At 36.8% G+C, this 72,089-nt stretch overlaps 2 protein-coding genes across 3 annotated transcripts; one reads left to right on the forward strand and one right to left on the reverse strand.

Annotated features, from left to right (window-relative positions):
- Nucleotides 1–29,529: 29,529 nt before the first annotated feature.
- LOC132182301 (uncharacterized) lies at nucleotides 29,530–44,503 on the forward strand. Of its 2 annotated transcripts, XR_009440280.2 has the most exons (5): nucleotides 29,530–29,752; nucleotides 29,926–30,613; nucleotides 40,866–43,933; nucleotides 44,017–44,120; nucleotides 44,222–44,503. XR_009440280.2 is itself a non-coding variant. In XM_059595505.2 (4 exons), the coding sequence occupies exons 1-3, from the start codon at nucleotides 29,721–29,723 to the stop codon at nucleotides 43,929–43,931; spliced, it is 3,786 nt and encodes a 1,261-aa protein (XP_059451488.2). In that variant the 5' UTR covers nucleotides 29,530–29,720; the 3' UTR covers nucleotides 43,932–43,933; nucleotides 44,017–44,215. The 2 variants fall into 2 exon arrangements, 1 of the variants encoding a protein (XP_059451488.2); XM_059595505.2 differs by lacking the exon at nucleotides 44,222–44,503 and having other exon boundaries at nucleotides 44,017–44,215.
- Nucleotides 44,504–46,706: 2,203 nt separating this feature from the next.
- Nucleotides 46,707–47,860, reverse strand: HVA22F (HVA22-like protein F). Its single transcript, XM_059596545.2, has 5 exons — nucleotides 47,771–47,860; nucleotides 47,461–47,487; nucleotides 47,243–47,365; nucleotides 46,885–47,140; nucleotides 46,707–46,788 (listed from the first exon to the last, which is right to left on the reverse strand). The coding sequence occupies exons 1-5, from the start codon at nucleotides 47,815–47,817 to the stop codon at nucleotides 46,762–46,764; spliced, it is 480 nt and encodes a 159-aa protein (XP_059452528.1). The 5' UTR covers nucleotides 47,818–47,860; the 3' UTR covers nucleotides 46,707–46,761.
- Between the last annotated feature and the right edge of the window lie 24,229 nt (nucleotides 47,861–72,089).

Below are 72,089 nucleotides of genomic sequence, written 5' to 3' on the forward strand. Positions count from 1 at the left end.
CCAAAATGCGCTTTCTAATTGACCCATGTAATGAGTGTTTAGCTAATGACTCCCAAACCAGATGGCTTTAGGGCATTCGGTGTAAAGGCACACCCCTAAGGACTTACTAGCTCGAGTCAAAAAGGCTACAAAACCGAAATAGTTATGACATTAACCAAATCAAAATTTTTACCTTTTGACGTGAATACTCATGTGCTAAAATATTCATATTTTAGCCCCGTAATTTACACTTGTTAATTTCTTAATTTTATTATTTTGTGCTATTTTATTTCCTTTTTTTGTTTTCTATGTTTTTGTAGGTCATGGAAGAAAAGGAAGCAATTTAGGAAAGTCGAGCATAATGGGCAATTTGGAAAAAAAGCTGGAAGTTTGGGATCAAGGTCAAGCATCCCAGCGCAGTGCGATCAAGCACACTACACCTAGGCTCGAGCGCACCAAAGCTCGAGCACCCAAGCCAAGGAGCGAGCGTAGGCTTGTGCTCGCACACACAAGAAGCTGGCTCAAGCATTTCAACGCTCGAGCGCTCAACACCAGAGATCGATCACAGGTGTGCCATCGAGCGCACCAACCCTACTATCGAGCAAACTCATGCGCTGGAGAAAAATAAAGACACACGGCCAGACTCCTCCCCAAATTAGGTTTTCCTAATCCATTTTGGACTAGGAAAGTTAGACCTCCGATTTTACTAGGTTCACTAGGGTTTCTAGGGTTTTCCTAAGCTTATAAATAGACCTCTAAGTCTCACAAATTCCACATACAATTCCAGAGACAATTTTCAGGGAGGAGAATTTGGAGGCTACTTCCAGGAGTTGTTTTCGATTTTTTCTTTTCCCTTTATTTTTAATTATGTGTAACTAACTCTTTAGTTAGGGGCTAGATTGAAGCTCTAATCATGTCTTTTTAGAATTTCAATATTGGCGCCTTTGCTACAATCATATTTTGATATATTTAAATTGATTATTTCTTGCTTGATTGAATTCCTCATATGAATGTGCCTAATCAACATATGCATGTGGTATGGATTAGTTATTTAAGTCAATTTGAATGACCGAGTCGTGGGCTTAATAGAGTGACAAGGAATCTCGTCAATGGGGTTCTTAGATTAATCAACATGGAGAACCGGGAGTAGACATCCATGCCCTAGGCTCCATGTGTTTGTTGATTTTCACAAATATATGCTTTCTTAAAGAACAACTTAGTAGACACAGATGCTAAATCCTTTGAGAAAGAAAAGAATTAGAGTAGACACCCATGCCTAATTCGTTGCTTAGGGAGATCCATAGCTTAAGGAGTATACACCCATGCATTTAGGTTGGCAAACATTATATACACCGGTATGATTGGCACATTGGCATATTGTTATCTTAATTAGTCTAATTAGTGGTGGATATTCAATCCCGAATGCTTCTATTAATCTTTATCTCTTTTCATAATATCAATTTCGTGACAATTTTGATAGTTAATTTAGAAAATCAATTCTAAGCAAAATCAACAATCCTCGTGGGAATGATCTCGTATTTGCTGCACTATACTATCGTTTGATCATGGGCACTTGCGAGTTAAAACATACCAAATATTCGCCCATTAATTTAGGTAGTATTTGGCACAAGAAGTTTTTGGCGCCGTTGCCCGGGATTGATTAATTTTGTTTGGAATTTTTTTCCCTTAGTTTATTTTTCTTTTTAATTTAGTTTTCTGTTTTCTGGTTTTCGCAACTTCTTTGTTGTCTACGGAGGTGCGCTAGAGCACCCATCTAGGGTGATCGACCGCACTAGTGAGATTGAGTGCACTAGCCAGTGCAATCGATTGCACATCCGGACAGCAGCACAAAAACTATTTTAATTACGGATCTGATTTTTTTCTTTCCATGCAGGGTCATTCAAGTCTGCGTGCATGTAAGTTTTTATTTTTAATTTTGATTTTATTTTCCTTTTGATCTTAACTTCTTTCTGTAATTTTATTATTTTTGTTTTCACTCATGCGGGGAGCCATTCCGACACCCTATGGACTATGTTCATATTGCCATAATCTTTTTCATCATGTTAGAGATTGTCCTTCAAAAAAGACAATTTTTTGATTATTCTTATGGGCATATGAACACATCGTTCTCTATACCGGAGAACGACAGCTATCCTGATTCCTATAACCTATCATGGAGCCAACAATCTAATCTCTCGTGGCAAGCTCAAGCTCCTGGAAATCATGCTCTACCATTTCATGAACTACACCAGCAATCATATCCGCAACTTTATGGTCAATCATATTCATGTCTTAGCCTCAGTCTACTGTTGCAATCCATTTTCAAGATAGAAGCTCATGAAGAGGAACCACCCCCCATCGATTGGCCTCAACAATACCAAGAAGAACGACCTCCTCTTGAGATTTATGAAAATTTGTTAGCTATGATCAGATTGGCGACCAATAATACACTGCAAGCAATTGAGTGGATGGCCCACCTCAACCAAAGAGCCGGTACCCTCAAAGAAGAAGAAGAGTGTCAAAGTCAGTCGGTGGCAAATCCTAATGAATACTACATGGAGGATTAGTGCACTTATTATCATGAGCAAGCTATCACCACATTGAGGAGTGAAGAAGTGGTTGAAGATCAAGTGGATGCGCCTGGAGTTGAGCAGAAGGAGGAGCAAATTAAGGTCCTACAAGAACCACATCAGGAAAAAGAAGAGAGCATTGAGTCTTCTTCAACATCAGCTCTTATACTCGAAGTACCAAAAGGCCAGGAGAGTAGTCTATTAGGGATATCAAATGAGCAAATTGAGGACATCAAGATAGATAAACTCCCTAAGTATTCTCCTCATATTATTCCAGTTCATGATTACCTTCTGGATGAGAAACTGTTTGAGAAGACTCATAGTGGTCCACCCCGATCTACAAACAATTGGAATTACCTTTCTGTAGGTAAAATTCACTCCCTTTGGTCCAAGAGAAGAAAAGACTAGTGCTTCAAGTTTAAACTTAAGGGTCAGAAAGCACTAAGTGCTTCATGGATGAGGATTCTATTGGCTTGGCGGATCCCATATATTTTGACTAAATGAATCAGCTTTATAGGTTCAAGATAGGCCCTATGCACTTGAGTCCTTCATCAGGTCAGGGTCCATGATCTCTATCCAGGTTTATCCTCTCCATTGTTGTTCCATGTTCATTCTTTGGTTATATTTTTTACAGCAATGTGTTGCTATTAAGTGCTAAAATATTCATATTTTTAGCCCTTAACTTACATGTGTTAATCCTTTAGTTTTAGTTAATATATGCCATTTTAGCTCTATTATGTGTTTTCCTTGTTTTTGTAGGTCATTGGAAGAAAAAGAAGCAATCTCTGAAGTTTCGGACTTAAAAGAGCTATTTCGAGAATATTGGAGGCTCTTGTACGGTGATCAATTGTAGGGGAGTTGCCATCGAGCGCACTACAGCCGAAGATCACTAGCGCAAGGGACCTGCAACCGAGCACCCAGCACAACAGGATCGATCGCAGGATTGATCGCACATGGGCTGCGATCTAGTGCACATGTGTGTGATGGGCAAGTCAGCCACTAGCCTTGATATGGAAAGTGCAATTTCTAGGGTTTTGTAACTTAGTGGGAACTAGGGCTCAAACCTTATAATTTTTAGGGTTTCTAGAGTATTCCTAAGGCCTATAAATAGACCCTTAAACCTCTAAAATAGACACACAAATTCCAAGGAGAAGAATTGGAGCTCTTCAAGTTCAAGTATCGGGTTTATTCTTTTCCTTTCTTTCTTTTTATTTTATGAAGATGTTTAACATCAAACTTATGTGTAACTAATTTATTTAGTAGGGCTAGATTGAAGCCCTAGTTATGTTTAGTTAATATTCAATATTGGTGCCTTTGTGATGATCATGTTGTGATATTTAACTTGATTAATTCTTGCTTTCATGAATTCCTCATATGTGTGTGCCTGATCAACATATGCATGTGGTATAGACTAGTTAGTTAAATCAATTTGGATGACCGAGTTCTGCGTTTAACAAAAGTAACAAAAGAAATCCACACTGGGTTCTTGGGTTAATCAACATGGAGAACCGGGAGTAGACACCCATGTCCTAGGCCTCATTTGTTTGTCGATTTCCACACAATTATGCTTTCTTAAAGAACAACTTAGTAGACACCCATGCTAAATCCTTTAAGAAAGAAAAGAATTAGAGTAGCATCCATGCCCTTAGGTTGACAAACATTAGATATACATAACATGATCAAAGCATTGGCATATTGATATATTATCTGAATATAATTAGTGGTGGATATCAAAGCCCTACCTTTTTACCATTATCAAATCAAAATTCAATCTTGTTTTATTTTACTTTTGGAATTTATTTTAAGCAAAATTTAGCAATCTTCTTGAGAATGACCCCATACTTGCACCCTATACTAGTATGTTGAGCTCGTGCATTTGCGGGTAAAATATACAATTATTTGCCTATTAATTTAGGTAGATATTTGTAACAACAAGTTTTTGGCGCTAGGGATTGTGGTAAATTTTCTTTAGAATTATTTTCCTTTAGTTGTGTTATTTTAATTTTCAATTTTAAATTTCGTTTTTTTTCCTTTAATTTATTTTTGTTTTAAATTTTTCAGTTTTTCTAGTTTTCTCTCCAGTTCCTGTTTTACCTCTGGAGGTGCGCTCGAGCGCCCAACCAGGGCGATCGAGCGCACCAGTGCGGTTGAGTGCACCTCATGGTGCGATCGATCGCACATCCAAAGAGCAGCACAGTTATTGCACTAATTATAGATCTGATTTTTTTGATTTCATGCAGGGTCATTCGAGTCTACATATTAGTAAGTTTTCTTTTTAAATTTTGCTTTTATTTTCCCTTTTAATTCTAACTTTTTGTTATTTTATTTTCATACATGTGGGGAGGCATTCCGACACCCCATGGACCATGTTCATTATGCCATGACCCTTATCACCATGTTAGAAAATGTCCTTCAATAAGACAAATTTCTAACAAAATTTTTGGGCATAAGAACACATCGTTCTCTAGACCGGGGACCGACCACTATTTTGATTCCTATACCCCGTCATGGAGCCAATAGTCTAGTCTTTTGTGGCAAGCTCAAGCTCCTGGAATTCAAGCATCACAACTTCATGAAGAGGAGCCATCTCCATAGTTCTATGGTCAATCATATTCATGTCTAAGTCCCAGTCTGAGGCAATCCATTTTCAAGATAATAGCTCATGAAGAGGAACCATCTCCCATATATGACTATTCATATTCCTCTCCACCTCAACAATACCAAGAAGAGCCACCTCCGAAGAAGAATTATGCGTTAGAAGAAGCGCATGCTAGTTTAGAAGAAACTGTTGAGTAGAGTTTTGTGAGCCAAGTCTTGAAGATCCTTTGGGAGAGTGCTTTGATGAATTTGGAAGTGACCTAGACCTCGACAAGCTACTTGAGTATACTGAGACTTCTAATAAACCAAGTCTTGAGGATCCATTGAATGAGAGTTTTGATCAACTTGAATTTGACCTGGATCTTGACAAGTTCCTCAAGCAAGCTGAGATGTTTAGTGAGCCAAGTCTGGAGGATCCGTTGCAAGAGCACTTTGCTCAATATGAATTTGATCTAGACCTTGACATGATACATGAGCAAGCTGAGGCCTTATTGGATTCCACTCCTGAGAACAACAAGGTGGAAGAAGAAGATGAGCAAACTGAGGTTCTAGAAGAGCTACATCGGGAAAAGGATGAGAGCACTGAGACTTCTTCAACATCAGCTCCTATTCCCAAATTACTAAGAATCCAAGAGAGAAGTCTATTGGGGCTATGTGATGAGCAAATTGAGGACATCAAGATAGATGAATTCCCTGAGTATTATCCAATTCATGATTCCCTCCCGGATGAGAAATTGTTGGAGAAAACTCAAAGTGGTCTTCCCCGATCTATAGACACTTGAAAGGCCCTTGCAACAGAAAAGATTCATCCCCTTTGGTGCAAGAGAAGAAAAGAATGGTGCTTCAACTTTAAAGTGCCACAGTCTGGCTGAAGGTGTTAAACTTAGCGCTCATGGGAGGTACCCCACATCATATCCTTTTTATTTTGTTTGTTTGTTTTATTTTTATTTTATTTCATTTTGTTTTATTTTTATTTTGTTTTTGTTTTCCTTTGTTACTTTAAAGTTTTGCAGGGACAAGTGTGCTTCAATTCAAGTTTGGGGGTGTGCTATGAGCCATACTATTCCAAACAGTTCATCCATCTCCAGGGTAAATTCTTTCCGTGTTATAGACAGATTGGGGACAATGTGTAATTTAAGTTTGGGGGTATGGGAGACACTCTACACACACTTTGTTCCAGTTCTATTTTATTTTTATTTTATTGTATATGAAAAAAAAATAAGAAAAGAAAAAAAAATCATATGCATGTTCATGTTTGCCTTAAAATTTTGGTTGATCTTAAAAATTGTGATTTGATTTCATTGGTGAGCTTAAAATTTTGATCACATGATCTGATAATTGAGTTTTTCAGTTTGGTTACTTGCTTAGGACAGTTGAGAATTCACATGTTTGATTTGATCTTACACAAACACATTAGCACATAATTTGTGGGGTATGATATGAAAGTCTGATATGTGTGTTTCTATGTCTTGGGTGAAACTGGATGACTTATTAGATGGATACTTTGGCATATAAATATGTGATAAAAAAAATGATCATTGATAAGCTTTTCACTAAGTAACTGGACTTCTTGCCTCAAAGCATTGAGTGTTCGCGTCAAAAGGTGAAAATTTTTGATTGATTGATGTCATGGTTAGTTTGGTTTTATAGCCTTTTTGACTCGAGTTAGTAAGTCATACGGGTGTCTCTGCACCTAATGCCCTAAAACCATTTGGTTTGGGAGTCATTGACTTAACACTCGTTATATGGGTCAATTAGAAAGCTTAAGGGAACCAAACATTGCACAACCTGACCCAAAAAAAAAAAAAAAAAAAAAAAGGAGCGAAGAAGAAAGAAGAAGAAAAAGAAATATGCCATTGTTGTTCATTCTAATAGGGAGTTCAATGAACTTTGAGATGTGGAGACATTGCACATTAGAAATACTTGGAAGCCTCATAATTTTGTGCTAGTTCACTTTACATTGTTTTCAAACTTGTGATGTTTTAGCATGTCCTTTGTAAGTAATTGAACTTTGAGATTCCAATTCATTGTGAAGATGGAGTTCATCTTTTTAAGCTTGCTAATAAATGAAAATTATGACCTTGAAGTGATACTTTAATTTTTGGAATAACATGAACTGTGCATGATGTTTGTGGGTAACATTCCTTGAAAACCCTCACAAGACTTCATTCGTCCTCTAGGGAATTCCTAGGGGTTTAAAAGGCTTGTTGCATACGCTAAATACAATTGTACATCCCATGAAAGATGGATTTATCTTTTTCTGTTTTTCCATTTAGTCTTTAGTTTTGTATTGCTAAGGGACTAGCAATATGTAAGTTTGGGGGTGTGTTAAGTGCTAAAGTATTCATATTTTTAGCCCTTAACTTACATGTGTTAATCTTTTAGTTTTAGTTAATATATGTCATTTTAGTTCTTTTATATGTTTTTCTTATTTTTGTAGGTCATTGGAAGAAAAAGAAGCAATCTCAGAAGTTTCGGACTTAAAAGAGCTATTTTGAGAATATTGGAGGCTTTGGTAGTGCGATCGATCGCACTATAGGTGAAGATCACGAGCGCAAGGTACCTGCGATCGAGCGCCAAGCACAATAGGATCGATCGCATACCTACGATCGATCGCACACGGGCTGCAATCGAGCACACCCATGTGTGATGGGCAAGTCAGCAGCCAGCCTTGATTTGGAAAGTGCAATTTCTAGGGTTTTGTAACTCAGTGCGAACTAGGGCTCAAACCCTACGATTTTTAGGGCTTCTAGAGTATTTCTAAGGCCTATAAATATACCCTTAAACCTTTAGAATAGACACACAAATTCCAAAGAGAAGTATTCGAGCTCTTCAAGTTCAAGTTTCGGGTTTATTCTTTTTCTTTCTTTCTTTTTATATTATGAAGATGTTTAACATCAAACTTATGTGTAACTAATTTATTTAGATTGAAGCCCTATTTATGTTTAGTTAATATTCAATATTGGCGCCTTTGTGATGATCATGTTGTGATATTTAACTTGATTAATTCCTGCTTTCATGAATTCTTCATATGTGTGTGCCTGATCAACATATGCATGTGGTATGGACTAGTTAGTTAAATCAATTTGGATGACCGAGTCCTAGGTTTAACAATAGTAACAAAAGAAATCCTCACCGGGTTCTTAGGTTAATCAACGTAAGGAACCAGGAGTAGACACCCATGTCCTAGGCCTCATGTGTTTGTCGATTTCCACAGAATTTTGCTTTCTTAAAGAACAACTTAGTAGACACTCATGCTAAATCCTTTAAGAAAGAAAAGAATTAGAGTAGACACCCATGCCTAATTCATTGCTTAGGGAAATCAATAGCTTAAGGAGTAGACATCCATGCCCTTAGGTTGACAAACATTAGATATACATAATATGATCAAAGCATTGGCATATTGATATATTATTTGAATATAATTAGTGGTGGATATCAAAGCCCTACCTTTTTATCATTATCAAATCAAAATTTAATCTTGTTTTGTTTTACTTTTGGAATTTATTTTGAGCAAAATTTAGCAATCCTCATGGGAATGACCCCGTACTTGCACCCTATACTACTATGTTGACCTCGTGCACTTGCAGGTAAAACATACAATTATTTGCCTATTAATTTAGGTAAATATTTGTAACAACAGTTGCACTTGACTGGTATTTGGTTGGAGTGTCATCTAGTTGTTTTTGTTTTATTTTGTTAATTTTTAAATTTGTTTGCTATTTTCCTTTAATTTGTCAATCTTTGTTTTAATCTGTTGCTTATGTTTCTGTTCTGCACAGGCCTACGATCGAGCTCACCCCAAGTAAGCTCCAGAGCAGCTTCCCAACACTTACACTCACACACTTGCACGAGTACAATAAAGCGAACCTTGCTTTGTGCTCGAGCACATTCCCGCTCGTGCGCCCCTACGTGAGTGAGGGCATCCATGCTCACACACACCCTCTACACGATTGCGATCGAGCGCACTCGAACAGAGGCGCACATGACTTGTTTTTAGGCCGCTATGCCCATCCCCCACTTCATTTCCCCCTTGCGCCGTGAACACCCCAGCCTATCCTCTGCACTTATAACACTATCCACCATAGCACTAGTGCCGCTCATCACCACTCACCGACCACCTTTGCACCACCGCACATACCCCTACACTCCATCACCATCCCTTCATCTATATTTTTCCTTTTCTTTTCCCATTATCACCTTAACACATTTTTACGTCTCTTCCCCATTTTCCCCCACTTTTCTCTATTTTGACACGCACAACCTATAGCTATAGGCGTTGTGTTGTCCTTTGTGGTTGGTTTGCTTGTTTTACAAGGGCTTGGAGCCATTTTTAAAATGGTTTTACACCACTTGGTTTTGGGAGTGCACACCACCTATTCGACGAAAGGCTTGAACCAATTTGCACAATGCCTAGTGCACGAGCTTAGTCTTCTCGGTCCTCCAGAACTCAAGCCACCTCCCCCCCAACCCACTTTTAAAAAGAGGGAGCTCATGTTGGAGACCTCCTTTGCAATTGAGGATGACTTCACAAATTTTGAATCTACTCAATGGGCAGTTGAATAGTTCAAGCTAGTCACCTCCAAAGCCTACAAAAGCCTGATTCTGTCATTCTATGAAAACCTCACATTCGACTACAACTGGCCAGGCGTCCTCTCATAATCTGTTAAAGGAAACAACATTGAGATAACTGCTGAAGACATTGCAGCTGCCCTAAAATGCCATCATGAGCACCCTCTAGACTAAGATCAGTTTGAAGAGGAACCCCTTATGCTCACCATTGCAGATATAATTGGAGATATATGTGGGGGACAATATGCTAACGATCACTGCAATGCAAGCGGCAAGGCCAAGATGCCTCCATAACTATGGCTTGTGGATTTTATCCTGCATCGGTATGCATTTCCCTAGGGACACAAAACTCTTTCTCAAAGCACTCTACACCTTTTATAAAGGCTATTAGTGCTCCATTCCATATATCATCTGGAGCCAGCTGCACAAGTTCTGGGAAGGGGTACATTTACGAGGAGCTGCCACTACCAATTCATGGGGAAAACCTTTTCCTTTTCTCCTCACTTATATCCTTCGGAAAAAGGGCATTAAGGGTACTTCACCGAATGGACTTATCACCAAGCACCCGCAATTTGGCAGAATTCAGTGGAATCAAAGTTACTCTCATATGCCACGAGTGTAACGCCCCAAATTCTAGAGGTAGAGTGATTGGGAGCAATTGTAACATATTCTTATAAAAAAAAGAAATCTCCTAATATAAGATCACCACAGAATCATAACTTCACATAATACTATAATCTCTCATTATAAAATCACAAACACATAATGTGCTAGTATTCAATAATCTCATAAGCAATAAAGTTACACCATCTATGTTTATCCAAAGCTATCTAGTCTATAGAATGGAGTCCCAGACACTTCTACTGCTAGTCCATAAAGCAGCGATAGGATATTTAACAACTAAGAGGCCCACCGGTGCCCATGTCTTCAATACTACAATATATAAAGCAATCTGAAAAAGATGTATAAGGAGAAGGGGTGAGTTTGACAACTCAGTAAGTAGCCACAACACCAAGATGCTATAAAACATGCTATGCAGATTTCTATGTCAAAATCTCTATCATGCACAATAATAATTTATGCAGATTAACATAATTAACAAAATAAGCATGATAGTTGCAAAATGAGTAAGCACTTCCTTTTACTTTTCTTCCAAATAATTGTTTTACCCTTTGACCTGACACCAAAAATTTACCGCGAGCGGAGCACATTGGCTTGTCTCGAAGGACCTATATGCTCATACTGTCGTCACAGGGGAGAGCTACCAGGTTGGGAACTTCCCTAGGTGAAGGCCACATGGCCGGTAGCATACACATTCTTAAAAAATGACATATGAATGAATAAAACTTGTCATTAAAATATGGAAGGAAGTGCAATTGAAAATCATGTAAGTGGATTCTTTATAAAATCCCCAATATTTTTCCAAAGATTTATAATAAAATTTGTTGGGGTTTTTGGTGTTGTGTCCCCTTACCTGGCATTGCATGTCCTTAATTTGATTCTACATTCAACTCACAATTCCTACAACGGAGGTAAAAAGTACCTTAGTCATCAATTCATTTATCCTTGGCCAAAAACATTATAGTGACATCAACCCTACCATGCTTGATTTATATGCCTCACATTGAATTCTAATAATCAACTCCACTATGGCCTTAATTTAACCAATTGCTTTACACTAAAACACCAAGGTTATAATATTCTTATTACTATAGAATCATCAAGAAGTTTATCAAGACATACTATTACTCTCCTCCTAAGCTATTTAATTTTGCAACTTACTCCCAATATCAAAAGCTTAGAAACATTTACAACAATCACTCTAATTATCATAAGACGTATTAGCATCTAAACCCAATAAGCACCAACTTCTATGGATCCCATAATAATTTATGGTCAATTAACACTCTAAATATAATTAACCCCTCCAAAAAGCAATTCAAGTGTTCATACACTAAAAGCCCCAATATAATTTTAGGAATTTGGCTTCATACTAAAAATACCATAAAAGATATAAAAGTATTACCTTGGAGAGTAAGCTCTCCTTAAATACCTACTTTGTGTGGGAGTGATACCTTAAATGTTTGCCACATGCACTCATCACCACAAGACAAGTGTCCAGGAATGTCTCAAGAGAATGACACCTAAGAACCCCAGGTGTCCACCAAGAAAGCATGCTATATAACACCTGCAGCTTTAGGTGTCAACCAAGCAACTTAAACTTGGTCCCCAAGTAACTTATCAAGCAAGGCCATGTGTCATCTTGAGCTTGATGACTTGTCAAGCTTAAAAAAAATCTCCTCATGCATGTACATTAGAACGTAGTTATAAAAATCTACAATTAATCCTCAATGAACTTAAACCTTTTGACTACCACATATCCAAAAATCGTGGTTTACAAACATCATTAACCCATCCAATTAATTTCCTAAGTCGCAGGTACTTCAACTACTCGACAACTTGACCAATTAAACTTGAAAAAATCATAACTCTTTCACTTTAACTCCAAATGACACGAAATTTGGCTTGAAATTTTTCTCATTCAAATAGCAACATATCCAAAAATCATAGCAATCCATAAATATTTGGTACCTCACAAGTCCCTCGAAATCCTATGCCTTTGTTTGACTGAAATACCTGTTTTGACAGTTGCATCTTCTAAAAATCATAACTCCTTCTACAAGCGTCCAAAAATCATGAAACCACTTTTAAAATCTTTCCTTCTCATCATTCTATAAATTCTTAAAACAGTTTTATTTAAAGTTACTCATTGAATTTTTGGCGTCCAAAACAATGTGACTTTTCTTTCAATAACCCACTAAAATTCTAACTAGCAATTTTCCATCATCTTTCACATTAAGTCTATTTAACTAACTCCATATAAATCTTAATAAAATTGCAAATCCTCCTTATCCTTGATATTAAGATCACCTTTATTCTAGGAATAGATTTTGGGGTATTACAACGGGTACCTCGAGCACCAGCAGCCGAAGTAGAGAAGGGTGAGGAAGAACCTATGGACATGGATGAGAATGTAGCTGAGCAAGCAAAGGAGGAAGAGGAGACCATCACCATCGGCATTTCACAATATCAATTCAGCTGTGATGAGTTTTCATTCCTCCGGTACGAGCTAGCTGATCAAAGAAGAGAAGCTCGGGAGGACAAGGTCTTAGCTGCCCAAAGATTAGCAAAGCGAGGAGATTTGATATAGAAGCAAGAAGAACTGATTCGGTCCATTCTAGACCGATTGCCACCACCCTCAAGGGCATCTTCTTCTGGACAACAGTGAGGGGAGGACCATATTCTGGCTGAAGACGTTAAACTTAGCACTCATGGGAGGCACCCCACAGCATATCCTTTTTATTTCTTTATTTGTTTTTCATTTTATTTTTATTTCTTTTTCTTTTCCGTTGTTATGTTAGTGTTTTGTTTATCAAGGACAAGTGTGCTTGCATTCAAGTTTAGGGGTATGCTATTGAGCCATACCTATTCCAGCTAAGTTTTCTCATCTCCCTCATATGATCTTTCCTTTGTATATACACATTGAGGGCAACGTGTAATTTAAGTTTAGGGCTATGGGAGACACTTACACACACGTTGTCCCATTTTTGAAATAAATAAATAAATAAATAATGCATATTCATGTTTGTCTTAAAATTTTGGTTGATTTGAAAAAAAAAAATTTGTGATTTGATTTTCATTGGTGAGCTTAAAATTTAGAACACATGATCTAATGATAAAGTTTTTAAGTTTGGTTACTTGCTTTAGGCATTTGAGAATTCACCTGTTTGATCTGATCTGACACAAGCACATTAGCGCATAATTTGTGAGGTATGACATGAGAGTCTAATGTGTATGTTTCTATGTCTTGGATGAAATTAGATTACTTGTTGGTTGGATACTTTGACATAAATTATATATATAAAAAAATAATAATATGATCATTGATAAGCTTTTCATTAAGTAACTAGACCTCTTGCCTCATTAAACAATGAGTGCTCATAACAAAAGGTGAAGAATTTTGATTTTGTTAATGTCATCGTTAGTTTGGTTTTCTACCCTTTTTTACTTGAGTTAGTAAGTCCTTAGAGGTGTCTTTCCACCTAATGCCCTAAAACCACCTGGTTTGGGAGTCATTGACTTAACACTCGTTATATGGGTCAATTAAAAAGCTTAAGAGAACCAAACATTGCACAGCCTGGCTAAAAAGAAAAAAAAAAAAAAAAAAAAAAAAAAAGGAAAGGAAAGTTATGCCATAGTTATTCATTCTGATGGGGATTTTAGTAAACTTTGAGATATTGAGACATTACACATTAGAAATAATTTGAAGCTTTATATTTATGTGCTAGTTCACTTTTACACTATTTCGAACTTGTGATGCCTTAGCCTGTCTTTTGTAACTAATTAGACTTTTAAATTTCAATTCATTGCGAAGATGGAGTTCATCTTTTTAAGTTTGCTAATGAGTGAAAATAATGGTTTTGAGTGATATTTCAATTTTTGGATAACGTGAACTGTGCATAATGTTTATGGGTAACATTCCTGGAAAACCCTCACGAGACTTCACTCGTCCTCTAGGGAATGCCTAGGGGTTTAAAAGGCTTGTTCTATACGCTAAATGCAATTGTACATCTCAAGAAAGATGGATTTATCTTTTTGTTTTTTGTTTTTCATTTTGTTTTTAGTTTCGTATTGCTAAGGGACTAGTAATATGTAAGTTTTAGGGTGTGTTATGTACTAAAATATTTTAGCCCCTTAATTTACACTTGTTAATTTCTTAGTTTTGTTATTTTGTGCTATTTTATTTCATTTTTATGTTTTCTATGTTTTCATAAGTCATGGAAGAAAATGAAGCAATTCTGGAAAGTTGAGCATAAAGGGCAATTTGGGAAAAAGCTGAAAGTTTTGAATCAAGGTCAAGCATCCAAGCGCAGTGCAATCGAGCGCACTGTAGCCCTAGGTTCAACTGCACCAGCGCTCGAGCGCCTAAGCCAAGGAGCGAGCGCAGGCTTGCGCTCACATGCACAAGAAGCTGGCTCAAGTGTTTTAGTGCTTGAACGCCCAACACTAGAGATCGATCGCAGGTGTACGATCGAGCGTACCACCCCTGCGATCGAGCGCACTCATGCGTTGGAGAAAAATAAAGGCACGCGGCCAGACTTCTTCTCCCTAAATAAGGTTTTCCTATTCCTTTTTGGACTAGGAAAGTTAGACCTCCGATTTCACTAGGTCTACTAGGGTTTCTTGGGTTTTCCTAAGCCTATAAATAGACCTCTAAGCCTCACAAATTTCATATACAACTCAAGAGACAATTTCCAGGGAGGAGAATTTGGAGGCTACTTTCAAGAGTCGTTTTCGGTTCTTTCTTTTCCCTTTATTTTTAATTATGTGTAACTAACTCTTTAGTTAAGGGCTAGATTGAAGCCCTAATCATGTCTTTTTAGGATTTCAATATTGGCACCTTTGCTACAATCATATTTTGATATATTTAAATTGATTATTTCTTGCTTAATTGAATTCCTCATATGAATGTGTCTGATCAACATATGCATGTGGTATGGATTAGATATTAAGTCAATTTGGATGACCGAGTCCTAGACTTAATAGAGTGACAAGGAATCTCATCATTGGGGTTCTTGGATTAATCAACATGGAGAACCGGGAGTAGACACCCATACCCTAGGCTTCATGTGTTTGTCGCTTTTCACAAATTTATGTTTTTTTAAAAAACAACTTAGTAGACACCCATGCTAAATCCTTTGAGAAAGAAAAGAATTAGAGTAGACACTCATGCCTAATTCGTTGCTTAGGGAGATCCATAGCTTAAGGAGTATACACCCATGCCCTTAAGTTGTCAAACATTAAATATACCGGTATGATTGGCGCATTGGCATATTGTTATCTTAATTAGTTTGATTAGTGGTGGATATCGAATCCCTAATGCTTCCGTTAATCTTTACCTCTTTTCATAATATCAATTTCGTGACAATCTTGATATTTAATTTAGAAAATCAATTCTACGCAAAATCAACAATCCTCATGGGAATGATCTCTAATTTGCTGCACTATACTATCGTTTGATCTTGTACACTTGCAAGTTAAAACATACCGAATATTTGCCTATTAATTTAGGTAGTATTTGGCACAACAGTTTACAGCGTCCACATTTAAAAGTAGACGCTAATGATATGTCAACAATGTCGTTTTAATGGTTGACGCTGAAAATAATTTATTTTTAATTCTTTTATTTTCATTATCCTGATCGAGGATCATCAGCATCCTTTTTGATGGTTAACACTGATAATTGTCAATTTTCAATTTTATTTTTTTAATTTTTATTATGTTGATGGAGGGCTAATAGCGTCCACCAGGAGTGGACGTTTGATGTGGTCTTTTCGTTGTGCAAAAATTATCAATAATAAATTACCACTCGCAATAAAACAAATCCTTGTAGGATATGGCTATATTGAGGTTGTCGAACCTTCAAGGATTGTAATGATGTTGTTATTAAGCTTTTCAGGATTAATTCTAACATGATGCAAAAGATGATTGTTTTGTTTTTGTTTGAAAACTAATTGCATAAAAGTAAAAGTAAGATAAATTACAATGGAGAAAAGAATATGGGGTTGACTTCACTACTAACCGCATAACAATGGTCAATCATAAATTCACAAGGGATATTTATTCTATGCATGATAAGCCTCATGTCACTTGAATAGTCAAGAAAATACCATTATTAATAAATAAGTGTAAATATATTGTTAAATATATTGCAGAGGGAAGAACGAAAGAGAGAAGAGAGGGAGAGCGGAAGCATATAATAGACTACATCTCTTCTATATTATATTGATATATATTGTGAAGAACTATAGAGACCTCTATTTATAGAGAGACTATGAGTGACAAGCCCTAAACTAATTAAGGTAGGGAATAAACCCTAATAGAAAAGACAATAAATCCTAGAGTATAAAATATTCTAACATCCCCCCTCAAACTCAAGGTGTAAGCTTGAGTTTTGGAAAAAGAAAGGGAATTTTTTTTTTTTTGGTTCGCCGGAGTAAAGGCCAGAGAGTGGCAACCGAAGGCGGAGGACGGTAGATGTTGGTTGCCGGTGGTGGTTGCTAGTGGTAGTGAATGATTTGGGCCTTGAACTGGGCTTGAGACTTGGGCTGGAGGCTTATTGAATAAATCTTGATGGATTTAATTGTTGGTGGTGGGCCAGTTTGATTGGGCCAAAATTGGCCAAAATCCATGGACCATTGAATATGGTCTGACCCGAAAAGAAGTGACCCTGGTCTAACCCGATGAACCAAGGTGGCTGCTTTGGATCGGGTTGTATGAATTGACCCGTATGGCTTATTCGGTTGAACCGGGTTTAACCCATCGAATCGGGTTGACTATTTGGACCAATTTGAGAGTGGGCCGGCTTGGGCAGTTGGGCTGAAAGTGATTTTGGACCCGTTTTAAACGTGATGACCAGTTTTGAAACCGGTTTTGGACCGTGTTGGAGACAAGGGCTGACGTGGACCACTGAAAGGTTGACACATGGCAGAAGGAAAAGGATGTAGCGTCTGGCACATGAGGTGCACGCGCCTCACCTGCGACTTCTGCTTTGGCGCATGAAGCCCACGCATAAGATGCTTTGCCGACGCATGGAGGCCTGTGGAGGCTCCGTTGGATGATTTTCGGATGGCTCCAGGATGCCCAATGGCAGATCTATTGAATGGTTTGAAAACCAGACTGATCCACCAGACGTGACGGCGCATGGCGGAGGTTGGAATTTCGGCAACTTCTCTAGGAGGCATGTGTGGTCGTGTGCATGGTTGGAAAAGGCTCAAATTGCACAAATCCACCGATCTGGGCCCAAGACACCCCTTATGGTGGTTGGTTGGCTGAGAGGCGTAACGGTGGTAGCGCATAGAGAAACTGTCGGTGGGCGCGTGCCGAGGCTGTTCGTGACAAGTCTTCCATAGATCAGGTAGATCTATGCCTTGAAAGCTTCATTCTAGGATTACTTTTCTAGATTGCGCTGCAATGAAGGTGTGGAAGAGATTGATAGCAACGATGGAGAATTTGGTGGTGCGCAGATGATCAGAATATTGAGATCGACGGAGAGAACACCAGGAAACGTCAATGACATTTATTGGAGGCCACAAGAAATTGGCTCTGATACCATGTCAAATATATTGTTAAATATATTGGAGAGCGGAAGAATGAGAGAGAGAAAGAGAGAGAGTGAAAGCATATAATAGACTACATCTCTTCTATATTATATTGATATATATTGTGAAGAACTACAAAGACCTCTATTTATAGAGAGACTATGAGTGATAAGCAAGAAATTATAGACTAATTACAATAGGGAATAAACCCTAATAGGAAAGACAATAAACCCTATAGAATAATATAAAATATTCTAACAATAAGTATAATCCATCTTCGATTGGCACGGACCGTTTGCCTAATCTCTAGATGAGGTAAAGTTTATCTTACCTAGGTATGGACTATCAATTCTCTTAATTAGCTACACACAATCAAGGGATAAGCGTAACTCATCTTTGATTAATACGAATCGTCTACCTAAATTACAATAAATTAGGGTGTAAAATGATCGTCTTCCTTAGGCATGGCCTATCAAACCCTCTTAATCATGTGTCAGTTAGAACTGTTGCATAACCATCATTCTTATAATCACAGAAAATAAGAAGGATTGAGTTCAATTAAGATAAAAAGTTGGTTTAAACAAGATAAGAATTCTATCAAGATTGAATATAAATATTAAAATCAATTCTCTGAGTTATTATACAACTATCATGCATATAGAAAAACCCTAAATTAAAATACAATCTAACCAATGTTACTTGGAAAGGGCTACATCAACACCTTATTACGAATTTAGCTCCTCATGGTGGTGTTGGAATGGCCATCATGCATGTTCATCTTCTCTTTAACTCTTCAAGCCTCCAAAAATATGTTTATGTAACTTCTCTATGCTAAGCACCCCTTCTTTCTCTTGACAGGTTTATGACATATTTATAAGATCTAAAATAAACCGTAGGAGTCCTTGGAGTTCCAAAAACGCCGTACTTTCGTCTCATAATCGATTTCGGAGACCTAAACTTGGTTCCATATTAGTTATGCATTTCTGTCTAGCAAGTCGGTGCGAGTGTGCTCGAGCTCAGTTATGGTGCGCTCACGCCGAAGGATCCTGCGCTCGTGTGCAGTTTTGTGCTTGAGCCCATTTCTTTAGCATCTCAAAAAGTCATGTTTTAAGCCCAAAATCAATGGAATTTGATTGCATATTCATTTAGAACCTAAAAACACTAAAACAACATAAAGTCAAAAAGATAAAGATACTAAGGAATTAATGATGTAATCCCTAAGTCATGTGTGCCTCAAGTTTTGTTCAATAAGGAGAATATCTCCATATTAGGTTTTATTATTCAATAAGGAGATTACCTCCAAACGTGAGTCTCACATTTAGGCCAATAGGGAGAGTATCTTCTTATTTTGTTTTTCAATAAGGAAATAATCTTTCCATAACGGTATTTATGATTCTTTCCTTGTAAGGTCAGAATCTTAATACTAAAGTCAAGCCCTAGTCCAAAGTCTCTCGTGTATAATGTTCTCCTATTTAAAGGAGGCTTAAGGAATAAGGAGGCATGCTGAATATTATCAAATTACACACTTGTTGTGCTTTTTGGAGGTCAAGGCTCCCACGAAGTAGCCAAACTTTTAGGTTCTTGTCTTTGTGCTAGGTTGCTCTCATCAATTGGTATCAGAGCTGGGTTCCTCTCCCTACACGAAATTGTAAGAGGCCCGGTTTCCCTCGAAAGAAACCAGAGAGAATCAACATAGGCCACTCTAGGAATAAAAGTTGGACCTACTGAGATTTTTCTCTAGAATCTTGACTAGTGATGAGATCCGTTACGAAGAACATACAACAAAAGATGATGGAGGGCAGAGTGGGTAATTTGGAGCAATCGGTGCAAGCATTGTTAGAAGTCCAACATGACATGATGGCATGTTTGACAAAAATTTTAGAGAAGATATCCATGCAAGGAGGAACACGGAGTGAAGAAGGGGATACTTCTCATGGGAAGAGACATGAGGACGAGGGAGAAAATTCCCAAGCAGAAACCAGAGAACAGACCCAACCGTTCACCAACAGACACGTTAAATTAGAGTTCCCACGCTTTAACGGAGGAAAAGACCCCACCGAATGGATCTATAGAGCAAAGCAGTTCTTTAGGTTCCAAGGTACGTCAGAAGAGGAGAAAACACCTCTGGCTTCTTTCCACTTGGAAGGGGAAGCTCAGTTGTGGTATCAAATCTTGCTAAGAGAGGAGTGGGAAGTTCGTTGGGCTGAAATCACAGAAGGATTGTGCGCTCGGTTTGGCCCCAACCAATTCTATGATCACTTTGGAGAATTGACGAAGTTACAGCAGCAGGGGAGTATCAAGGACTATCAAGCAAGCTTTGAGTCCCTTCTTTCAAAAATAGGGACCTTAACCCCGAGCCAACAAGTTAGTTGCTTTGTAAGCGGATTGAAGGAGCCTATCAAGGCAGACGTCTTAGCAGGAAGGCCGATCACTCTCACTTCTTCTATCGGCCTAGCTCTTTTGTATGAAGCCTGACATCTAGCCCTTCGAAAAAATACCATACCAGACACCCGACGAACCCCACTGAACCAGCAAACCGGTGCAGGACAGCCAACCATGCAGGTCAAAAGATTGATGCTTGCAGAGCTTAAGGAGAGACAAGAGAAGGGTCTTTGCTTCAAGTGCAATGACAAGTATGGGCCAGGGCATCGTTGTAAAAGATTGTTCATGATCGAAGCATATAGAGGGGAGGATGAGGATGGATAGGGAGTGACGGAGGAGGAAGAAGAAGAGGGTGAGGACACTCCAAAAATTTCCCTACATGCTACGACGAGAAGAGATGCACTGGATACAATGAAGGTTTATGGCCAGATTGGGAGGTCTATCTCCTTGGAACTTATTGATTCAGGGAGCACTCACAATTTTATGAGTTTAGCTCTCGCCGAGGTCTTGGAGTTAATTCCAAAGAGGAGAGAGGCTATAACATCCCAATATTTCTCTTCTTTAATCTTGTAAATAAATTCGAGTGTTACGCTGAAATAATCTCACACAACGAAAAAACTGTAATTATCAATACAAAACAATACCATTGAAATACTTTTCTTTATACAAAAATACCCAAAAATATGCTGAAAAAGACATTTATACAAATCTACTCCATTGTCTAAACTCTAGACAAACTTCACCAACTTGAAATCTCTGTACATCTCAAATATTAATCTCTAATCACAACAGCATAATTACCTTGACTTTCCATTCCTACAAGCACTACAAAAACTATAAAATAGTGAGTCAATTGATTCCCGATAATATTAATCATTGTTAAAGCATTTATATCAAAGGCCATACATTTTATAAAATAACAAAGATCTGTATTATTGAATATCAATATCACTCTCAGTAAGTAGGAATACTTACAGTGGGCTATAGGAATGAATCATCAAGGGTAATTACTTCTTGAAACTCATTCTGCTGCAATTGATCATTACCCATAAATTTTCCAAACACTGACTCTCTCTCTCTCTCCCAAACTCTCTTTCTTGCCTTCTTTCTCTCAATCTCCTTCTCTGATTATCTCAATCTCTCTAAGTGGTTATAAAGGAAAGGAAAGATAAAAATATTGAAAGTGGGTAGGGAGTTGTACGTGTGTGAGAGGAGGAAGGTTAAAAGAGAGAAAAAAAATAGGAAGTGGGTTGGATTTCACTCCAATTTATTAAAAACAAATCTAATAAAATCCTAACTTCCATTAATAACTTGAATCCAACTAATATCACTCAAAACACATTAAATCAATCATCAATTATCATAATCATACCCCAAATTATCATCATATCTCATAAATCACCCAATAAAATAATCAAGATATAATCTTTCATATAAAATCAAACATCATGGTATAATAACCTCAAATCAATATTCATTCCTATAATATTCATAAGATCTAATAAATTCCTCAAGAATAAGTATCATTACCTAATATCATCAAATAAACATCTCCAAAATAAGACTTTTAAATTCTGGGGCGCTACAGAGGCAATGAAGGTGATTGTGGCATCAAGTGAAAAAATTAAAAGTCTCGAGAAGTGCAACCCAATTGCAGTGGAGTGACAAGGGTGGAAATTTCATATTGAATTTTTGTTCTTCCCCTAGAAGGTTATGGAACTGTGTTGGGTGCCCAATGGTTGCGTGTACTAGGGCACATATGGTGAGATTTTGTGGAGTTGAAGATGAAGTTCAATTGGGAAGGAAAGTATATGACCCTACATGGGGTCCGTGCTGCAGAGAGCCCTACAAGAGAATTACAGGCTATCCTCTCCACCAAGAGTAATGTGCAACTTAAGGAGATAGAAGCCACGGGTGAGGGAAAGACAAAAGAAATGGAGGCAATCCTAGAAGCAAGCAAGGTGATTTTTGAGGAACCACGGGGACTACCTCCCCCATGCAGCCATGATCACCGAATCCTTTTGCAGCCAGGGGCAGGTCCGGTAAGTTTAAAACCCTACCGCTACGCGTTTCATCAAAAAGCTGAAATTGAGAAGCAAGTCGAAGATATGTTGGAGTGGGGAAAACAATTCGACACTCTAATAGCCCCTACTCATCTCCGGTACTCTTAGTAAAGATGGGGGATGGCACTGGGAGAATGTGTATGAATTATCGTGAGTTAAACAAAATAACGATAAAAGATAAGTTTCCCATACCGGTTATTGATGAACTTCTAGACGAATTGAATCAGGCAAAATTTTTAACCAAATTGGATCTACGCTCTAGGTATCATCAAGTGAGAATGGCAGTTGCAGACATTGAGAAGACCACGTTTCACACACACCACGAACACTATGAGTTCCTCGTCATGCCTTTCGGGTTGACAAATGCGCCATCCACTTTCCAAGCACTCATGAATGAGGTATTCTGAATTTATCTCCGTAGATTTGTATTGGTTTTTTTTTTTTTATGACATATTGGTGTATAGTAGTACTTGGGAGCAACATATACAACATGTCACCACTATGTTGGGCATCTTGGAAAATCAGCAGTTATATGTCAAAAGGACCAAATGCCTATTTGGTCAACGTGAGATTCAATATTTAGGTCATGTAATTTCATTCAAGGGAGTAGGAGTTGACCCCAACAAAGAAGAGGCCATGGAGAAGTGGCCGAAACCTGGGACCCTCAAGGAAATGTGGGGATTTTTGGGACTCACGGGATGCTATGGGCGATTTATCCAAGACTAGGGGAAAATCCCTGGCCCTTTAACTCGCATGTTGAAGAAAAATAATTTTGCATGGACAATCAAAGCAGAAAAAGCCATTGAGGACCTCAAACGAGATATGACTTAGGCGCCCATCCTTGCCTTACCAATTTTTTCTAAAGAATTCATTGTAGAGTGTGATGCCACGGGGGTGGGCATTGGTGCCGTCCTTCTTCAAGAACGACCGATTACTCTTTTCTGCCAAGCTCTGTGTGGAACCCAACTCTTATTATCCACCTATGAGAAGGAGATGTTGGCGCTCGTCATGGCGGTTCAAAAGTGGTGACCACATTTGTTGGGGAGACATTTTGTGGTAAGGTCGGATCAGCATAGTCTGAAATACCTATGGATCCAAAAAATTTCTACCACCGCTCAACAAAAGTGGTTATATAAGCTAATGGGGTTTGATTTTTCCATCGAGTACAAAAAAGGGAGACAGAACATGGTGGCCGATGCTTTATCAAGGAGAGGGGAGATGCAAAATTCAGGAGAGGTAGTCGCCATCTCAAGTCCAATTGCCAACTGGTTGGCCGTGATCAAAAGGGAAACAGAAGCTAATGCAGAGATGAAGGAGCTGGCGCAGAGGATCCTAGATGGAGAAGCCGTAGGTCCATGTAAATATAAGGAAGGTATTGTGTTTTTTAAAGAACGAATTTTTCTTCCGGAGCAATCTGCACTTATCTCTACCATTAAAGAACAAATACATGGGGGATTTCATGAAGGGTACCAAAAGACCTTCCAACGGATATGGGCAAATTTTTACTGGAAGGGAATGCGTGATCATAAGTACCAAAATATTCATATTTTGCCCCTTAAACTTATATTTGTTAATTCCTTAGTTTTGTTAGTTTGTGCTATTTTATTTCATTTTTGTATTTTCTTTGTTTTATAGGTTTTTGGAAGAAAAGAAAGCGCTTCTGGAAAAGTTCCAAGCTTAAAGGGCAAATTGGGAAGACCTAGAAGATATGGTTAAGGTTAACCAATCATAATAGAGGACCTATATGATGTTGTTAAGTTTAATCAAATAAAGGAAATGATTAAATCGGAATTTCTCAAATTGGAGTCAAAATCAAATTGGATTCAAAATTGAATTCTGTATATGTCTCGGTATTTTGACCATAACTTTCAGCTCAAATATCCGATTGAGGTGATTCAAGTGGAATTGGAAAGCTAACTCAAAATACTACAAATCATTGTGAAATAGTATTTTCCTAATTCGGAGCGTCGCTATACCAAGATCACCCCACAAGATAGGAACGCAATTCTAGACGAATTATATTCCGATTTGGACTTAGGTTTTCTTCATCCTAATTGGAGTAGAACTTAAATCTCCGAATTTCCTAGGATTACTAGGACTTTTAGGACTCTCTTAAGCCCTATAAATAGACCTCTAAGCCTCACAATTCAATACACAATTTCGAGACAACTTTGGGAGAGGAATTGAAGGCTACTTCTAGGAGTGGTTTTCGGTTCTTTCTTTCCCTTTTCTTTTTAGTTTTATTTTAATTATATGTAACTAACTATTAAGGAAGGCTAGATTGAAGTTCTAATTATGTTTATTTAATATTTCAATATTGGCGCCTTTGTGATAATCATATTGTGTTGCTTAACTTGATTAATTCTTATTTTCTTGAATTCCTTATATGTGTGTGATTGACCATTATATGCATGTGATATGGATTGGTTAGTTAAATCAATTTGGATGATCGAGTCCTGGGTTTAATAAGAGTAACAAAAGAATTCCACACCGGGTTTTTGAGTTAATCGACATGGAAAACCGGGAGTATATACCCATGCCCTAGGTTTCGTGTGTTTGTCGATTTTCATAGATTTATGCTTTCTTAAAGAACAACTTAGTAGACACTCATGCTAAATCCTTTAAGAAAGAAAAGAATTAGAGTAGACATCCATGCCTAATTCGTTACTTAGGAAAATCAATAGCTTAAGGAGTAGACACCCATACCCTTAGGTTGGCAAACATTAAGTATTCATGATATGATTGGATCATTGACATATTGTTATATTATTTAAATATGATTAGTGGTGGATATCAAAGCCCTACCTTTACCTTTTCATTTATCTTTATATCTTTTTATTTCTTTTTCACAATATCAATTTAGTGACAATTTGATATTTTTATTAATTCTAAAACAAAATCAACAATTCTCGTGGGATCGATTTCGTACTTGCTGCAGTATACTATCATTTGATTTTGTGCACTTACGAGTAAAACGTACTAAATATTATCTATTAATTTAGGTAGTATTTAGCACAACAATGCGGCGACAAATAAAGGAGTTCATTAAGCAATGTGAAGTTTGTCAACGCCACAAGGTGGAGAGCCTTACACCCCATGGGTTGTTACAATCCCTTCGGGTACCGAAGAAAATTTGGGAGGAAATTTCTATGGATTTCGTGGACGGGTTATCCAACTCAAGAGGCAAAACTACGATCTTTGTGGTTGTGGATCGTTTGTCCAAGTATGCCCACTTTGTGGCTATTAGTCACCCCTACACAGCCATGAGTGTAGCCAAAGTCTTTTTTCAAAATATTTTCAAGCTCCATGGTATGCCTAAGTCTATTGTGTGCGATAGGGACCCGGTGTTCACAAGTCATTTTTGGAAGGAATTATTCAGATTACATGGTACGGTTTTAATTTTAGCTCAGCTTATCATCCTCAAACGGACGACCAAACCAAGATGGAAATGTATTTGCGTTTTTTTACGAGTTCCCAACCCAAGGAATGGGGCAAGTGGCTGGCTTGGGCTGAATACAGTTATAATACAAGCTGGCATTCTACCCTCAAAACAACCCCCTTTGCAGCAGTTTATGGGAGAGACCCACCCACCTTGTTGACTTACTTACCTGGAACGGCAAAGGTAGACGTGGTAGAAAGGGAGTTACTAACATGAGATCAGGTGTTAAAGGAGTTGAGAGAGAACATGAGGTTGGCGCAGGAAAGAATGAAGAAGGTGTATGATGGTAAACATCAAGAAGAAGAGTTTGAGGAGGGGGAATGGGTGTTTCTTAAACTACACCCATATAAGCAAGTGTTTGTCCACCTACGCAGGAGTGCAAAGCTGGCAGCAAGATTTTTTGGACCCTTTAAAATCATCAAAAAGATAAGCCCAGTAGCTTATAAGCTGGAGTTGCCACTAGGAGCTTGCATCCACCCTGTTTTCCACGTCAATTTGCTCAAACGTCATCTAGGGGGCAAACAAGTTGTGTTGCCACAACTGCCAGATGTCTTGGAAGGTGATTGCATCAGTCCAAAACCAAGAGCTGTGTTGGAGAAGCACATTCGAAACAAGAAGCCCGAGATTTTAATTCATTGGTAGGGATTATGACCGGTGGATGCAACATGGGAAGAGCAGGAATTCATTCAAGAACAATTCCAAGATTTTTCCCTTGAGGACAAGGGAAATGTTAGGGGAGGGCAATGATGTAATCCCCAAGTCACGTGTGCCTCATGTTTTGTTCAATAAGGAGAATATCTCCATATTAGGTTTTATTATTCAATAAGGAGATTGCCTCCAAACGTGAGTCTCACGTTTAGGCTAATAGGGAGAGTATCTTCTTTGATTTTGTTTTTCAATAAGGAAATAATCTTTCGATAACAGTATTTGTGATTCTTCCCCTGTAAGGTCTGAATCTGAATACTAAAGTCAAGACCTAGTCCAAGGTCTCTCGTGTATAATGTTCTCCTATTTAAAGGAGACTTAAGGAATAAAGAGGCATGCTGAATATTATCAAATTACACACTTGTTGTGCTTTTTGGAGGTCAAGGATCCCTCGAAGTAGCCAAACTTTTAGGTTCTTGTCTTTGTGTTAGTTGATTCTCATCAATTAACATATGCGAATTAGGAGCAAACACATCAGTGTTGACATGAAAGTGGACACTGATAATGTGTTAGTAGGTTTGTTGACCCTAATATGTAATTTGTCTCTGTTAATAGTTTTCCCACCTCTACCCGCTAGCGGCATAGTTTAATTCCCGCCAGAATATTAGCGTCAACTCAAAAGTGGACAGTAATATTAAGCATTAGCGTCGACTATTAGTGTTCACTTTTAAGTAGACAGTAATAATCACAGATGAGCATCGACTGTAATAAGTGGACACTAATAGTGGGGTATTAGCATTCACTCTACTTAAGAGCAGCTTTCTTGTAGTGTTTGTAAGTTGGGCCGGGTTGGCCAGTCCTCAATAGTACTTGTTATTAGAAATAAAATCGATGAAACTGAAAACACGTAGTGTTTTCAGAGACCTATGAAATGATTCAAAGTATAATGTGATGTAACCTAGCTTTCGTGAAAAAAATAATGTAAGCTTTACGAAAAAAGGCTACCATATACATCCGTGCATACACATACATATATGTATGTGTGTGTGGATATATGCACTCATAGCCGGGCAGCTGTTTTAAGGTTAAGGTCATATATATATACATATACTTGAGTCACCAAAACCATTAGCTCGGTCACCTTCTATAATAATTCAAGCGGTGAAAATTAATAAAAGTAGGAGTCGTCCAAAGCTTACCGCACATGCTTCGTGGTTGTAGTTGACACTTGGTGTTTTTATAGTTTTTTTTTTTTTTTTATATAGATGTAGTTGACAGTTAGTAAAAAGAAAGAGAAACTCGAGCTTTGATCTTTCTATGAAAATATATATATGATAGATTGAGCACCAATTCTCTATCTTATTAGCAGCACCATCTACTTATATTTGTGCTAATTAATTATTTGGAAAAAAATGAATTGATATTATTGAATCTATGCTAGCAGTAATTTCTTTTTCCACCCCTAAAGTTGTTGCTATTATTATTAAAGTGCAATATAGGTAGAATATGAAAACCCATATAAATTAAAGTTGTTTGGCCGCAATTGAACAGATGAAACAAGGTACGTACGTATCAACTAATATATGGTCCAAATTAAGTTTGGCAGTATACCAAAGCTTTGTATCACATTTAACATACTAAATATTTGCCCATTCATGCATGTATCTAATACTATATATATATATATATATATATATCGACTCCCATTATGCTCCATGGACCACACCCTGCTTCTTTATTATATTTTGGAAGGGTACAACCAAATTGATTGGGTTTTGGTATGTACATAATACTACATTAAAGTACGGTTCAATTTCCTTGGTGAAAACTGAAAACTCATTAATAATTTAAAGAAATGATGTGTACCAAAGTTTTTACCAAAACATGAGTACCAAAAATGATGTGGAGCTTATTCATTGGTACCCGTAGCATTTTTCATTTATTAATTTTCTTTTTATCATTTTTAATAAATAAGCTTCACATCATTTTAGTAAATGTTTCTTAGTAAAAAATTTAGTACTTTACATTTATCTAATAATTAAGAGACCATGCCAAACATGTTTGTCGAAATCACATTTGTACATGATACTTGTTAAGAAAAATGTTATGGGTATCAAAATGATGTGGAGCTTTTTTTTTTGAGATGTCCGCACAAGAGGAGGGAGGCGGTATTCGAAATAGTGACCTTCACTTCATTAGGTGTGGTCCCCAGCCGATTGAGCTACCTGTTGGGGACAAGGTGGGGCTTATTCATTGGTATTCTTAGCATTTTTTTTTTAATAAATTGTTTCCATCATCTCCAATTAATAAGCTCTACATCATCTTAGCATGCATTTGACATTGTAATTTTATGGACAAAAAATGTGATTTTAAACCAAATTGTCAAAAATTGATTGTTTGGGATTGCGTTTTTTAAAAATTGCGATTTGTCAGTGTTTCCAAATTGCAAATAAGATATTTTTTTGAAAATGCAAAATTTTAAGGAATAATTTGCGATTTGAAATGTCAAACTGTAATTTTACAAAACGCTTAATTACGTTTTTAAAAATTACATTCGATTTGGAAATTACAAATCTTAACAGACCTTTAGTAGCCATCTCTTAATCAACTATTTGGTACTCCTAAAATTTGTAATCGATAAACTTATTAACTTTAATTTTTTTTTTTTGCGTTAAAAAGGGCAGGCACCAAACTCAATCCTTTCCCCAGGTATGCTCAGGTTGTCTGCGCGTGGAGGACACGCGGCGCGTGTGAGGATTTCTCTTACACTAGAATCTTTGTTTCCTTATGGGTTTTTTATCTGGGTACACGAGTGCATGGTACAACTCATAAAATAATATTTCTGAATTTTAAAAAAACAAATACAAGTAAATAATAATAATAATAATAATAATAGTGGGTTCATATTCTGCGTGGGGTTCACATTAAAAGCGTTGGCAAGCGCTCTCATACGTCGCTGTCAGTCATAAATTAGGGAAAGCGAAGAGAGGGTATGCGAAAACCATCACCACCCCCGTCTCTCTCTCTCTCCCTCTCTCGAGCGGGAAATATATAAAAGGAAAAAGAAAAGAGAAAAGCACTTTCTCTCTCTTTCTGTCTCTGTCCGCTCTGCGCTCTCTCTCTCTCTCTCTCTTTCTCTCTCTCTATAAGCTTGAACCTGATTTCCGAAGCTCTCCTTCACTTTGTTTCCCAACTGTCTCTCTCTTTCATTCTCCAATCTGATTTCAACATGTAACAACCCTCTTCTTTCATCCTTTTCAACGTTCTTCTTCTCTCCCTTGGTTTCTCCCTTTTTGGTAGACAAAACCCCATGGCGGTGGCGCTTGAGGGCTTCTCGATCCGGTAACTTCTTCTTCTACTTCTTCTTCTTCTTCTTCTTCTTCCAACTCATATATATTTATATATATATATATATATATATATCGTCTTTTCTTTCTTTGTTTGTGTTATATATATATATATATATATATCTATATATGTATACATATATATGGTTTGGTTTTCCGTTTTCACAGACAATATGCGGCGAAGATGAGGAGTGTCGACGTGGTCAAGTGCTGGCCGTTCGGGGAAGACTCGGAGGAGGATATGAAGGCCTTGCTTCCGCCGATCACGGTCGCCAAGTTCCGCTGGTGGTCCCACGAGCTGCAAGCCTTCAATTCCAATCAAACCCACAAAGATAACCAGAATATTCAGGGAGAGCGACTAGAATTTTCAAGGAACGAGAGTGAATTCGAGAAATCGGAGCCGGAGGAGGAGAAATTTGAGATGGTTTGCCCGGTTTGCCGGGTGTTTACGGCGGCGACCGTGAATGCCGTGAATTCCCATGTTGATAGCTGCCTCGCTCAGTCGTCGCAGCATAAGAAGCCCAAGACGACCAAGCCGCCCAAGAAGAGGTCGATTGCGGAGATTTTCGCGGTGGCGCCGCAGATCGAAGCAGTAGATGTTGATGATGATGATGATGAAAATGTGGCTGAAGAAAGCAGTGGAGGAGAAGACAAGTTTGGTAGTTGCAAGTTCTCGAGTAAGAAGAATATAAACATGAAGATGAGGAAGAAGAAGAAGAAGAAGATGATGATGAAGAATAAGAAGAAGAAGAACAAGAAGAAGAGAAGGGTTTTGGAAGAGAAAGGCATGGCAATTGTAAGCAAGTTGAAGAAGAAGAAGAAGAAGAAGAAGAAGAATAAGAAGTTGAAGAAGAAGGTATGCGATTTATATCATAAAATATTGTTGATTTGCAACCATTATTATGATTTTTGTGTTGTGGTGATATGATTTTTAGCTGTAGCATCTTCATTTTTGTCGATAGTTGGTATCAAAATGTGGATGATTACTGTAGTCTTGTGATGGTTGAGTTGTTTGTTTGATTATGCTACATTCTCCATTGGGTATTTCCTCTTTTCCACTTTTCTGCATGATTTACTGCTGAGAAAGCTGGTTAAAGACTGCAACACGTTTGAGGACAAGAGCAGTTGGCTTGTAAATGTACTGTTGTGTGAACTAGGCGGCAATGAGGCTCAGTATAATTATAAAGAGAAAAAGTGAAAAACAAAAACTAGGAATGGGGTTCTCATGTTTGTGGAGATTCAGCAGTTTGTGGAGGTGTGGTGCTCCAGCTGTACAGTACGGGTTGGGCAGCGAGGGCTTTTATAAGGTGGAGAGTTTTTGTCCTTGATTAATGATGCTGCTTTTTTTCCACTATTGCACTAACATTTATTCGAAAGATAATCATTTGGGATCTTGATTTGATGCCAAGTATATATGTGTGATCATTAACATGGGTGGAATATGAATGGGAAAGATGGCCTTGAAGAGCACAATATTGTTTATATATATGGCTTGTTGGATCTCCTTTCTGTACGTAATTATTTCCAAGGACACTTAATTTACAAGGTTAAAAGGGTTGGATATTGTTACTTCGAATGCTACACATCATTATCACATGGAAGTTATGGGGTGAAATGGATGGAGTAATGTCCAAGACTTTTTACTTGTTAATTGAAAAGACGAACTACTATCTCACCATCATCATAATCTTGCTAGCTTGGGAGCTATATGCCCATTTGGTGTTGTTGGTTTGAGGAATAATGCTGTTTAATTTGTGAGGCTGATAATATTGAGATGAAATGTGTTGCTGAAGAACTCCCCCAGATGGAAGCTAGTGTGCGTTATTATATTGCATGCTTTATACTGGTATTGGAATGTTGGATCTTATCTGCTGTATATTATCATAGCCAGTTTCGAAGCTAGAATGCTAATTCTTTTTGGGATATAAGAATGACTTCGACGGTAAATTTGCAATTAGGCAGACTATAATTTGTTGGTGAAAATCACTATTTGACAGCTATGATAACTACTGTTTACAAGAAGGAATTGTGGGCTGAAATTTATGTTTATTTAGAGATTGATCGAGGCCCAAGAAATGAGATTGTAGTAATTGTGTACTGTAGGATCATGTCAATTGGAATTCTTACTTTATGTTTGAAAGGCATCAGGATCTCTTTGAAAAGTGGTTTATAAATCTATAGAACCTTAATTTACTGGTTGCATGATCAAATAATGCCATTGTATCGACCTTTTGCTGGGAAATGTATTAAAGAGAAACATAGGGGAGAATGACCCTTGCATTATGATCGGTATTTCGTGCAGTCTTTACTAGTGTTTGTGCTTTAGGCCCAGACAGCAGATTGTTCAAATTATATTCAACAAGCGAATAACTTATTTGGTTCAACTGTGACAAGTACTATATGGTTGGAAACATATTTCAGATTAATTTTCATCAATGAGGAGCTTAACTTTTGGATTCAAATTTCTTTCATGGATTGAATCTTCTCTAGCTTACGCAAAGAAGTTCTTCTATAATCCCAAAGATTCAAGGCACCATTATTTAGTGATGAGCAATCTGGTGAACAGATCTCTGATATGTTTTTCCCACGGATATATGAATGACTCTACACTAGAACAAGTTCATTGCAAGCTGAGCGAACTACATCAGTCAACCGAGTACTTATCAAAACAAGAATCTGTTGGTTTTTCTTGGGGGCCTTTAATATTTTATTCCATCATTCTATATTAATTTATTTATGATAATTCTTGACTTGCTCTTTGAGAAGTTAACTGGGAATCATCTGCAAAGACAACATTTGGATGAGCAAGGTTTATGCTTTCATTACAAATTTGCTTCTTGGTGTTTTTATTTATTCCTGTTTTATTATTTATGTACTATGGATATATTTGGAGGGACAAAACTGATTTATCTTGTACATGTTCCAGAAAATACCTGTTTAATTCACCACAGTTTCAGGTTTTAGTTTCTCTATCACGGTCAGACATAGGGCTATAAATAATCTGAGCTGCTCATAAACAACTCGAGCTTGACTCTTATAAACTCATCTCAAGTTCAGTTTATTTAATAAACGAACCAAGCTTGACCAGAAATTTAAGCTTGTTTATTAAACGAGTTGAACTCATAAAGTCGGCTCGACTAGTATAAGCTTGTATAAATTTGTATAACTTTATTTTATTACTTTTTATAGTACTAGTCTTAATAACTTCATAATGACAATATCTTTAATATATAAAAGATGAAAGATAATTATCTTCCTAATGTGATAGACATATATAGTTTGAATCATTGTAATTAATTGCGAGTCTTGAGATTGTTATATGTGTATGTTTATGTATAATGAATGTATATATATACTTTAAAACATACATATAGACTCGAGATTGGACTGTTTAAGATTTTAGATAATGTTATAAGATATAATTTAAATGTTATATTTTATGATTAGAAAAATTATATAGGATTTATTATAAATATAAGGTTGGTGATATTAATTTGTATAGCTTGTAAATAACGATTAATTAGCAGGAGAGGTATTTCTTACTTACCGGATTCCTTAACTTGAATAATAGAATATGAATAACATTAAATAACTAATGATTAGGTTGGCTTTACGAAACATATAAATAATGACGATATTTACTTTATATAAGAAATGAATAAGTTAATTGACATAGCTCCTAAAAGAGTTTGAGCTTGTTTGAAAAAAATGAACCAAGTCTAAACAGACTATCTAGATCGGTGAAATCGTGGCTTAAAAGGCTTATAAAGGTAGGGTAAAACTAGGGTTGTAGAAGGTAAGTCGGCTGAAAAATAAAACGATATGTCGCACCTTTGATTGATTGACTATTAATCGAATTGTAGGGTTTCAGGATCACATGTGCTCAATCGATTGTGATACAAGCGAACTCCTCGGGTTTCAATATGACACATGATGCACATTCTTTGATCGATCGAACATTGTTCGTGGGAGTGATCGAACTTCTTGGGAATTTGTATGATAATCTTCTGCACTACTTCAATCAATCAAATGTCATGGGAGTGATTGAACTTCTCTAGAATTTGTACGGAGACTTGTCTCACTGGTTCGATCGATCGAGCACCGATTGTAGATCAATCAAAATCTGGATCTTGCATTTGAAATCTTGATCTTAATTTATCCTTCTCTTGATCTTGCATTTGACACTGACTCAATCCTAGCTCAGGACCTAAACACTACAACATAGATCCCATGCATGTTCATGAATTTTCCAACACACAAAAACCTAACAGTTTTGTTAAGGTTGGTGATTGTTTTTAATGAAGATTCAGAAAGAAGTTATTAGCAGCCTAGATTGAAAGTAATTTGGGCTTCTTACTATGTTTTCTTACCCTTACTTTGATTTGAAAGAAAAGTTGCCCAAAAAATATGATTAACATTTTTTTCCCAAATTTTTAGCAATAAATACCTTTTATGTCAATTCAGCATATGTGAAGCTTCAGAGTATGGGCATGATGAGATGATGACTTGTTCATAACAGTAATTTTTTTTTTATCTAAATCATTTATTAATTCTTCTCTAGGGTATAGCTGATTGCACAATAATATTGGCATCGACAATGTCTTTGTAGCGTATCATAAAAATCATCTTTTTTTTTTTCAAGTTTCACTTATTTGTTGATTTATTTATCTTTCAGATTTACACTCTTAAGACTTATTGGACAGATCTTGTTTATAATTGCCAAATCTGAATTTATGCATAGATTTTCAACTAATACTAGACAACGCTAAGCAACAGTTTCCTAGAATCTAGCAACAAAACACATAGCAAATTTCTAATCCATAAACTTAATTGACCCAACCATAAAACATTCCTAACATTACTTTACCAATAATTATAATCAAAATAAGTAAGACACATAAGGGAAACTGGAATAGAAACTACTCAATGAATGGGATCCTCTAGCTAAATCACATCTACTTTCCTTAATGTTTCGTTAAACTGTTATGCTCATTCATGCTGCATGTACACAAAGGATTCGGCTTTCATTTCTCACTTCCATGAAGAGTTAGGAGATATAGAGTTAATGCATGGAGTTTCTTTTCTAAAAAGTAGAATTTGAGCCTTATCCTCCTTTTCAACAAGTGTTATCAGGATTGTGGAGAAGCGAACTGGAGCAAGGGAGTTAAGTTGGATGTGAAAAAGTTTTGATAGAGACTAAAATCCTCAAAGTTGTTTTGCTTATGTGTGATATTATTCTCTTCGAAGTAGAAATGAGTGGAATTTGGAATTTAGGTGCCACAGCTAACCTCAAAAGTTAAGGATTTGATGGATTAAGCAACATAGCTTCAAAAAATAATCAAAAATATACAAATTAGGACATTTTAAAACATGGGAAGAGATGAAGTAAGTCTTGAAATTCTATTTTATGCCTCCCATTATCAAGAGTGAATTTATCTTGCATGTCCTTAAGAAATACATTGGCTGGTTTTGTAATTAGGCCATCAAGTTAGGTTGTGCACGGAATTAATATTTTGCGATTTAGGTGTATTAGCAGGGTTTGAAAGCACCATTAGCATATCTGATTTAGTCACTAGTCGAATCACTACCATTACAGATGCAATTCTACTTGTATATCTCATCGAAGAAGATTTTAGAGGAAGTCCTTCTGGACCCATGGTTCAGTTGTGTACTATTTTAAGTCATCTAGAAACTTCAATTTACAGAATTCATGTGAAATGCTTTCGAATGGTTATAGTTAATCTAGTTGGTTACCTTCTTTGTCAACCTCTTTGATTGTGCAAGAAATGACAAGTGAAAATTGCAAGAGAAAGAAATATAAGGCATTCATGGATTTCAGTTCAATGCCTCAAGATTGGCCTTGTTTACACAAAAAATTGTCATATGTGTTGATGCTATCCTTGAGCAAGAGAATGAAGTTAATAGAGGTCAATAAGACCATATGCACAATTTATAATCATATACTACCCATTTAATATAAATAGTAATCTTTTGGACGGAACTATATTTCAAGTAGGTGGTTATAGACTCCACTGAGATATCTCAGTTGCCTTATGATAAAATATAAGGTTCCTATGGAATGTCGTAATCACTGTAGTCTCCATTACGTAAACAATGTTCATAAATGAGAGATACTTCAAGGTGGACAGAAGCTAAGTTGTTTACTAGGAATACATTTACGAAACAAGGTAAAAGGAATGGACATCTATAGACAAGTCAGCAGCTTTTTATCCCTTACAATAATGAACAATAGAAGAAGAATGAGTGCATGAGATGAAAGAAAGATGGAGAAACTGACAGGTATCTGATTTGAGGTGAAGAGACTTTAAAGATCTGTACAAGATTATGCAGATTGTATTCTATGCAATGCATGGGGATACAAAAATGGAGAAAGTTGCAAATATATGGCTTGAGGTGAAGGACTTGGTTATGCGTCAAGGTGTTTTCATAATCATGATAGGTGATTGGGTTAGAACTTATGGCATGATTAAGATGGCAAGATGAAGAAGTAATTAAGCTTGAAAAGATTCAAGGTTTTTATTTTTTTGGTCCATAGGAGGCATATTTGCCTATGGCTACAAAATGGGAGGTAATGCTTTGCCATCCCTTAAAACCCTTGTCTTGTGTAGGCTGTTTTGATTTTTGGTTTCTGTATGAGAAAAAGAGACTTTGCTAGCTCAGTTAGCTGACACCAACCAAATGATTTCAAGATTAGAAACAAAAATGATATCTTTGTTGAGCCTTTATAAGGTAATTTATGTAGGTGTGGTCACTTGGGTGAAGCTGATAGAATGGCAAGAAATCCAGTTGTCATAGTTTAAAGATGGAGATCATCTCTATTGGTGGTGTTGGAGAAGATTATTTCTAAGTTGCAGAATTTGTTCATCTGAGGTAGACAAATCCTAGATCATTTTCTTAGGTGGTGTTGGAGAAGATTATTTCTAAGTTGCAGAATTTGTTCATCTGAGGTAGACAAATCCTAGATCATTTTCTTATTGCCAATGAATATGCCTTGATAGTAGAATAAGATATGGAGAACCAGGTGTTATCTTCAAAATGGACTTAGAAAAAGCTTATGATCATGTTAATTGCGATTTTTTATTGTTAATGTTTGCTTTTGTTTCCCCTGGAAGAATGTTTGGGGGACTAAGGTTTCTTTGAGGATGGCCTTTTTTGCTTGGTCGGTGGCCCTAGGAAAGTTCCTTATCATGAATGAAATCTAGAACTGGCACATCATTGTAGTCGATATGTGTTGCATCTATAAAAGGAATGGGGAGTTTATGCATCACCTTCTTCTCCATTGTGAGGTTGCTTGTACTATGGAATGTTTTCTTCAGTCAATTTGGGTTGTGACTGAAGTTTTGGGGATTGTGAGAGGACATTGGAGGAAATTAAGTCTTTATTTTTCAGTACTCTATATCTTTGGACAAATGCTTTTGTTTCTTTTTTGGTGATTAGTTATTATGATTTCCTTGTTATTTTTTACTCCTCCTAGTTGGGTGTTTTCCCTTGTATACTTCATTTGCCCCTTGGGACACCTTACGGTTTTAATAATATCTGTGGTTCTTACTGAAGAATGTGTTATGTATCTACTATTGGTGAAGAGTACTTTGAAAAGCTATAAATTATGGCTAAACTTACCTATGCATATGGGATTCTGACCGTAAAAACTGTAACAATTTGATTAGAAATGGGAGTTCATGGAAAGATCTTCCAGTTTGCACTCTTTTACTTTTCATGTTGTGACTTATGGAGAAACACTAATCCTAAAGGGTGTTTGAGTGGCACCAATAAGCAATGGTTCAAGAAGTGAACATGCATTGAAGGCAAATTGCAGTGAATTAACAGGTTGGGGGTTTCATTAAGTTGTATTTGTGAGTTTTACTTTTTTTCTCTGTCCTTTCCTTTTTCTTCTAAATCTTTTTTCTATGGTAGGATTGAAGAGTTTTTCTGAGATACTGGAAAGATTTGTTTGATTATGTTTGTTTTGAACAGTTGAGATCTTCGTTTTCTGTGATGAATTGCACAAGATTTATTTAATTTTTTTTCAGTCCTCTTTCCCGTATAAGATAGATGTTCGACATTGGACTGTGATGGATGTAGAATGTACTTGGGTAGTTCCAACTTTATCAAACGGAACGTAGAAGAGGAAGGTGGTCTTTGGAATCTCTCAGATGTTAAAAAGTATTTTTTTGCTTTTGTTTTTATTAAACAGAACAGTTGAACTATTCAATCAATAGGTTCTCAGAAGTGGTTGATTTATCAAGAAAGTTGGAAATGTTCATGGGGATTTGTGATGACTTTGGAAATTCTATTTATCCATAAAGTGAGATTATTTTTCCCCCTCCAAGTATGATTGTATGACATTCCTGTCACTATTTTCATGGTTGTTTCATTACGATTTACAATGTCAAGAAAGAAAATAATAGAACTGAAAGATACACGAGAGGACATGAAAATGACAATTAAAAGGCAAGCATAGCCTTTCCAACCAGCCTTCTGGTTTGGATGATACTTTGCTGAAACTGAAGGGATGAAAGTTCATTGCTGCGTAAGGCAAAGGATTTCATGAAAAGTTTAAGGATCATAGAACAACAGTTAAAGGGCCTTAGGCTGATAGATGAGAATCTCCATCTGAAGGGGCAGTAATCGATTAGCCATGAGCTATTAAGAAGAGTACTTGCTCTCCTTTGAGGACTACTTATTCTAATCCAAGGTATAAGATAATTTATATAGTCTGCTGTTGATGAGTTGTATGAGCCGCCAACGGACAAGTTGAGAGTTTACACCGAATGACAGAAATGCAAGACCATTCCCGATGCTGCTTGCCAAACATCTGACCCTGACTCAAGTAATACTATTTGTATCTCTGATTTAAATTCTTCAATACTTGGGTTACCTATGATATTAATCTTTCTATTGCACAACGCAATGGAGTCAGGTCATGTACTCAACATCTAATATCTAACTTTGTTTCCTATCAGCATCTTTGACCCACATATCGTTCCTTGTGTCCAAATTGTTGTCTGTCTATTCCTAGAAATTTACAGGAGGCACTTACTTATCCGAAGTGAAGGGAAGCGATGTAGTAAGAAATGAAAGCTTTTCGACAAACAAATTATAAATTTTAAAACCAAATATCAAATTGAAAATATTATGTTTTCCTCCATTTTTTCTACTTTTGGTCTATCTCAAGGGAAATGTGTTGGGCTTTCCTTCAAAAGATACTTTAGATTCATTGGATGTATATGGGTATGAAAAGGGAAAAGGGCTTTTTCAGCTTGTTGCTCACTTTCTCGCTTCTGAGAGGCGAAGTGGTAATTGGTTGCTTGGTCGAGCAGCTGCCCTTGCCTGTGGACAAATTCCATCGTCGTAAGGGGGTTACACTTCCTGTGGATGACTCAGCCATCCTCTGGCATGGTAGGATGATTCCCAGGCATGCATAAGATAGGGCTGTTCACATGAAAGAAGAGAAGAAAGGATTGATTCTCTTCTTTCTCTTTCTTGAGGGGGAAAGAGCAAAAAAAAAAAAGGAAGAAAAAAAAAAAGGGGGTCCCCCTTCCTCCCTCTGTTTGTCTTCTTCTTGCCGCTTTGCTCATCCATCCTGCCCTGCACCGCTTACAGATTCAGTTGTGGGGCAGCCTGCCAGGTGGCAGCAGCTATGGATTCTGTTGATGAAAGCATATGTGGATGGGGGAGAAAACTGGGCTTTTTAGACTAAGTTGGTTAGGAACTAGCCAGCGAACAAAAGAACAAAAGAAGACAGGTTGCTTGGAGAGGCTGCGGATTTTTTCTTTTTAATTGATGACTGATTGAAAAAGAACAAAAGAACTAATGCAGTACCTCATGGGCATACTCTAGAAAACAGGCCAGTTTGAAGCAGGAGTGGGAGAGAAGAAAAATACAATAGAATGAACCTACATAAGGAAGCTAAGTTTTCAAGATAGCCTCAAAGAAGCTCTACATTCTCCAGTCTATTCTTCTGGGTGGGGTCAATGTCACTCATTAGGTTGACTCTCGTCCTAACCCAAAAATCCTATCATGGAGGATAGTGCTAGGGTTTCTACATTTCCTACTATACCATCTATTGTTCCTTTCTCTTCAAATACAATAAACAACACGGCAAACATAAGTTTAACAAGCATGCAAAGGAGATGCTACAAAAGGGGTTCGGACTTGATTTCCAAAATCGAAACTGCTTTTGTTTACTTGACCGGCCATTGACAATCGCTCTCTCCCACCTACACCCTTTGTCCTCGGAAAAGTTGCTTCTTTCACTCCCTTGGTTTCTTGGTACACCAACTTAACATGGGAAGTTTAAACATATTGAAGACCTATTTTAGTGATATTAACTATCCATATCATTTTTGTTTGGAATCACCTGGGATAACCAATTACATGGCATGGCATGGAATAATATAGGATAGATTTTTGGAACGAATCAAATGCACTTTCATTTGTAATGAATGGGTAGAGTGGAATACCTAGTGTCTAAATATGAGTTTGATTTATTGTCATGTAGACATGCAAACTTTGGATGCATCCATCCGACACTTGGACCACGTTAACATGCAGCCTTGTACTCAAGTCTATATACAGAGTTAAAAGTAATAATTGCTATATTTTATTTATGTTTTTAATAATGTCTCCTCACGTACTCACTGCATTGATTTGTATCTTAAATTGTTTCTAAAGCACTGATGGCAATATTTATTTTTGTTTTTAATAAAATTAACAATATCTCGTACTTGTGACTCTGAGTGTTTTCAGCCTTTTGATTCCATAAGCTATATGTCATCAGCCAAAACTAGAAAATTTTTTTTCTAGCTTCAATATTTTAAATTTAATGTTCTTCCGGGATCCATGGATGCTGGTTTTTGAGCATATTGCGTATCCTGGCATTCTACTCCTAGGCATTGGGGGTTATCTAGTACTCTTGGGTCCTTTATGTTAAAAATGGAAGTAATACTGCCAAGCCTAGAACTTAGTCCACCACTCAACATGATTCTGTAAACTAATTTATCCTACCGATTGAACTATGTATAGTTGGAAGTGTTATAGTTTTAAAAACTTTATATGATTGATGTTATGGCTTTCTTGTCTGTCAGGAGGGTTTGCATAAGCTCAAACTGCCACCTCCAGTTGATTTCGCTAGAAAACTGAATGGTTCATCTTGTAATAAGAGGTTTCCAGAGGACATCTTGGATACTGCTTCTATGCAAGGAAAGAAACCAAATCTGAAATGCTTATCTATGCAAAAGAAGCTCAAAGTTGTTCAAACATCGAAATTAATTGCTAAGCACCAGAAGCCAGTGTTTCCTGTTCGCAGCATTCTCAAAAACCATAAAAAAGTTACTCCTAGGCTGAACTCTGCAATTTGCAAATTGAAATGTAGTCAAGTAAATCATTCTGGTATTCAAAGGCCTGACAGGCATGTCAGGTTCTCAGGTAAGGATGACATACTTGGTCCAAGGAAGAAAAATATCTCAGATGCCTTTGAGCAAGGCAGTGGTGACCAATTTTCAGATGCTTTTGCTACTTTATCAGAGGACCAGTCCACTGAACGTGACAAAGAAGTTTCCCCTATGGAGGTAGATGGAACTGATAATGATGTTATTATTAGTACAGATAGTGGAACTGAGGTTCAACCTACAGCCAGGAAGAAACAATTGCTCAATACGCATGATCATGTTGATATACCATGTCCTCTGAGGCCACATGTTACTTTTCAAGACAAAATAAAGCATTGTCCAGAAAAATCAGTTTCTCGAAGTCAGGTTGCAATTCATAATGACAAAATGCATATGTTTAATCAAGGCCACTCAACTATGTCATGTAAACCCGCATCTGTTGGCCCTCCTAGACTCATTTCTGCACTTGAAGAAAGGCATAATCCTTGTGTAAATGCTCAAGCAGGTGGTAATGTTATCAGAGCTTTCAATGAGAGTGGAAAGCTGATTGATCATTTTGTAGATTCTATCCATGGCATTGCTGCAATCAGTTCAGTGCCAGACACAAGGGTATTGTCGCAGCCGTCATCATCTTGTTTTGTTGTAGATGAAAATGCAAACAGGAGGCTGCCATTTCCGTCTCAATCTGCCACACAGAATTTTAGTGGAAGTACATTGCATTACCAACCTTTTTGTCATGTGTCTCCGAGAGAGTTGATGAATAGCATATGTCAGTCTCCAGAGCGGACGCAAAAAGCAGTTTCCTTCAGAGAAAATTGCATGGATGACGGATTTTTTGGTTTGCCTCTCAACTCACAGGGTGAGTTAATCCAGTTTAGTTCAAGTGGGAAGGGTGGGTTTGACCAGCACTGGCTGCCAAGTACTACTGGCTCTTCCAGCAGCTTGCCTGTGCATAATCTTGTCCTGCCAAAAAGTACTGGGGAATATTTAAGTGTGAAGAAGAGGCATTTTGTCGAGAGAGAACATCCCACAGATCCATTAAACTTGTTTCCTGTGCAGAATTATGTTACAGAGAACCCTAAAGTACATTTACCAGCTAGGTTCGGTGTCACTGAAGTAGAAGGTACTGGAAGATCAGATGTTCAGTGGCTTAATTCTGAGAGGGGGAGCAACCACTCTGCCCGCCTGCTCGATTCAAAGCTGAGCCTGTCTGATACATCTTTCACTGGATACAGACAATATAACCAGGTGCAGAACCAAACTACTAATGCGATTTTTCATCCTAAAGACAGTTCAGATAAAATCTTGCTAAATTCTAACCAAACAACAATGCGTTTGATGGGTAAAGATGTAGCAGTTGGTAGAAGTTGCAACGAGATGCAAGGATTTGAGGATGGAAAGGTCTGGACTGATAAGGAGATCATAACAGATGATTGTCCTACAAGTAGTGCCATGGAGAATTCATCTATGGAGAGAAATTTTCTGCAGGATTGGATGTTACAACCTGCATCAGGAAAATCAAAGGACACTGTAGCTCAGTCATTAGGAATTCAGTGCAATCACATGTCACGGAGCAGCTTACTGTCGAAAGCATCAGAGTCTAGGTTTTCTAACCCATTCTCCAATTGGCAAACTAATGTGGTCCATCGAAATGGCAGTCTTACCATCAACAAAAACCCTAGTGATAATGTGCATTCTTTTGTTCATTCATCTGCTTCCCCAGCAATGTTTGGTGGTGCACCCAGCCTCCAGGAACCCTTTATATCTAGAGCTGAAGATCTAAGAGTCAGTTCTCAGTTACCACTGCTTTCTGGCCCTCACATTACCTGTCATCATATGCCTTGGAGTCCTGCTGAACTTAAAAACAAGCAGAATCTACCTCATGCTGCAAAATCAGCCTTCAACTTTCCATTCTTGCACCCTGATTATAGAGAGAGTGTTCAACCTTCTTGGATTCAGAGATCCTCAAAGAGCCTGCCCCCTTGGTTGTTCCATGCACAACAGGATAAACCACTAATTGCCTCCTCTCAACCTTTTTCTGATGTGGGTGGTAGGTATCTTCCCCATCTTATCTCCGGAACTAATTGTTTTCCTTCCCCACTTGTGAATCATTTACCAGTTTCTTATCCTTACAATCCCATGAACTCTCAATCATACATCAACAATTCGCTCTCTTCAGCACCTATACTTCACCCTCCACCTATTCCCGCCATTCCTGGAGTTAATTCAACTTCTGCAGCCAACAAGGGCTGTCGGAACAGAATTAAGTTCAAAGATACTGTGAAATCAAAAGCTTTTGGTATCAAAGTGCCTGATCCTTTTAAGAAATCCAAGAGGCCTGCAGCTAAAGCAGATTATTTAACAAAGCCCACCAGGATACCAAATTTAGAAATGCAAAAAGAGTTAAGTGCTGTGATGGGGTTAAGGAGAGAAAACTGCGGCATGGACATTCAATGTAATGCAGGAGTTGTTGAATTCGATCCAAGCAGGGATAAAGCAATCATGTTAGAATGTTGCCCAAATGAGAATCAAAAGGATGTGCTTCAAAGTTCAAGTGGCATTGATTCCTCACAAGTGGATAATTCGGCAAGATTGGGTCCTATTAAACTAAGTGCAGGAGCAAAACACATCCTGAAACCTAGTCAAGCTACAGATCAGGATAACTCTAGGCTAATCCATTCAACCCTCCCTTTTGCCATGGCAACAAATTGTGGTAGTGTACCAGAATCTCAGAAGAAGCTAACAAAGATTTACAGGTTTTAGAAGTAAGTCTAATTTTTTCATAAATTACTTAGGCCTTCCTTTTTGTCCACCGTGCTTCATACACTGCATTTTGTGAATCCGACAGGACTACCGCCCGGCTGAAGATACAAGGCTAGAGATCTTCATGGTTAACTACGTACTCTTGGTCTTGGGTTGCTAAATTCAAAGAAAGAATATTATCAATTCCAGGTACTAGCTCTATTCTGTTGAATGATGTGAACATGGTTTGGATTCTACCTGCCAAAGATCAGCTGCTAGATTGTGCTTTTGATATTTGATTCTTTAATCAGGTATTAGCTCCAACCGGTTGAATGATGTAATAATGGCTTGGAATTCTACTCGGCAAAAGATCAGTTGCAAGATTATGTTTTTTGATGTTTGTTGTTTTCAATCGTTTTATTCTCCAGATGTATTAGTAATGGTGGTTCTAACGCTTCTGTAATGACTTACGTACTGTGTAACATGCTTTTTTTTTTTTTGTATTTTAGTTTTTCTCTAAAAAAAGAAAATTAGCTCTCTGTTCCTGAAAATATTGTAGTGATAATTATTTCTTTGAATGTGGATTTTGTGAATTGAAAAAAGTTTTGCTGATGTTCTTTTGCAGTTTTTGGTAAGAAACTGTTTAGAAAACAAAAAATTTCCTCCCCCAACTTCTTTTAAAACATATTCGAGGCCCTTTGAGCAACTGAGTAATGTTGTTTACTCAGCCTGCACTTGCACTAGGTAATTTCCATGAAAACGACCTCGAAAATGATCACTAAAAACAAGCCACTGCTTCTTAAGGCACATTGAGGCCGATAGAATATTAATTAAATAATTAAATTCACACATTCCTATTCGCTTAAACTTTTGCGATAGTTGGTGATTTAACATGGCATTAGAATAAAGGTTTTTCTAAGTATGAACCATGTTTTTAGAATCCACCTATCATCTCAATTGAATATTCTATGTGTTGGGTTTTACTTATTAAAGAGGAGCTTGACTAGATACATGAGGGGGAGGGTTAGAATAATAATTAAATGATTAAATTTACTATTTTGTTAGATCTTTGGAATAATTGCTTATTTAACAAAGTGAAATAGCCAATTAGCAAAACCATTTAGCTGGGGAAACTCACTTCTTTTTAGAGAAGTAAGAAAAGAAGTTGGTTTCCTTAGTTTCTTAATTTTGATATTGTTCTTTCTCCACACGAATTAACACTTACCCTCTGTCCCCCTCCTCCTCTTCCCCCCTCCCCCCTCCCTTCTAAAACTTTCTGCCTCTTTTGAGGCTCTATCTCTTGTCTTTGGCAACGTATTCGAAGGGATTCATCTCTTTCCCCCTAAAATTACAGCCTTAGTACATCGATCCACCTTCACTTTGCCGCCTCCTCTACTCGGCTGGCACGTCTCATCCCTTAGGATTTGCCTTGGATTTCAGCTATGACATTTTCTGAGTTAATTCTGTTATTCTCAGTCAGTTCGTCTCCCCGGCCAGCGCGCTTCACCACTGCCATCACTAGCCTATCTGCTTCCCGTTACCGCTTCCCCTGTGTCCGCGCCATCTCCGCTATTGGTGCTTCTGCTTTTTGGGTTTGTTTCTTTGTTTTCGCTTCTTTTCTTTTTCTTTTTCTTTTTCTTTTTTCTTTTTTTTTTTTTTGTGTTTATGTTGTTATTGTTTCTCTATAGGTATTTTGGTAGAGTTGAAGGGTATTTACGTCCCTTGCACCGGGAGTGTTAGTAGGTTTGAATGGTCTCGCAACGGCCGTGCCCATGTTCGCACCTTGTCTAACCGCCTTGAATGATGACCACTTTTTTCGATGTTCATGCTAAAAATTCATAAGATTGCATCATTCATGTGATACATTCTCTTTTAATTTTTGTTTACTCTAATTGTTTTGATACTTATTGTTAGGTTCTCGAGCCTTTCTTCATCTTCTTCCTTTCAATGCGTGCAGCACTTTCTCGAATAACTTATAATAGATGATATAAGATTCCACAACTCTCATCTATCTCCCTAAATGCAAGGTCAAAGATGTAGAACCACAGGACAAGCAAACTTTAAAGGTAATATAAGGGAGTTTTTTTTTTTAAAAAAAAAAAAATACGAACAGAAAACAGAAAATAAATGCCTAACAATTAGCCTTATTTGTTTTTTGGGGGGTCTCTGAGGAGGGTCTCCTTCCTCTTGTATATACATTCGAGTTTTTCAAATGCTTTTTTATTCATCAAAATAAAAAACAAATCCCAACAAATTCAGATGATGCTGATCAGCAGAAAACCCAACCCTCACTTAGCATTTACAGTTTGAAAATTTAACAAACTTACTAAAAATTAAGAAAAAAAAAATGCAAAATAAGTCTCTTTGTTTGCATCAATATGCAGCAAGCTCCATAGGATTTAAATAGTACCTTAAAACTCTCCGTTGTAAGCATACTTGACTAACAAATTCCAACCTTTTGCCGAAACAAGGTGTTCGAACTAGAGGCCTATTCGTCATTTATATATGCTTATCATGAAAAGTTTCAAGTCACTCTTTAAACCCTAGATCAGAACTTCTTGCAAATAGCTGCAACTACGTTTAAAAAAAATACAAAACAATAAGTGTCATGCGTGATCGATGTTTATTATTTCCATCTCAAAAGATCATTCTCATAAATTAACAACAATGCCATTTTCATCTTCTTGGGGAATAATATACACATGAAGCCGAAGTTTGTACGTTTCTTTACAACAATTACAGAACATGAATCTCATACATTAATTGCCCTTATATATATATATATATATATATATATATATATATATATATATATATATATGTGGCGTACGTACGATTCTTCTGATGATCATCAGTTCTTCTTCACTTCTCTTTCAGCCTGCAAAATCAATTAGTTTACGTAACGTAGAGGTTAAGAAACAGGATTGAATGAATGAATGCTTGCAAATTAATATTATATTATTTTCTTACGTACCGCTTTGATTACACGTTCGAAAGCATCAGCTCCATGTCTATCAATGTAACGCTCTACGGATTTCCTTGCGTCGGGGGTCATCATCTGGAGCGCCTTCTTGTGGTCCTCTGAGTAATTACTATTTAACCCCACAACTCCCCCAAAATTCTTTACATACTTCCTCACAATACTCTCGTAAATATACGCTGCCCCGTTAAATACTGGCAGCACCAGCCACATGCAAAACACAAGCTTCATATATGGCCAAATCGGAATCCTGCATGTCACCCATCACATATATATTTATATATGTAAAACCCAGAAAGAAAATCACTTGTGTTATTTATATATATATATATGAACATGCATGCGTACGTACCAAGCAAGAACTTTCCAACAAGAAAGCTCGAAAAGGGTTATGAAGGAGTATAAGACCCAGTATGTTAGCCATTGCTGATCGTCTAGGGTTGTAGGGCTCTCAATTGCTCGCATTGATGAATATCTGTTCATTCATTCATATATATCATGCATTAATATCTTCATTTACACTAATTTTCTGGTATATCAATGTATTATATATATTTCTCCTCTACTTACAAAGGAAATAGAAGCATCACTCCAGGCCTGGTTCACAACATGTAATCAAAGTGGTTAGGACTTGTTGTAAATGATCATGAACACTTAATAATTAACAGAAACATATATATCATTAAATAGATAAATAAATAAATAAATAAATATATATATATATATATATATATATATATATATATATATATATATGACATGTTCTAAGACAGCCAGTTTGTTTCAGAAAAGACATGACATTCATGAACAATGAATACTATATTAAAAGAAGCATAACTCCTTGGATTCTTTCTGAACAATTATATATATATATATATACCCGACTATTGCGTCCAAATGTCTGGCAATTGCTCCGAGAACGCCCATGTTGAAATGAAATGTCTATTCTTCAGTTGATGGACAAAGGCTACTATATTTGGTGAGTTCGATGGAAAATACGAGATGTGGCCAGTTTTTAAGGTGGGGTCGACGACAAACGAAGAAAAGCATTTCTGTTGGATACTCTAAAGTCTTCTTTTCTCCAACCACAAGGAAGCAAAAAAGAAATATAATAATAATATAGAAAGGCAATGAGAGGAGGGCGGGAAAGAAAGAAGAGTAAATGCTAAAGTTTGTAGCCGCCTGCCTTTAAGCCTTATCATCCACATCTCAAAGGTATCTATGTACCTTACTTTTCTTTCTCCTTTAGTTTTGTCCACCTTACCGTAAAGGTTTTCATGCTATGAATCAATAAATTTAAGAGTTTGTGGGAAATTTACAAGATTGGAAAGCAAGGCGAGGAACTGAAGAAAGGAACCCTATATTACTGTAGATGAATCTTTCGAATATTTCCTACCTTTATAATTGAATAAATAAAAGCTCAACTAGAATCAGATGCTTTATACATGCTGCACGCTTACTATTTAGAGTTGACCCGCCAACTCCCTTTTTGATCAATGTATAGCATCCTTCACTTTATGATCATGTTTGTTACCGTAAATTTAGAGAAGTTGGTGAAATCAGTCTGGGTCGTTGCTTTTTTCTTCTTATATATAGCCATCAAGGCCGGCTTGGTGCTTTCACATGGAAAATAAGAAACATAATAGGAATGTCTTACATCTAGGGAATACAATAGATATAATGCTAAGAAAGGAAAAAAAGATGAAACTTCTATCTAAGACTGAGAAGCAGTCGTAGCAGCCATGTGATCAAGCTCGAATCCAGGCTGCAGCAGTCTAGTCTTGTGATTCAGAGCTCATGTGGCAGCACAAGACAATTAAAGACTGAGGGTGGTTGTGCTGAGTTTGAGAGTCAGCTATATTGTCTTGAGAAGCAAATGAGATGTCATGCGAAGCATCACCCAACTCCAAATTGAAGTGGACAGGAGCAACTTTCAGTTTGTTACATTAATAAATAAATAAAGAATGAGTCACTAAGAGACCTTTTTTTTTTTTTTGAAGAGTGGCCAACTATAGGCCTTAATTGGGCTAGGGTCTTTAAACCAAGCCAAAAATTTGGGCCAACTATGGACGAAGAGAAAAGAGCCAACATAGGGCTTAAATAGGCTTTACCACAATGCCAAAAATAAAGCCAACTATGGGCCAAGAAAAGAGCCAACAAATGGTTGAAATGGGCCTAGCTATTGAACTTTGCCTCAAGGCCAGAAATATGACCAACTATGGGCTAAGAAAAGATGCTTCTTCCATTTTTTTTTTTTTTTTTTTTTTTATATGGAACACAACTTACTAGACCAGTTGTACCCCACCAATAAATTGTGCACCTCACATTGCAAGATGCAGTGCAACTCATGTGGGCAACATGCCTCTTTGTGTGAGAATAAAAGATAAGTGATAGGCAGCATGCCTCTTGCAAGAAGAAAAGAGAAGAATGGCTTCTACAAGCCAGTTGTGTGATGGGATGCAAAGCAAGAAAAAGGGATCTCCCACATTGGAGAAGGAGTTGATGGTGGATAGGCCACGTATTAGATGATGTTGGCGCCAAATGTGGACAGCAACAGTGGGACCACTATGAGGATGATCAGTGCCTGGTTGGGGAAGCTAATCAAGGGGATCTTGGGTTGCTTGATGGTAAGTGGGCAGCTGTTGGGGCAATCGGTGTTGACAGGGTTGTGGAGTAGGTGTTTGTGGGGTTGACAACAAACGTAGAGGAGGAGGAGACCATGGTTGTAGCTATGAAGTGTTTGACCTAAAAAAAAAATCTAAGGTTAACTACTTTATTAGTACCTCAGTTTACATGTTTTTATTTTTTTTCCCCTATGTTTCAAAACAGCTAAATGTGATACCTGACCTATGGAAAAATGCAAAATCGATACTTCTGTTAGTGTCTGTCAGTCCAAATTAACGGAATTCCACGTAATTTCCAGTAATATCGCAACACGTGTCGACTATGATATTAAAAAAAAATGCAAAATGTAATTACGTGTAAATCCACATCAGTAGAAACATTAAACAAAAAAAAGAAATAAAAAAAATTGAAGTGTTCCCCCTAAACCCATTTTTCCAGTTCGTTCACCTAGGGTTCAAAATAAACCTTCCCCCCCCCCCCCCCCCAATTTTTCTGCGATTGCGACTGTTGGGTTCTCGTGTCGGTCTGGATTTGGCTTTCAAGTGGAAGTATTTTGGTTTTGTATGGATTTGGGTCTGGACTTGTAGTATCGGATTTGTCTGTCGGGACTTTGGGTTTGAGTTGGGGGAGGATCATCAGTGGAGTGGGTCAATTTCGGGCAAGAAATATACTTTACAGCATGGTCCTGATTTGAGCATGTTGGCGGAGACATTGTACGCAGGAGGAGTAAAATGAGACCACCTCGGAGAAATCGGAAAGGTCAAGGTATGTACTTTTGCAATGATGTAAGCAAAGTAAAGTTTAAAATGTTGATACTTTTGCTTTGTTGAACTAAATCCCCAACTGATTGGCTGTTTTTTTAGTACTATTTAGCATATGGGTTTGAGACTTTGCAATCACTTTTATGACTTCCTATTTTTTGTCTGTTGTCTGCTGTGAAGCCAAGTATAAAGTTCTCACCTTTTTACAATGGAAACTTTAATATATGATTGTTGTGTTGGTTGTGAATGGCTTATTGTTTGAATTTGTCTGCTTTTGAAGACATCTTTATTGTTGCTGTTGTAATGTGGGCTTGTTTGGTGGGTGGGGGCCAATGTGCATGATAGAGTTTTCTACATAGGTCTGTATGTGTCTTCTCACATGTCCTAAACCCTAAACATGTCCATTATTTTGTTGTGCGGGAGCACCACTTACAAGAACCATTGATTTGATTATTCACCATTATGGTTCATTTTTTAGACCACGTATGGAGTATGTAGGGGGGAAAGTGATGAGTTTTCCTGATTTAGATCTTGTTGTGTTAGGCTACTCAGATATTACAAACATAGTGGAAATGTACCTGGGTTATCAATATAACAAGGCGCATGCTCTCTACTACAAGGTTGGTGATAATGGAGAAATTCCTGGACTTACAAGGAGAAATCATATCCAAGAGATGTTTAGGGTGGTTGAGTATGAGTCCAAAGACTTTCATGTGTTTGTAGATCATGATGAACCTGCCCCAGTTGATGAACTAAAAAAGGATGGAGTTGGAGAAGTTAAAGAACAAAGAGATGGAGTTGTAGAAAAAGATGGAGTTGGAGTTGGTGAACATAGTTGGGCCATTGTTGAAGTTCCAGTCAATGATACAAAAAAAGGAGATGGACAAGATGGTGAAAAGGAAGGAGATGAAATAAAAAAGGATGGAGAAGATGGTGAAAAAGTAGGAGATGAACACAGTTGGGCCATTGTTGGAGTTCCAGTAGGTTATACAAATAGTTATGGCGAAAAAGGATATGGAGATGGGTTTGGGGATTGTGGGGATAAGCATGGGCATGAAGATGTGCTTATCAAGGAGATCAAAAGAAAGAAGGATGAGCAAACTCTGAATGAGATAAGCAAACAAAAGAAGCAGCGAACTGCCAAGGAGATAAAAAAAGATAAGATAGAGCAAACAACCAAGGGGATAGAAAAAGAGAAGATGGAGCAAACTGCCAAAGAGATATAGAAAAGGAGAATATGCAGACCAAAGCCAGGCAGTCGACAACCCAATAGACCAGGCAGTCCGCAGCCAGGCAGACCAAAGGATATGGAGATGAAGAAGATGAACATGATGAAGTAGAGATTCCACTTCCATCAAGTGATTTTGAAGTGACTGATGGAGAGGATGACATTTATGTCAATCCCAAATGTGAAGAAGTTCTACAGGCTGCAACCAAGTGGTTCCAACCATGGGGTGTATCATCATCAACGAAGGAGGAGATTAACACTAGAAATGGTAAATTCAAACAGGCAAATGAAGAGGGTGTTGAAAGTCCAGAATCATGCAGCTTAGAAAGTGAAGAAGAGGAAGATGAAGGTACAATAAAAAAAAGAGGAATGAAGTATTCGGAATAGTAGGGAGTGCATGACCTTAAAGAGAAGGTTGAAATATATGTGGGACAGTTATTTACAAACCCACCTCAGTTTAAAGAGGCACTACAGCTGTATGCAGTATAGAATTCCTTCAATTACACCTATGTGCATAACGAGAAAAAGCGTGTTTCAGCCCCATTGTAAGAAAAAATGTTGATGGAGAGTATATGCGTCATGGAAGAGTGATACGAAATACTTCCAAATAAAGACATTAAAGAATGTTCATCACTGTGGAAGTCATTAGTATAATAAAAGAGAGCATCAATCAAGTGGGCAGCAAACCGATACATTGACAGCTTTAGAGATCAAGCTAATTGGAAGGCTAGTGCGTTGAAAGAGGAAATTCAAATGGATTACAATGTGGAGATGACTTTACTACAATGCCACCATGCCAAAAGATTGGCATCGAAGTTGCTAATCGGGTCACATGATGAGCACTACAAACTTACAAGAGCATATAGACTTATAGTAATGCAATACGTAAGTAGAATCCCAGTAGCTCAGCTTACATACAAAGAGATGGGTTATTCTTCCAAAGGATTTATTTTTCTGTAGCTGCTTGTAAGCGGGGTTTCTTGATTGGTTGTAGGCCAATGATATGTGTGAACACCTGCTTTATGAAAGATTGTTATGGTGGGCAGCAGCTACATGCTACCATTGCACGGGATGGGAATGATGACATCTTCCCAATAGCATATGCTATATGTGAGTCTGAAAATAGAGCTACATGGACATGGTTTTTAAACACTTTGTTGGAGGATATTGAGAATCCAAGCTCATACATGGTCATTTACGTCCGATAGACAAAAGGTAACAACCTGACATCATAATCCAATGAATATTTAACATTTGTGACAACATTTGAATAACATTGTTCTCTTTTTACATAGGGTCTAATGGAAGCCATGAGTATCTGATGCCTGATGTGTAGCACAGATTATATGTTAGACATTTGAATGCAAACTTCAAGAACAAGGGTTACAAAGGCAAAGCATACAAGGATGCATTATAGGGTGCAGCTCGAGCAGCAAATTAAAATCAATTCAAGTACTACATCTCTGTGATAAAAGGAATGGATACTGTAGCCCATGATTACATCGAGAAGGTGGACCCAAAGATGTGGTCAAGGCATGCTTTCAGGCTAGACAGTTACAGTGACATACTTTTAAATAATATGGCCAAGACTCTTCATGCATGAGTACTTGAAGCTAGAGATTAGCCCTTCTTACTGGCATGGAGATGATAAGGCAGCAATTGATGACTCAAATTAGCCAAAACAGAAATAGTGAAGAAATGTCAACCAATAGTATATGCCCTAAGATTATTAAGAAGTTAGAGAAGAATAAGTCAGATACTAGGAATTACATCTCCCATTGGAGTAACGACTTGACATTTGAGGTTGACCACAGTCATGAGGCTAGGAAGATTGTCAAATTGAAAGTGAGAACCAGTGGATGTGGTAGGTGGCAGTTGAATGGGATTCCATGCTTTCATGCTTGCTGTGCAATTTACATAAATAGGAAAAACTTGAGAGATGTATGTAAGTGAGTGGTACTCAACGGATACATATAAGAAGTCATACACATATAGCATTGAGCCGATGCCTGGCCCTAAAGATTGGGATGTTGGAAATGATGTGGAACCCACACTGCCACCTTTACGCAAAAAACAACGAGGTAAGCCGAAAAAGGTGAGGAAAAGAGGAGCTGATGAAAATGAGGATGATGAAAGTGTTAAGGTTAGTCGAAAGGGGTATGATGTACGATGTGGAAACTGCAATCAGCTAGGCCACAACACTAGGGGATGCACCCAACCATAGAATCCAAATAGGAAGATATGGCCAAAGAAGGTTAAAAAGACAAAGCCAAACACTAACACTGAGGTGAGTTTATACATAATATTATAGGGTAATTTGAAATTTGATATCGTTAATATTTTTCATATTGATGTTTTTTTTAATATATGGTACGACAGGGAGGTACCTCACAGACAATGCATCCAACTGACATACCCCAACCATCTTCCATCTCAAGTGAACAAAGTAGGAGTTCCATCAAACAAGAGAGTAGGAAGTCGGCTAGGCCACAATCAATGGTGAGTTCCTTCATTTCCTTTGTTGTGTAGCAGATTGGACTGCATATAGTGTTAATTTGTGTGCATAGTGTTAATTGTATTGCCTATGTTGATGCAGGTTAGGCCATCATAACCAGTGGGGCAACACCAACCTCATCCACATTTAACACAATTCAGAGCAACACAATAAGGATTGTATGAATATTATGTAACTTTTGTACAAAAGATGAGTTAAAATGTTTTTGTATTTTAAATATGCCCCCTTATGCTTTTTTTTTTTTTTTTTTTTTTTGTCACAATGTGGGTTAATGGTAGTTTGCGGCATATTTGGATGGACTAATGAAAGTACTGTTTTGTGGAATTTGTGACAAATATGCATTGTGACATTTGTGGATGGATTGCATTACTGTTTTGTGGAATGATGATTTATAGTGGAATTTGTGATAAATATGCATTGTGACATATTTGTGGATGGATTACATACAGTTTTGTGGAATGATAATTTTTAGTGGAATTTGTGACAAATATGCATTGTGACATATTTGTGGATAGATTATATGTTTTTTTTTTTTTTTTTTTTTTTATGTATGCAAAATGGTCCAAATAGGTATACAAAATGGTCCAAATTGGTATACCAACATGTTATACAACTTGACAGTTGGTGATGCAAATTATGGTCATATTTGGAATGTACATGATTTGGTCAAATCATGGTCACATTTTGGAATGTACATAATTTGGTGTTGATTAAGTTGTACAACTTGCCTACCCATTGTGCATACATTACATTACAAGTCTATAACTCATCACTTACATAAATACAACATTGCAAAACACTCATTTACTTAGTGCAATAATATCAATCAACACTATTATTAACCATGACACCAATAAACCAAACATGCAAAATTTGTCTCTTGCCCTATACATATCCTTCTCCTTTTCTAAGTAGGTAAGCATTTCCTATTGTCTATCATCGTCCTTCTCTAGTTGATTCACCCTTGCAATGTAGCTATCACGTTTAGTCTCAAGGTCATCACATTCAGTCTCAAGGTGTTTCACCATTGCCAAATATTGACAATTTTCATTCTCAAGCTCTTTTACCTTATCCAACAACGTAAGAATAACTTTCATACCCCTTTCACAAATTGGTTTGTCCATCCATTTAAAAAATTGGCATGCTGCTTTTCTTTACATATACATAAAATATCAATCAAACCAGTACACTCACTTCATGTTATTCACTTCAATTTTGAAAATATCAATTTCGATGTAAAAATGTATAGATTTGTGGTGCAATGAAACTACTCACGTTAGAATCATAGGTAGCACAACCCCAAAATCTTCTTCCAAGGCTTTCTAGAGTCTAGGATGTCTTCAAAGGTGTAGGTAAAGAGTAATAACAAATACAGGACATCTGAGTACAGTCCACTGAAGTAGACCCAGATCCAGATGATGACTTTATCTGCTCCTTGGAAAAATAGCATGCACACTAGCTTAATTTGGGTACCGTATTCACCAAAAAAACCAAGAAAAATTGTGGTTTGAGTTTGAGTAGATACCGTGTCCAAGTCGAGAGAAGATTCCTATCCTTTGGATACCTGTAACACCCCACCTTAATGACACACAATATTGTCCGTTTTTGGCTTTCCCAAACCAGACATCCCAAGAGGTCACCCATCCTGGTACTACTCTAGTAGAAGCACGCTTAACTGCAGAGTTCTGATGGGATCATGATCATCACTGCTTTAAAACATGCTATTGTCATTAAAGGTGTAGTATACATTTAAGCACATCCTCATCTCTATACCTAGGTGATGTGGGACATCACAATCACCCTTTCTTAGGACCCAGCGTCCATGCTGGCGACCCTCATGGGATTAGCCCATTCTTGGCGTCCGTCCCAGCGAGTGCTCGCTAGCGATCTTCATAGGCCTGTGCACGCTCCCCTTATCTCGAACTGGGCAATGGCTCTGATACCATTTGTAACACCCCACCTTAATGACACACAATATTGTCCGCTTTTGGTTTCCCCAAACCAGACTTCCTAGAAGGTCACCAATTCTGGTACTACTCTAACAGAAGCATGAGTAACTGCGGAGTTCTGATGGGATCATGACTATCACAACTTTAAAACGCGTTGTTGTCATTAAGGGTGTAGTATACATTTAAGCACATCCTCATCTCCATACCTAGATGATGTGGGACGTCACAATACATGTACTCAACTTGATGATATTTTCTTCTCCGTGCCTTCTAGTGCGAGTTCCCACGGTCAATGGATGGAAGGCAGTTCAAGACCCCTTATGTGTGGGTTTGCAAACTAGTTTGAAGCTCGAGTTGGGGACAAACGATTTAAGCTCAATTTTATGGTTCAGGTCATTTGGGGATAACTAGGTGTGTAACTCTAGGTTGAAGAAGAAGAAGGAAAGGAACATACGGAACAAAATTCCCCTACGTACGCATGAGTCTGATTTAAGCTCGATTCGGGTAGTAGTGGAAGAATTGACTGTGGAGCTTGATTCTAGGGTTCATGCAATTTAGGAGTACCTATGGTAGGGAGCTCGAGTTTGAAGAAGGAGGAGGAAAGATATAGATGATGTGGCCAGAAGGTGAGGAGAAATCATGTCCAACGTGGAACCAGGGACAAATGTTGGGCGTACAGAGTGATGTGTCGATGACATGGAATTTCGTTAATTTAGACTGACGGAAACTAACGAGGTATTGATTTTGCATTTTTCCATAGGTCAGGTATCACATTTGGCTATTTTGAAAATATAGGGGGAAAAAAGAAGCATGTAAACCGAGGTACTAATAAAGTAGTTAACCCAAAAATCTAAACAAAGCTACCAGAAGAGGAAGAAGATGATATTGGCATAAGGCTGCAACAAGGCACTGCCCGTGTGAGCATATCCCACTCAGGTTGTGCAACAATCAAAGGAAGGAGAGCCAAGATCGTAAGGTGTTAACTAAATTGCTTTGATACCATGTAAATTTATAGAAGCGCTAATTTAGTTTCCTTGACCAAAGCAGTATACTTCATTCATATTTATAACCAAAAAGAGAACAAGAGATTACAAAGGGTGTAAAGATGGCAAAGCTCTAAGGAGAAAGACCACATGCGTGTGATACAAAAAAAGACAGAGTAAAGCACATAAGTAAATGAGAAGACATCAGGCAGCTGCAACTGTTGTTGCACAAAACATGGAGACTACAGCTGTGAGGAATGAAACATTGACCTTGAATCATGGGATTGCTGACTTGTTAGGACTTGTTAAGATTCACCTATTAACAACCTCTCGCAAACTGATGGGAGGACCTGCCATCAATTTGTATCGCAAGAAACAATTTTTTTTTTTTTTGGCAAAGGTTTGGGTCTTCAAACCTGAAAGATAAGAGAGAAAGGGAAGAGGGAGAAGAACAAGTAGATAAAATAGAAGGCTACATCTTGCATGTTTCTATTCCAAGTTATTTGGTTACAAGAGAGAAATGTATATAGATGTGAAAAAGAAATAAAAGTGAAACATTATGTGTGATACATACAGTGAGGGAAGACATTGTGTTATACAGAGCGGAACAAACTAAAGCAAATACAAAAGGTTAGATGACAATGGTTGTCACAAGGAAAACACGGATGTGGAGGTTGCATCCCTTAAGAGTGAAACCTGGGAGCTTAAATTATGGATCTGTTGTAGCTGCTATTCATGCATGAATTATGGGGTAAATGCTGTAGACATTTATCATCTTAACACCCTCCTGCAAATTGATGGGAAAAACTAACTTTAGTTTGTCTGAAAATGAAAAAATAATAAAAATAAAATAAAATTGACAGGTCAGTTGAATCTCACTATAACTCACCAGAGGTGGTCGAATTTCACTGCAAAACACAAAGGGGTGGCTGGATCTCGTCTTTAAACTCCAACGGGTAGTTAGATCTCATTACAAAACACCAAGGGACAGTTGGATCTCACCACAAACACCAAATAGGGTGTTGAATCTCGCTGCAAAACCACCAATGGACGATCAGAATTCATCGCAAAATACGAAAAGCTAATAATGGCCAAATATATGGCTCTTAGACACTGATCAAATCCTTCATTCAAAAGAGCTCTTAAAAGGACTTGTTGCATGTCCTTATTAAGGCCAAGGAAGAGGAAGCAAGATAAATAGAAATGCTCCACAACTCATTGAAGATGCACGTGGCCACCTGCTTCAACATGTGATGAAGTTAGAAACTTTAAGCAGAAAAAATAAAAATAAAGAGAGAGAGAGAGAGAGAATCGATTCAGTTGGCTGGGAATAAAGTGATGGCCAACTAAAAGGGCAGAAAAGAGCATGCATCTCCTCGAGCACCATCGATTCACTAGCTGGGCACATCTGCTTGGCATGTGATGGTTTTGAGCATTTAGGGGAATTGGATTAATTTTTGGTGTGGATGGAGCAACATAGGTGAAGATAAGGTGTTTGAGAAAAAGTCCCACAAAAGCTGTGAGAAGATTTTTGTGGAAAATGACGACACTGGTCATTTTTTAAGGCTCTCATTCCATGTAAATTTAGAAAAGTTTGTGAAATCTTCTTATATATAGCCATCAAGGCATTGTGCTTTTACAAGGAAAATAAGAAACGTAAAAGGAAAGTCTTACATCTAGAGATACAAGGAAGAGCTAAGGAATACAATAGATATATACTAAGAAAGGAAAAAGGATGGAACTTCTATCTTAGGCTGAGAAGCACTTGCAGCAGCCATGTGATCAAGCTAGAATCCAGGTTGCAACAGTCTTGTGATTAGGAGTTCATGTGGTAGCACAAGACAAGGATGCATGAATCATGGACCGAAGGAGGCTGTGCTGAGTTTGAAAGTCAACTATGTTGTCTTGAAAAGCACACGATGTGTCGTAAGAAGCATCATGAGGTATAGCTTCAACACCCTGTGCAAACTGATGGGGGTAGGAGCAACCTTTAGTTTGTTACATTAATATAAAAAATAAAAATTAGAGTCAACAAGAACCCCTTCCTTTTTTTTTTTGAAGAGTGGCCTACTATGGGCCTTAGTTGGGCCTAGGTCTTTAAACCTTACAACAAGGCCAGAAAATTTGGACCAATTATGGGAGAAGAGAAAAGAGCTAACAAAGGGCTTAAATAGGCATGAGTCTTTAAACTGTATCACAATGCCAGAAATAAGGCCAACTATAGGCTAAGAAAAGAACCAACAAATGGCTGAAATGGGCCTGGGTATTCAACTTTACCCCAAGGCTAGAAATATGACCAACTATGGGACAAGAAAAGATGCTTCTTTCAATATATGAATATATATATATGAAAAATTACATTTTACCCCCCAAAGTTTGAGGCGATTTTCAATTCGACCTATCCGTCAATCAAACCCATTTTGACTGACAAAAAAGTGATCACGTGACTCGCACATGATCACTTATATAGCTTTCTTCCCAAAAAAGCCCCCCCCCCCCACCACCCACACATTCTTGCATCGTTTCCTTTGCGTCCTTGGTGCTCTTGGCGTTTGCCAACAATGCCTTCTTTCATGATTCTGCTCACGTTAGCGATAGGGAGGAACCTGTCTTGCTCTCGAGTGGAGAAGTCACTGTTTGCATTGTTACTGTTGTTCTGCCCTCTTGAGTCGTTGTCCGAATCAGCCATCGCCAATCAAAACCTTTTCGCTTTATGGGTCTGCTTAAGCTTCACAAACTAGACACAATTCAAAAACTTTGACCTTTAAATTTTTTTGTGTCTAATCTAATTGAACTTTTAGCTATGAAGTATTAAAACCCAATTCAACAACTTTGAGCTGGAAATTCATATGGGTCAGACAAAATTTCAGAAAAAAGAAGACCCATGTTAACAACTTTAAGCTGAAAGATTATATGGGTTTGATCAAGTAATTCCAAAAAAATTCAGCTTTAAAAGTTTCTAGCTCCCATAAAGATTAACAAAATAGACCAAATCCAAAACTTTTTAGCTATGAAATTTATCATGTGGGTTGGGGGCATGCGTTTAAGAAATTCATCAATTTCTTTGAGCTTCCCTTGTCTCGATAAAGAAATCAAGTGAACATTTTCAACTTGGCCTTGTTGGATTCTATGGCTTTTACTCGAAGATGGGTTGCATTTGAGAGAGGCTCATGAAGGGATTTCATCAAAACTTGCAGATGGCGGAAGGGCTTCTGGTTGAGGAGGTGTCGTCTATGTCTTCGTTAGCAAGGAAAGCGGAGGCTTGGTGCATCGACTCTGAAAGCTGAGCCAATTCTTCTATCGCCTCTATGTTTGATTCTCAAACTGATTGACAACAATTGAATCCAACATAGAGAAAGAGAGAGAGAGAGAGAGAGAGAGTGAGTGATCGGAGGTTGGGATGGGGGGCATTTTGTTCGGAACAAAATGACAACAATGATCACATGTGAGTCACGTTATAACTGTTTCGTTAGTCAAAATAGCTTTGACTAACAAATTGGTCGAATGGCAAAAATTTAGAAGTTTGGGGGGTGCATTGCAATAATTGAAGCATTAGAGGTTGAATTGAAAATCGTCCCAAACTTTGGGGAGGTAAAGTTCAACTTTCCCATATATATATATTTCTACATGGGATACAACTTACGAAACTAGTTGTACCCCCACCAAGAAATTATGCATTGCACACTGCAAGATGTAGTACAACTTACGTGGGCAGCATGCCTCTTTTTGTGAGAAGGAAAGAGAATTGACAGGCAGCATGCCTTTTGTAAGAAGAAAAGAGAAGAACGACTTCTACATGCTAGTTTTGTGATGGGATGCAAAGCAAGAAAAAGGGATCTCTCACATCAGAGAAGAAGGAGTTGATTGAGAAGCGGTGATCCACGTATTGGACGATGTTGGCACCAAATGTGGACGACAATAGTGGGACCACTACGAGGCTGATCACCATTGGGTCGGGGAAGTTGATCCGGGGGGGGGGGGGGTCTTGGGTTGCTTGATGGTGAGTGGGCAGTTGTTGGGCTACTCGATGTTGACAGGGATATGGAGTTGTTGTTTGTGGGGTTGACAATAGACGTAGAGGAAGAAGAGGCCATAGTTGTAGCTGTGAAGTGTTTGACAAAACAAAAATCTGAAAGAAGCTACAGGAAGAGGAAGGAGATGATGTAGGCTTACTTCAACAAGGCACTATCCATGTGAGCATAGCCCATACAAGTTGTGCAACAATCAAAGGAAGGAAAAGTGTTAACCAAATTGCTTTTTTCTTCTTATATATAACCAAATTGCTCTAAGTAGCACCGAAGTTGAGTATAGAGCTCTTGCCATCACCACTGCTGAGATATTTTGGTTGTGAATGTTGTTTAAAGATATCCATGTGATCTTATCTATTGCCCCTACTATCTGGTGTGACAACATTAGTGCACTTGCCTTGGCCACTAATTCAGTCTACCATGCATGCAATAAGCATATAAAAGTGGACTATCATTTCGTAAGGTGAAAAGGTGCTTAATAGAGATATTATCATCAAGTCTTTATCTTCAAGTTGATTCGATTAGCCTTTGGGGGGCTGTTAGAGACAATATAGTCATTGGTCCTAGTGATTCTCCATATCACAATTATGATTCTCAAGCTAAATCAAATCAAAATCTTCTAGAACCAAATCAGATTTTCCTCAACACAACTGATAAGTGCCAAATATTGCATACTTGGACCCCTTTATTTACATTAGTTAATCCTTTAGCTGTGTCGTTATTTAATATTTTCTATTAGTTTTGTGTTTTTAATGTTTTGTAGGTCAATAAAAAAAAACTACAGCTTTAAAGGGAAAAATGCAAAGTTTGGAAGAAAGCATACTTTGAGAAGACCTAGATGATGTGGTTAAATCTAACCAATCTAAGAAAAGGTTAAATCGAATTAAAGATCAGATTGGATAAAATTTCGGATTTAATTCAAATTTAGATTTTGCACACATCTCAGTATTTTGACCATAACTTTCTGCTCAAATATTGGATTGAAGTGATTCAAATAGAATTGGAAAGCTAACTCAAAATACTACAATTCGTTTGGAAATAGGATTTTCCTTATTCGAACGGTTACTATACCAAAATTGCCCCGCAATCAAAGAACACAAATCTGGACGAATCCTATTCCGATTTTAGACTTCTATTTTGACTGGGAGACAGACCTCCGAATCATCTAGGTTTAATAGGGCTTCTAGGACTTCCCTAAGCCTATAAGTAGACCTCTTTGTATTCAAGAAAAGATATATAGAATTTCAAAGAGCAAAATTCTACAGTTTTTCTCTTTTTAATTTAGGTTTTCTTTAGATTTAGGTCTTATTTTTATGTGGAGCTAAATTCCCAACTAAGGTTGGGGATGAAGCCTCACCGATGAAGAACATCAATACTTTCATGTAAGTCTTTTATTTATCTGATTTTATTGGGTTTATTATTTCAATTATTTTACTTCTTTTCAATATGTGGCATGATTCTTCAATATCTTATTGTGATTCAAGGATACACTTTATGATTTACGATAATTTCACATAATTAATTGCTTGATTTTATTTGCCTAAATAATTGGATATCCCTTATGATTTGTTGTACGTATACATTTGGTGTTTCAATTAAAATTTGATATCTTTTGTGATTTACGGATACATCTAATGATTTAATTGATATTGGATTTCTCCTGTCATTTGTGCAATGAATCGATACATGGGATGGTTTTGATTAATTGTTTGATGCATAGTAAGACATATCTAAGATTTTGATTGTGAGGACTTCAGATTAATATTGATAAACATGGAAATATGTCGTTATGATTCAGTGAGTGTGAATTCTCAAACCTTAGTATTTTATCTCTTAGTTTATTTTAATTAGTTTATGTTTGTCTTTTAATTTTTAAAACCAAAATTCAAAACCCTTTTGGAACTAGGTTAGGGTAAAATTAGTTTAGATATAAGTTGATCTTTCAAAAATACAATTTTCTATGGGTTTGACCTCACACTTGCAATCCATTAAACTACAAACGATTCGTGCACTTGCGAGTTAAATAAATTTGTACAGCAAGTTTTTGGCACCGTTGCCGAGGAATTGTTCAATTTTTTAAACCAATTTATTTCTAAATTAGTTTTATTCTTCTACTAGTTATAATTAGGATTTTATTTTTTTGCAATTTGTTTTGTTTTATTCGTGTTACTAATAAAAAAAAAAAAAATTTAAAAAAGATTTTTCTTATTGTTTTTTTGATTTGTTTAGCTTGTTTTACAGTTCTGCCACAGCACCTTCCGCACACCCCTTCTAGTGTGATCGATCGCAGCCCTACTGCGTTCGAGCACACTCATGGCCAAGACAGCGAGTCAAGCGCACCTGCACTCGTCAACTGCCGCATCTTCATTCAGGCAAAGCAAGTGAGATAGAGCGCAATTGCAGTATGCTCGAGCACACTCACAGCAAAGGTAGCAACTGCAGCAGTTCTGTAGATTTAATCCAAAAATTTATTTTTGATCCTTTTTCAGTTTTAGTTTTTATTTATTTATTTTTTATTTGTGTTAGTCGTTTTTTTTTTTTTTTTTTTAGTTTATTTTATTAAATTTTTTTTTTAAAAAAAAAATGATTAATGTTTTATGTGGAAAATCTGCATGTTAATAGAGTGAGGGTGAAGTATGAATTTTCAGTTTAATAATAATTTTTTTGTACAACATGCTTTCTCCTAGTTGTAGGACACCAGCTCCTACCAACTACCATAAAAAATTTTACCCACATAAACCATGTTCATATTGTTTCAATCCTTATCATGAGGAAAACAATTATCCAGATCTGCGAGTTGAGATCAACGACTTATGAGACAAATTAGATCAAATCAGAGCAGCTAGATCTAATTTTTCATATGAGCAAATGAACAAAAGTTTCTCCAGTCCAGGGTTTGATTCAAATTCCAATTATTACAACTCAGACTAGAGCAACCAATCTAATTTCTCATGGTCAACTTAGGTTATAGGAAATTATGCTCACCAATTTGATGAATTGCACCATTCAGAATATCCGCAGTTCGGTCATCAAGCTCAACCTCCTATTTATCAGTCTACCACTCAAGTACTACAGCCTGCACCACAGTCATCATTGGAAGACGTGATGGAAGCATTCATGCAATCAATGGATAAGAGCATACAAGATATGAAGAATACTACTATGAGCAATTCCCTAGATATACAAGATATGAAGAATACTACCATGAGCAATTCCCGAGACATACAAGAACTTAAGCAAGCTATGACCAAGATAGAAGGACAGATCGGTCATCTAGTTGTAGACTTCAACAGAATAGAGGAAGAAGATCTTCAAAGTCAGCTGATGGCTAAAAGGCACTACATGATTGATGAGGATGATTACGAAAATTCTTATCATGAGTATGCTCAAGTCACCATCACACTAGAGAGTGAGAAAATTGTGGATAACAAAGAGAAGGAAGAGAAAGAGGAGAAAGTTGAACACCCTAAGCAAATTGAGCACCATGAGAATAGTGAGCCCCCAACGGATCCTAATATGCCTAGTGACATGGAAGTGAGTACTGAAACTCCTGCCTGCATCACTGTCCCTCTTGAGACACATCAAGAGCCCAAAGCTTCATCTCCTGAATGTCTCAAAGAGCCATCTTATGTCAAGATACTCAAGGACTTATGCACACAAGCACACAAATCTAGGAACCACTTTTCTAAGAAAATCCTTCGAAGCAAGCAATTCTACATAAGATGGCGAAATATCCTTCCAAAGGGTTATGAAATTTTGAAGAAGAAGGAGTGGAAGGGCTTGGTTGGACATTCGCATGATAGGGGGAAGCGCTATAAAGTTTTCTCCTCCAGTTTATTTTTTGCACTTCACTCCACAAATTCTTTCTTTCCTTTTTCATTATATTACATTTCTTTTTATTTGTTTATATATATATATATATATATATATATATATATATATATATATATATATATATATATATATATTGCTGTTAATTTTTGTTGACCGGTGTTTTGGTGTTTAAGTTTAGGGGACGCTCTGGCCTTGTTCACACTCAGATTTATTTACTTCTGGTAATGTATTTCTATACTACACATTAAGGGCAATGTGTAATTCAAGTTTGGGGGTATGGAAAAACACTTTGTTTGTTTATTTTTGTTCTTATTTGTTTATTTTTATTTGTCTTTTTATGTTAAAAAATTTGAAAAAAAAAAAAATTATGCTATGTTTTTGTCAAGTTTGAGTTAAACTATAACTGTTGTTTGCATTTCATTAGTTTGCTTAAAATGTTGAACACATCATTATGTCAATTGGAGTCTGAGTCCTTTTACTTATTTTTGGGTAAAAGAGATTTCACTTGTTTTGAGATAAATTTTTATGGGCACATTAGCATGTTTTCTGTGAGATATGATGTTCAAACTTAAGCTTGTTCTCTTTGAGATTTGTTGGATGACCTATTGATGAATAACCATTGGCTTGCAAGATATAAAATAAATTAATAAGAGAAGGAAAAAGAGAAGAAAGATTATGTTGAATTTTCTGCTGAGTAACTGGACCTTTTGCCTCATTAAACATTAAGTGTTCGCGTCAAAAGGTGTGAAGTTCAGTGTTGATTTATGATATGGCTAATCTGACTTCATAGCCTTTTTGACTTAAGTTAATAAACCCTTAGGAATGTTTTACATCAAGTGCCCTAAAGCTACCTGGCTTGGGAGCCATTGGCCTAACACTTGTTAAATGTGTCAATTGGAAAGCTTAAGGGAGTTAGACATTGCAGAGCCTGTAAAAAAAAAAAAAAAAACGCATATCTTTCCTTAGTTGTTTCATTTGGTAGGGATTCTTACAAATTTTATGGAACTTGTCTTGAGTTTAAGCTAAAAGCTTCATAATTGTATGCTAATTACACTTTACACTTTTCTAAACATATGAGGTCTCAATTGTCCAATTATGAGTGATTTGATTTTGGATTTCCTTTTGACTATGATAATGGTGTTTGTCTTTTTAAGCTTGCTCATGAATAAGAACCATGGTTTATTTGAAACTTTTTTCTTGTTAACAACATAGTGCTACAATGTTTGTGGGTATCATTTCTATTTTTCGTTTTGTTTTGCTAAGGGACTAGCAAAATATGAGTTTGGGGGTGTTTGATAAGTACCAAATATTGCATACTTGGACCCCTTTATTTACATTAGTTAATCCTTTAGTTGTGTCATTATTTAATATTTTGTGTTAGTTTTGTGTTTTTAAAGTTTTGTAGGTCAATAAAGAAAAACTACAGATTTAAAGGAAAAAATGCAAAGTTTGAAAGAAAGCATACTTTGAGAAGACCTAGATGATGTGATTAAGTCTAACTAATCTAAGAAAAGGTTAAATCGCATTAAAGATTAGATTGGATAAAATTTCGGATTTGATTCAAATTCTGATTCTGCACACGTCTCAGTATTTTGATCATAACTTTCTGTTCAAATATTGGATTGAAGTGATTCAAATGGCATTGGAAAGCTAACTCAAAATACTACAATTTGTTTGAAAATAGGATTTTCCTTATTCGAACGGTTACTATACCAAAATTGCCCCGCAATTAAAGGAAACAAATCTAGATGAATCCTATTCCAATTTTAGACTTCTATTTTGACTGGAAGACATACCTCCGAATTATCTAGGTTTAATAGGGCTTTTAGGACTTTCCTAAGCCTATAAATAGACATCTTTACATTCAAGAAAAGATATATAGAATTTCAGAGAGCAAAATTCTACAGTTTTTCTCTTTTTAGTTTAGGTTTTCTTTAGATTTAAGTTTTATTTTTATATGGAGCTAAATTTCCAACTAAGGTTGGGATGAAGCCTCACTGATGAAGAACATTAATACTTTCATTTAAGTCTTTTATTTATCTGGTTTTATTGGGTTTATTATTTCAATTGTTTTATTTTTCAATATGTGGCATAATTCTTGGATATCTTGTTGTGATTCAAAGATAAACTTGATGATTTAGGATAATTTCACATAATTGATTGCTTAATTTTATTTGCCTAAATAATTGGATATCCCTTTGTGATTTGTTCTAGGATACATTTGGTGTTTCAATTAAGATTGGATATCTTTTGTGATTTACGGATATATTTGATGATTTAATTGATATTGGATTCCTCTTGTGATTTGTGCAATAAATCAATACATAAGATGGTTTTGATTAATTGTTTGATGCATAATAAAACATATCTAAGATTTTAATTGTAAGAACTTCAGATTAATATTTATAAACATGGAAGTATGTTGTTATGATTCGGTGAGTATAAATTCTAAAACCTTAGTATTTTATCTCTTAGTTTATTTTAATTAGTTTATATTTGTCTTTTAATTTTTAAAACCAAAATTCAAAACTCTTTTGGAACTAGGTTAGGGTAAAATTAGTTTAGATATAAGTTGATCTTTCAAAAATACAATTCTCTGTGGGTTCGACCTCGCATTTGCAATCCATTAAACTACAAACAATTCGTGTACTTGCAAGTTAAATAGATTTGCACAACAACAACCAGCGTTGACATAAGCTCCACAAGGCAACACTTTCCATACTCATCCAACCGTGACACTCAAGTTGAATCATGATTTAATACTCAAACTGCAATCAACCTTGACAGAGAATATACAAGAAAAATATCACCATATTGCTATGCAATCAAATATGTCTGTGGTGCAACGCATTCTCCCATTCACATTCAATGTAATATGATCAATTTGTAATTATGTTTTTATTCCTCTGTATTTTCTTTCTTGTTTTGTATTCTCTATTTTCAGTTTGAACGAGTTGCGGACGCCCTCACTTACTCATATGAACAAGTCGCACTAATATAAATACCCAGCACACATGAATCACTTCATTTTCTCCCATCTTCTTCCAATTTCATGAAATTTCTCACTTCTCTCACCTAGAGTTTGTGTCCAAACCTTGGCTATAGATATATGAAAATATAAACTAGACTCCAAAATATACCTAGGGGAAATAGGTGTTTAACAAAAATGAATGTAGAATTAAAAAAAAAATGCAACAATCAATTATCAAATATGAAAAGCAGTAAATCAAAGAGAGATATATTTTGGTGATGAAGTGGAAACGTTTTGAAAAACCTTTCAAAAGTAAAACCACTACGGGGAAGCAAAACCCAGAAAATCACTAAAAGAAAATATAGGTTACAAACACAAGGACACTTACAACCCTTTGCAACTCTATGCTTTGTAAGATCAATAAGCTTCCCACTTGTCCCCTAGCTCGACAATCTTCTTGGAGTGATTCTCCTTTACCGAACCTCTGATAGGCTTCTTGATGTTGTTAATGATCTTTGATAAAGGCATAAACTTTTACTCTAAGATCGACTAACCCTAATGCTCAATATATAAAAAGCTCTCTTAGCACATAGGAATCTAATGTAGAAATCCTTACAATTTCATGCATAGCAGCTTCCTATATATAGGCTACAAGAAAACCTAATACAAGCTAAAATAACAAGAAATCCAAGTACAAATCAGAATAGGATTCATCCAGATTTTTGTACTTATATTGCAAGAAAATTTTGGCATAGTAAACGTTCGAATTAGGAAACTCTTATCTCATAGAGATTTGTTGTAATTTGCATTAGCTTTCAAATGTGGCCAATTTAACCTCAATTAGATACATGAGATGAAAGTTATGGTCAAAATACTGAGACATGTGCAAAATATGAAACTTAATTGAATCCGATTTTAACTCTAGTTAAAGAAATTCTGATTTTCTCATTTCCTTAATTTGATTAAACTTAACCACATCATATAGGTTTTCTATTATGATTGGTTTGGCTTAACCACACTTCTAGGTCTTCTCTAGATATCTCGTATGTATACTCTTCAAATGCCATTACAGATGAGCTTCTCAAAGTTCCTTCACAGCTATACCTTGATCAAATTGTCCCCAAAATAACTTACATCCAAATTAAATTTGTCACTAAATTAGCCAATTAAAAAACCTAACAATTTGTAGAGATTCCAAAGCCAAATCCAACTCCAGAAACGAGTTTCTTGGCATTAGATCGTGGTTTGAGGTAAATCCATAAACCCTAGCTTTTATTGAGGTTGAGTTGATTTTTGGGGGTTTTGTTCAATCTCCCAAATTCCGTTAGGGTTTTTACAATTTGTGGAGTTCTAAGTTTGTATTAAGCATCGGTTTGGAGTTTCGTGTGCCGAAACTTCAGATTTTACCAAAGACTATGGTAAGACTCAAAACCCTAGAATTTTCCTAGGTGTAGAGTTTTGGTGTCTAACCCTTGAATGCCTTGAATCCTTAAAGAAATGTTTATTGGAAACCCTAGAACGCTATGAGTTGCCTTTTTGTGAGATACTTGTGATGCTCAAAGTATCTATATGGTGTGTAGAGATATTATAGTTAGAGTTAGGCATAATTGTGTGTTTACAATGTGATTGTAGTGGTATATTGCAAGGCTTGTGTTGGTGGAAGTTCATCACAAGCTCTGGTCAACCGGATATTCTAAGTATTTTACTTACTGAGCAAAAAAACCGTTTTTCAAAATGCGTTCAAAGCAAGATATAGATATTTGATTTTGAGCCGACATTACTTTTGACATAAAACATGATTTGTGATGCCTTGATGATTTGATGATGATTTATGAGATGTTTTGATGATGAATGTTTATGAATGATTTCTATAAGCTTTTATATAGTTGGGATTTATTATTATGAAATATGGTGGGATTTTTGTAAGCACCAAGCCTTGATGGTTTGCATGATTTAAGACATTAACATATGATTTCATAATATAGTATATGAATAGTACATGAGTAAAAAGATTTGATGACATGACCACAAGCATGACAGGAAACGAAATGAAAACTACATGATGTCATTGTACAGCAAACAGTTCTTAGTAGTGGAGATTGTGGAGTTTTCTCACTACTATGGAGCAAGTCCCCCCATGAAAATGCAACGTATGACAATAAATGATGATGGTAATGATGATGGTATATTATGATGATGTTGATGGTATATAATGTTATGTATATGACAACGATGAAATATGAGCATACGAGGAACTTTGCTTTATAATGTTTTACGATATGATTTACGTGGAATGTCTTACTAGACATATCAGTATACATATATATGTGACTGAAGATATAGCAGAGCATATGTATATCATTATGGTTGGTTCTGGATATGATGCTTTATGATGATTTATATGAAGTTTTTATGCTAGATGTATTAGTTTTTATTTTTCTTTATGAATTGTGAGAGTGATTAATGAGAATATACAGGATCCTCTCTAGTTTATTTGAACTGGAGAATATTCAGTTAATTATAGTGGAGGGATATTTTTGTCTTTTTACTTTTTGAGAAGACAAAAATACTCCTCCATTATAACTCCAAATTCTTGGCAATATGTAGGAGGGTCATTAATTTGTAGTGGGAAGGGCATTTATTGTAAAATTGATGAGATGTAGGAGCCAATTTTCTTCACTTCATCAGTCAACTATCATCTATCATTTGTAACCATTTGGATTCCATCAAACATCACCTTACCCAAATATAAATTTTGTATCATATTTAATTTAATTTATCTTTCCAAACATATTTTCTCAATTTTGTTTTATGTTTTCTAAACCATACAAACATATTTTATTTTATTTTTTTCGGTATTCACAATTTTAAAAACAATACAAAAAATAAAATAGATCACGCACTCAAACCAGCCTAAGAGCCTAACTAAGACTCTGTTTGTTTCAGCGTAAAATGTTTTCCAGAAACTGTTTTCCATATTTTTCGGTGTTCGGTGAGATGAAAAATAATAGTCAACGAAAAATATTTCCTGTTTGACCAAAAAACGCCTCTTTAATTTTTGAAAAATGGCTTTCATTTTTTAAAATTGTAAACTATTTTCGAGTTTGAGCATCTTATTCTCAAATCTTGCTTGGACCCGACAAGGATATTGCCAGGACCTACTGAGACTTGACTGGGACCTCGTCGAAACCCAATCGGGCGGACCCCGTTGGGACTTGACTGGGACCCCACCAAGATCCGCCAGGACCGGACTGAGACTTGACCGGGAGCCCACCGAGACTTGACTGGAAGCCCACTGAGACTTGAATGGTACCTGACCAGGACCCGACGAGGGCCCAATGGGGACTTGACTGGGACCTAACCAAACTTGACCAAGACCATTCTGGGACCCGACCGGAACCTGGTTAGAGCACTGCCGAGACTCAGTCATGACATCGCCTAGACTTAATTAGGACTCGGTCGGAACCTAATCGTGACATTTTCGTAATTTAAAATTTAATATAATTAAATGAAAAAACATGTATATATAAAAAAAAAATATTTATGTAGGTGCCAAAATATTTGTTTAGGCAAAATACTATTCATCCCACTTTTTCATTTTTTCAACATTTTCTTACTTTTTACTTTATATCAATTATTTTTTATTACTATTCAAATAAAAAAATTACTATAAAACAAAATATTTTTATTTTTTCATACGAAACATTTTTATTTTTTCATTTTTTAAAAAAAAATCATTCTTACTTTTTTTTCACATCAATCAATTTTTACTACAATATCATATCAAACCAAAATTGAAATGAAATCGTTTATCAAACAAACTATAGAGAACAAAAGTTGCAAGCGAAAAACAAATCTGATCAAAGGAAGTCGGACAAAGTTTAAAAAAAAAAAAAAAAAAAGTTTACTTCGAAGGTAGAAAAAAGTGAAAAGAGGTTGAGGATAATCCCGTATGTCATTAATCAAATCCCATGCGGGGACAGGTACACTTGATTTCCAGGTCCAAAGGGGTATCCTTCCTTAATTATTCCAAAAGCCATTCATTATTATTACCTGTACTTTCTTCTTTTTATGCACCAGCTTCTGAAATTAACCTCCACCGCTAATTACTAAACTTCACATTACTCCACCCATCTTCAGACGCGTGTTCAACACGCGTTTCTACCTTCACTTCACTCTTTTTTCTTTTCTTTTTTTATTTGACAATTTTTACGTAACACTTTTTACAAACACACTTTTAAATTTCGACTGTCAAATCGATGAAATACAAATTGTCGATAAAAAATCAAACCAACAAAATGTAAA

This window comes from Corylus avellana, chromosome 5 (assembly GCF_965113065.1).
Source record: "Corylus avellana chromosome 5, dhCorAvel1.hap1.2, whole genome shotgun sequence".
Lineage (NCBI taxonomy): Eukaryota > Viridiplantae > Streptophyta > Magnoliopsida > Fagales > Betulaceae > Corylus > Corylus avellana.

Bases quoted from the DNA above. Each gene is read 5' to 3' on its own strand.
- LOC132182301 (XM_059595505.2), top strand. From the start codon at position 29,721: ATGGCGGTGGCGCTTGAGGGCTTCTCGATCCG. The intron at 29,753-29,925 runs GTAACTTCTTCT...CCGTTTTCACAG, and splicing joins CTTGAGGGCTTCTCGATCCG to ACAATATGCGGCGAAGATGA. The intron at 30,614-40,865 runs GTATGCGATTTA...CTTGTCTGTCAG, and splicing joins ATAAGAAGTTGAAGAAGAAG to GAGGGTTTGCATAAGCTCAA.
- HVA22F (XM_059596545.2), bottom strand. From the start codon at position 47,817: ATGGGCGTTCTCGGAGCAATTGCCAGACATTTGGACGCAATAGTCGG. The intron at 47,366-47,460 runs GTAAGTAGAGGA...ATGAATGAACAG, and splicing joins GTGATGCTTCTATTTCCTTT to ATATTCATCAATGCGAGCAA. The intron at 46,789-46,884 runs GTACGTAAGAAA...TTGATTTTGCAG, and splicing joins TCGAACGTGTAATCAAAGCG to GCTGAAAGAGAAGTGAAGAA.